The sequence below is a fragment of the Medicago sativa genome, chromosome 4 (genome assembly GCF_051527215.1).
Source record: "Medicago sativa cultivar Bolivia chromosome 4, Bolivia_mono, whole genome shotgun sequence".
Classification (NCBI taxonomy): Eukaryota; Viridiplantae; Streptophyta; class Magnoliopsida; order Fabales; family Fabaceae; genus Medicago; species Medicago sativa.
In genome coordinates, this window is record NC_140752.1 from 64,357,170 (window position 1) to 64,418,117 (window position 60,948).

Below are 60,948 nucleotides of genomic sequence, written 5' to 3' on the forward strand. Positions count from 1 at the left end.
GTATTTATCTGCATAAGCTGTTTGGCATAAGCTCAAAAATAAGCTAATCCAAACAGGCTCTAGGTATATAAGTCATTTCACTTATATTTTTCTCATCATCTACTCTTTCATCCAATGTGAAGCTTTAATTACATATGAGACATTAGCATCTCTCTGAAGTGTGACTATGCATCTGTATGATGGTGACATATTCAAATAAGGTCAGACTGAGGCATAACATGATAAAAAAAGGCGGGTTTATGGTGTTATCATGGAGGGAGGTTTTTGTTCCTTTCTTTCATGAGAATATAGAAAATAAATTAGAAAATGAAGATAGAAAATGGGATTTTGACATGAAAGAAATGGTAGGGAAAAAAATATTATACAAATGACATCCAAAAGCTGACATAACACTTCATCCTAATTTTGGGACTTTCGAGGGATCATAGTCTAAGTTTGATCACCATATTAGACTAAGAGAAACCACACATGTATGATTGATATCAGATCTTCATCCTAAACTTAAGGCATCAAATTTATATATGTAATCTCACATATAAATTGTTCAAAATTTACCATTCCATCCAATATAGAACTTTAAGCCACACTTGACACATTAATATCTCTTAACCAAGCTAAGTGGGCAACTATTTGTGTCCGTAATCATGTGACATAGTAAAATAAGGTCAAACAGAAGAACACCATGTTCCAAAAGGTTGGTTGGTGGTTGTTTCACGAAGGAAGTTTTATGTTCCTTTCTGTCACGAGAAGACAAAAAGGAAATTATAAGGAAAAATAACTGATTTGAAAAAAGAATTTGAACATGAGAGAAAATATGGGAAACAAAATAATTATTGTGTGTTATGTTCATGAGAGTATAGATAGTAGCGTGAGTTGCTGGTGTGGTGATTTTATGGGTTTTTTTAAAAAAGTTGGAGATTTTTGAGTAATCGTTTTACCAAAAAAATTGATTCAATTCAAAAATACTACATAATTTTAAATGTCTAATAAGCATGTATATTGTGAACTTAGCATAACACATTTGCAATTTTCCATTGTCACTTGCCGCCAAAGTCCAAAAGTAAATGAATCTGAATTAATAGAGGTTGAATGAAAATATTCAGATGAAAAACAATGACATTTAAAAACTAAATTTTAAGATAAAAAAAGTAAAGAAATGACATCAAAAAATTTAAAAACAATTTATTTGTAACTTTCAGGAGATTCTACATTGAGTTTGATCATCACGTTAAACAAAGAGAATCTATACAAGTGAGTTTGAAACCATATCTCCACCCTAAACCTTAAGACATTAGATATATGGGTCATATCACTTATATGTTACTCAACATCTACTCTTGCATCCAATTTTGAATTTTAACTCGCACTTGATACATTAACATTTCTCCCTCAAATACGAGACTCTCCACATCCGAGATATACCACCATAAACCAATTTTGCTTCTTCACAAAGTCGAACCGACCTATGATATCATCGTTGGGCCTTACGAGGAAGTCAACAGTGGTATGGATTGACCCATTGCACAGAGAGCAACCAGACAAATGAGAACGATATCAAATTTTTACTTAGTATTTTAAGTATCATGAAATTCTAGCCCGTGCTTGGCACGGGTATCCATACTAGTATTGATCAATATCTTAAGGTTTAATGATAGCAATACACATTACACATTACTTTTTTGTTTTGTTTTTGAATTGAATTCATAACTATAATATTATTCATGTTAATTATTATTTTACTGTTTCATATTTATTATAACAGTAATTTTCTGGTTGCAGATGATCATTCATTCTCCACTATTTTTGCCATTATGCCACACAAGTTTTGGTTGAATTAATTTCGCTTTTTAAATATATATTCAGGACACTAATTTTTAATTAATTACACCTTATTAGCAAACCTCTAAAACCACTCCCACTTCTTATCCCAACTTTTCCACTTCCCATAAACTTTATTTTCCTCTTACACTTATCATTTTTTGTTCTTCAATATTGGTTCAAACAATTATTATAAGTTGAAATTACATAATTAAATAGTTATTTCAGCTCATAAGACCCGTGCGGCGCACGGGTCATCAATCTAGTGAAAAATAATTTATATTAGTACTTGTAATTGTTATTTCTGTGCAATGTTGAAACTGGTGGTATCAGTAACTGTTACTAGTAATTTTTTTTTTTAAATTAAATGATCATTAGGGCGGTTAAAACTGCCATTATGAATGTTTTTTTTAAAAAAATAAAATGACAATTACGGCGGCTAAAACTGCCACAATCCGCTTTTTTTTTTTGCTGAACTATTGTACGTTATGCGTTTAAAACTGACGCTATACTCAAAAAATAGCCGCCGTTATAGTCAACGCGTATTTTGGCGGTCTAAATGGCGGTTTGCATTAAACTGCCGTTTTAATCATTGTGGCAGCAAAAAATTTGGCAGTTTTGGAAACCGCCAAGGTAATACTGGCGGCTAAAACCGCCGCAATAAGCTAAATTTAGCCGCCGGAATTATCGTGTTTTTTTTGTAGATTAAGTCCCCTCTAAACATTTGGGTAACTCAAATATGATGACAATTTCTTTTTCTACCATGTCTTTTCCTCACGCGTCTTATTTTATTCCAAAAATACTCATGTTCGGATTATATAATTTGAAGGTCTTCCTGAAGATTTTTGGATTGTACAATCTGAATACGTGTTTAACCAGATTTTCATCAGTTTTTCAAATCAACAGTGACCTATATTATAAAAAAAGGGTAGTGTTAACTTGTGCTTTTAGGGCACATGTTAAGAAACCTAAAAGAAGAAATATTCTCTAAAATTTGGTACATTTAAATGCTAAAAAAGTTAAATATTGAATGCAATGCACACATTCCAATAAGTTTTTTCTATATTTGAATCATTAACTTGTGCCTTGAGGGCACAAATTAACATTTCCCTATAAAAAAAAACATAGTTGAAAATGAAAAATTAACATAAATATAAAGAGACATGATACAAATTCTCGATGACTTAACACTTTTATTAATTGATCAATAGTTTCATAATATATTTACATTAAGATAATGCTTATTGCAATAAATTATTAGACATCTAATGTGAAATTTGTGGTACAAGAAGATGGATGAGAAAGAAGGGGAATGTTTGTCAACCCTCTTGCACATCCTCGAAAGGGAGGGGAGGGGTAAAATTAAATATGCAGCACACAACCCATATCTAGACGGAGGGGGCAAATTTAAAAAGTGAGACATTGCCCTTTAACCGTTCATACTATCTCTGTCAAGTCATGCTAGTTCAGCTCGTCCTTACTAAACACGGGTCTGATTGTTCAAGTCATGTCATCTTAGCTCGTCCTTACTCAACACTAGTTTGACAGTTCAATTGGCACGAACCATGACAAACTTGCCCTAAATTAAGCTATGCAAATATACTTGTTGTGGTCCTAGCTCATGTTACATATGCTCTTATTCCACACGTCTTCTACGAAAGATCAATGTCTCTGAAAGAGCATCTCAATTTCATGTGCCCTATCCAGACGAGTTGCAGCATAGTTCACACGCGACCGTACTCAAACCAGACAACTAATGGGAGGCTCAGGATCACAACTTAATGGGTTTGGTGACTAAAGAAAGGCCCATTAAATCAACAAGTCGAGGGTTATAAATGGGGACACTTAGGAGGCATTAAAGGGTATAATATGATAGAAAAGTTTTTGTATGAAAGACCAACGGTGGAGCATTGACATCATAAACACTACTATAAAAGAGAATGAGATAATGTGAGATGGAATGCGAATTTTTGAAGAATGGGGTGGGTATTTATAGGGGGCATGTGAAGGGAGTTTGCATAAAGTGTAACGATCAATCAATGAGGGTCAAAAAACGTGAATACCATTAGTATGACCAATTTAGTCTTGCTGACCAAGCCACCGTCCATATTCTGAATTGGTTCATATTATATAATCGAAAACATCCCTAAAATTGTTTGGATTATATAATCTAAACTGGTCTAAGATTGTGTTAAAACTCGTGTCTTGTATGGTTTGGAATCCATTTTTTAAGTTAAATGCCGAGAGTTTCTTAGTTTTCTCATTAGAATACAAGTTTATAAGAGTACACATCAATGAATATGTGACTCGATTCATGCTTTTATATCTAAGCATAAAAGATTTGAAAGAATGGAAATTTTAAAAGAGAGCTAAACATGTAGCCCCTTGTTCGTCTTGTAACGAGACGTGGGTGTGAGTGCTCATTTATATATATGGTTTATTTATTGAAATAATAATAATCTGAAAGTTCGTCCTTCAAAAAAAATAAATTTGAAATTCAATATTTTTTATTGTCGTTGACATTGTTTACATTTTATTGATCAATGTTTAGATGTAAAACATCATCCTCACAAACTTGAGATGTTAATACCAATTTTTCCCGAAATCCTTCTTCAAGTTTTTTATTTTATTAAGAATTATATCTCGGTGTAGCATAAATCATAGTGATCATGTTTTATTCATAATGTTGTGTTGGCTTCATTTTGCTAAAACAATATGTTCTAGCAAGATATGGTACCAGATGTCCTAAACATTTAGTATGGAATTTGTACTTAAGGTGTTGTGTCGTATTTCACATTCTTTAGAGTAATGTATTTTTGTGTGTGATCTAAGAAGATTTGGTTTATGTTTCTCATGTTGAGGGGGAGTCCTAGATAGTGAACAAGTTGTATTAGGACAAGAGGTAGTGAACAAGGTGTGTTCACATAAGACTAGGAACTAATACAATTGAGAGTGGATTTCCTTTCTTGGGTGGATGCCCCCCAGATGTAGGTGACGATACACCGAACTAGGTTACCAAATTTCTTGTGTTCTTCTTTATCACACTTTACTTTTTGTGGTTGTTCATTACTATGCTATAATTGTTGTGTACATTGTCTCGGACATTGTGTAAAACGTTTGTCCTGCGAGAACGAGAATTTCGCATAATGTAGTGTTTCAAATTTACAAACTTTAATTTTGATTATTGAATAGGTGTCTCGAATTTGATCACGAATGAATCCTTAGTTCCTGCAATAAATCTTATTGAAAATTCAAATATTAGTTTGTTTATAAGTAGTGAGCAACAAGGTTGGTGTTAATTTTTTTCCTATGTAATTCAGTTATACAAGTAATTAATTTATTTTGTTGTAATATATGAAGTCCATATACGTGACACGATACCGATACGGAAAAATTTGCAAAATTCCCGATAAGATACAGCCGGGATACGTTTAAAAAATTAAATTTAAAATTAAATATATAAATGCACAATATATAAACATAACCAAAATTGATGATTTAACATTCAAATTACTCAAAATGAGCAAACAAGTGACAATTACATATCTTAAGTTAAGTACTATCCAAAAAAATCATCATCAGTACTACCCAAAAAAGACATAGATTAGCTATCCATAAAGAACATTGTAGTTTAACATTCACTACTTAAGAGGAAACACAGATTGGATCAGTCTCCTCTCCTCTGTTTCCATCATCAAAGAACATTGTAGCCTCAAACTCCGGTTCATCTAAAGACAACTCAGCTAATTCAATTCCAACACCATTAAGCGGGTCATGTGCATCTCCACTAATGTCCCACAACTTTGTCTCGCCTTTCTTATACCCTTCTTCTTTCCTTGACAAGGGTCGAAGGTTAACATGCACATAAACCAAATCTTCAACCTTTTTTGGATCCATTTTATTTATTTTCAAAGAATGGATAAAAGAGAAAGTACTCCAATTTCCCTCACAACATGATGAAGAACAAGGTTCCACAAGAAGCTTTAAAATAATCTTTTGGATAAAAGGGGTGGTAGATCCATGCGTCACCCACCAAGATTTTGCATCTGATTTATATTTAACTTCAATAGAGTCAAATGAAGCAAATGCACCACTACAAGATGAAAATTGGACGTATTCTTTATACACCTTATTTCTCTCATCAGACGATGGAAAATATCTTTTTAAAGACTTATTCCTCTCATTAGAAACTTCTGAATCTTGATGAGAAGGAACCCTATTTTGAGCTTCCCTAAGCCACACACCACTATAATACTTACTATTAAAAAAAAACATTCCATTAATACTCAAAGTATGAACATTTCATTCAAAGACAACAAGTAACAAGAATTACCTTGGATTCAATGAATGTGCCAAATAATGAAGTGGACTTCAACTCTTACCACATCTAGAATTGAGTATGCTATGAACAACATCATAGAAAGGGCAAACATTGGATGTTTCAGTTGTTTCTATTCCCTCATGGCTATATATAATTGCCCTTACATTTTCAATCATGGAATACCACATTTCATATACTAAATGAAGGGTAGAAGCATCAGTGTCACATATTCGAAGCATGTCATATATGGGATTTGTGAAAGAAATGATGTAATCTATTTTATCCCATCATACATCATTTAAAAGAAGCTCCTTCACATGTGTAGCTCTTTGTTGATTATCTTCCCTATAAGTACTCCACTGATCACTAATAACCATCCTTTGCAAAGCAGTTTTGAGCAGCTTGATTCTTTTTAGCATCACTATCATTGACGCAAAACGTGTTTTACCAATAGAAAGCAATTTCAAAGTAGAAAATTCATTGAAAATAGCCAATGACATAAAGTGAGTCATAATGAAAGTCTTGATAAAAGATACATCATCAACCACTTCAGTGATCCAATTGCATTCACTATAAACATTTTCATTTCCATCAATGTTCTTAGCTGCAGAAATATTTTTCAAAGCTAAATTCAATGTATGAACTACACAAGGTGTCCAAAATATATGTTTGAATTCAGCTTCAATTAACATTCATGCACCCTTACAAACAGGAGCAATATCGGTTATAATTTGCACAACATTTTATGGCCCTACCTCCTTGATAACATCTTTAAATGTGATGACCATATAATGATTGTCTTTATATTCATTGGAGCCATCTACATCGTTTAAGAATATAGGTCATCCTTCACAAATTCTAATGAAATTTATCAAAAGACTCCTTTGCACATCTGTCCAACCATCAGAAACCAATGTAACTCCCTTCAATGTCCACGGAGATTTTATAGGTTGAAGCCACCTTTCAAATTTAGCTCTCTCTTGCTTCAGAAGAGTGGTTCTTAGAGCATTATAACTAGGAGGAAGGAAGCCACTGAAGTTGTGATTAGCAGCAAAAGAATGAGAACTAACATAGTAAAGATTTCTGGAAAGATGGAAGTTAAGGCACCAGAATAAAACATCCTTGCTATAGTTTCTCTAAGCTGATTCATATCATCAACATTAAAGGCATTTTCTATACTACCCTTTCTTCTCTTTTGTTGCACTATTGGTGGGATTTGAGACGATTTAAGGGTAGGCAATAGAACATGTTTAAGCTTTAATTTATTCACAGGCTCTTCACGTATTCTATTCAAATCAGCTAACAATATATCAGTAACCTTAGGACATACCACAACCCCTTCACCGGAAATTTTCAATAAGTGAAATCTCACTATAGAGTTCTTCACCTCTTTTTGACAAAAGTTGCACCTCCAAAGCTTGTTTCCACCTGCAGAATCATTATTCTGCACCACAGTGACAAATCTCCAAAGTGGTTTACTATCGTCTTGGAGTTCTTTAGAAGAAAATGAACTAGTAACACTTTCTTTTACTGGAGGTATAACTATTAACAAAACAAGGAATAATAAAACATTAACAGGAGGTTGGTATTATAACTATAAAGAAAAAATCAATCTAGGGTTTACATATGTTGAAGACATTCATAAAAACAAACAATCTTAATTATTAAGAAGAAATTATACATTTTTCGAGAAACAGAAGAAAAGATTAAAGAGATAAGAAGATATTAAAGGGAGAAGATTTTTTTTTTATACATATTAAGAAAAATTTGTAAGTAAAAACGAAGTTTTTTTTTAAGGTGCCACCAAGAATTAACACTGTGTCAAAGATTTTTTTTTTAGGTGTCACATTTTCCATAGATGAATTCATCAAAAAGAGGTGTACCGAGATCAAACTTAACTGCCGCTTTAAAATATCAATGCAATATCTATTATTACTTTAACTGATATACCTTTGTTTATAGAATTTCATTTCAATAACTTGCTCCATTAAAAGAAGTTTTTTGTTCGTATAAAAAATCTAAGTCAAAAACATGATACTCCATTCCTATTTTTTAAAGATACATATGAGTTATTTAATTTTTCAAACATACACATGAATTATTTGATTTGATAAGTATTTTATTGTCACATGCCCCTAATGAAAAAAAATGCAGAGCAAAATAGTTTATGTACCTTCAGAGCTGATTAATTATTTTAAGAATCAATTTTTTGCAATACACCAAAAAGCCAAAAATGAAATATACTAAAAATTGATCCATTTTCCTATAATTCATTCTTATAATCATAATCACTTAAGAACAAATGCAATACGCTGAAAAGTGATTTTTTTCTTCTCAAAATATATTGTCTCTGGCAAGTATACGACATTCTAGGATTAGAATAAGAATAAATCAAACAAAATATATCAGAGGGAAATAAACACAACCATTCCAAAGCGATAGGAAAACGAATAATCAAACACAAATACTACCCAACATTTAGTAAATAACAACAAATGACAAATTCTGAAAAGTCATGATCGCGTAGATACATATATTACACACGAACATATCACAGATGCATCCATTACACACAAACCATGAACTACCTGAGATTCATCATGGTCCCAAACCAAAATAACATAGAAAGGAAATCTAAATTCAAAAAAGAAGTGTGAAAAGAAGATATCATACGTGCATTTCTAGCATATGCAAACACCAAGGTTTAGCTCTGGAGATCAAACTTTTTGTCTGATGACTTCAATAGTCAACACATACGGTGGAAAGGTAGGCCAAAATATCAACTTGTCTTTAACCTTCAAATTTGCTTGCTTCAGATAATCACCCCCCGGAAACCCAACAAAATAATGAAATCAAAGAAAGAAGAAAACTCCAAAGGAAAACTGACCAGAACATTTTTTTTTCCCTTTTTAAAAGATCTCGTAACCCTTTTTTCTCAGCAAGTTAACCTAAAAAATTCCTTCGAAGACATGATGGAGAAGATCTTCAGGAATTCATTAGGATCTTTGATTGCAAATGGATCTTGCATGTTTCCATGTAGATATGGCGTCCAGGAAACAATTCCAGAATTTTCCATACTTTTGATTCAACAGTGAAGACAAAGGTAAAAAAAAACGTAGCTTATTATTAGTTAGCTATACATAGACATGATCTAACGAATTGAAATTGTAATTCATAAGAGTAGTTCAGTAGCACACACATGATTTACCTTTGAGATGTGGTAGCCATGGAGTGGTGTTGGAGAGAAAATGCAAGACAAAGGTATAATAGTAAAGAGGATGTGGATAATGCACGTGAGATAGTCAACGTAGGAAATAGAAGACAATATATGGCAATGCTATAATATACTATAAGCCAAAAGTGCCCATATACTTATGACATTAGCCTTGCAAGCAACCAAACAGGCAATACTACAATGTCTTTATTATATATAAAACAGAATGCAACATACAATTCTCCATGCGTAAAAATCGGTCTTGGCAAATACGAACCAACATGCAATAAAGTTTGTCCCTGATTCTTGTTTATCATTAATGCAAAACACATGACCAAAGGAAATTGGCGCCTCTGGAAAACAACAGAAGCATTCACATTAGTAGGTATCAAATTCATTCGAGGTATGTACACCTTTTCCCTAATGTACTTGCCAGAAACTATCGTTGCACCAATGACATTTACACCAATTTCGTTAACAATAAGTCAAGTTCCATTGCAAAGACCTATCGAAAAATCAACATTTCTCGTCAACACGACTGTAACTCCTTTCTTAAAAATGCAGCTGATGATTATGCATTCCAGTGCATTTAATATCATTTAAAAATTCAGTCGTTAGCCAGCGATTATCAACACCAACATCCTCGTCATATTTGCAAATTGAGTCACTTTGTGATACTCTTTTCCATCACCAGGAATCAAAGACATGACATATTCGTTCACCTTTTCAACAATCTCCAATGTCAGAGCAAGAATGTCCCTTTCCTTAAAAAATTAGGTTTGGACATGTCTTGCAATAAATTAGAATATATTGCATCAACCATATCATTAACATGGTTTGCCGAGTCTTAAATAATCATGTCCCTTAGAATCTCAACATCAGCCTCACCATCATTAGAATGACTTATGGACCCATCGCCAATCTTTAAAATCCAATCAACAAACTCTTTGATAGCCACATTATGAGCTTGATCATAACATAATTGTACTCTCATATTTTTAATCAACCTTAACACTTGACAATTCGACCATAAAAGTGATGAATTGATACTTGCATTAACAATGTCCGCATGAGAGCCTCTATGAACAACCGGTAATATCTGACGAAAATCACCCCCAAAAACAATTGTATTTCCACCAAATGGGATGTCGGGTACATCAGATGCATGTTCCCCCTTCAAGAGACGACTTCATTATATCTCGCAATGACCTGTCAAAAGCTTCAATTGCAAATCTATTTATCATTGGAGCCTCATCCCATATAATAAGACTTGTTTGACAAAGAAGTTGAGCCTTATGACTATTCTTTCTTATTCTACAACATGATACTTCAGTCAAGGTCATGGGGATTCCAAACTGAGAATGAGCCGTCCTACCACCAGGCAAGTTAGATAAACTAATAAGTTCTACGGTGGACCACCTACAATGTAGGTCCACCTTAAACATTTTGGGTTAAGGCTAATCGAGAGGGACTCAATTGGCTAACGGAAGCATATTTGAGGGACCAAAACGTAACTTTTATTAATTAAGGGACCAAACACTTACAAAATTAATTAAGGGACCAAACTCTTAATTTTGTTCACAAAATTTCAACAATTAAATGATTTATTTTGAGCATATAAATTAAAAATAACAAACGCTTATGCTGCATACTTAAAATATAGAACCTAACATATAATTCTCATCCAAGCATGCTTTATTAACCAAACATACTCATATCAAAATTCATATACTTGAATAGTTTCTAAATCATTCATATGTGAATCTAATCTAACACCACCACATGTTAATTATAACATAAAACTTCATGCATACATAGATACTATACGTGAATTTATAATATCAAACATCATATCATACCGTATCATATATTTATAAAAGACATATGTACCTTTCGCCAGGGTCATAAATAAGAATGCAAACATTGATTTCTTCGACAAAATTGCAACAATTATTTAACCACAAATAGATTATAAAGAACCTAAAGATCGTTAGAACCTGTGTTGGGGGTCTGCTGCAATAATTTGATCAAAAAGATGATGAAGATGAATATGATGAAGAGTGCACATAAATTTCAAAGCATGTGTGAGACACACTAACCTTTAGTTCGATTCACCCTCGCCAGTTATGCCAATTGAATACAAAAGGGTTTACTTGCAAATCCCCTTTAGGATACGATGGAATTCTTGGCGTGACTTGCACATTCACACCAAGCGTATTGATCAATGATAGTTTACAAAATAAAGTTCTGTCGATCTCTCTCGTGCACGCAAGAAAAGAAAAAATGATTTAGTATTATTTTTGACAGAATTTAGACTCACAGGAATGTGATGTTCTGTCTCATTTTCTTACTTATTTTCTGCCTCTAGAGTGTCTCTATTTATAGAGAAACTTATGTCATTTGGTTAAGAGAAACAACCATTTGATTTTTTTTTTCATGAATGGTTACACTGCTTCAATTATCAAGCAATACACTTTTTCTCTAAAAGACCTCTATTTAACCATTGCAACTTTCTAAATATATTTTGAGAAACAACCATTTGATTTTTTTTTCATGAATGGTTACACTGCTTCAATTATCAAGCAATACACTTTTTCTCTAAAAGACCTCTATTTAACCATTGCAACTTTCTAAATATATTTTGAAAATGAAAATTGTTGTTGACACATTAGAGAAGGCTGGGACACACATGTAAAATACGCTTTTGCCCCCTCGGCAGTTAACTGCCGAGGAATTTTAAATCCGGCTGCAGTTAACTGCCGAGGATTTCCTCGGTAGTTAACTGCCGAGGATCTTCTGCTACAAGTCTGGCAGAAGCTCTCTCATCTCCATTATTCATCACATCTTCAAAAAAAATTTCTCAAATCTCTCTCACAAATCTCTCTAAAAAACCCAACCAAATCCAACCAAATTTATTCAACAAAATCAAAAGTAAGTAATTATAATGCTATTAACTTAAATTTTAGTTGTTATAAATGTTTTTATTTTTTAGTTTTTGAGTAGATTTATTTTATTTTAGTTTTTGAGTAGATTTACATAGTATAATTCATTTTTAGAGTAAAATGTTTATATGATGTTTATGTTATAGTTTAAAGTTTATTGGTTATATTTTAATTTGGTGTTTTAAATTAATTTTTTATTTTAGTTTTTAATTAGATTTACATGTTATAAATCATTTTTAGATTAGATGTTTGTTGATTAATTTTGTTAAAATGTTTGCATGATGATTATGTTATAATTTAAAAATTTTAGAGTTATTTTTTAATTTGGTGTTTTATATTTTTTATTTTATTTTAGTAAGACTATATGATTTATTTTAAGAGTAAATATAATTTGAATAATTTTGCTATATTTTACGTTAATTTTTTTTTAGACAATTACATTTTAGGGTTATTTTTATGATTTTTAGAGTCTATGTATAATTTGCACATTAAGTGTTTGATGAAATGTTTGAATGAGTTTTTCATTGATTATTTTAAATTTCTATGTGCGTAGATTTGAAACAATGGCCGGATGGATCGACGTTCATGCAACATTCAACGGAGGAGAACCTCAAAGGTTGAAGGTTCAGTGCCTTGATGTAACGTTAAGAGATCTCAAGGATCAACTGAATGAATTCAACCAAGGAGTCAACCCAAGAGACACAAGAAGGGTGCAAAATGTTCGGTATAAACGTCCAAAGCTCGACGAGGGGAGCGTATCATTCACTTGGGTGGAGTTAAAGAACGACGAAAACGTGACGAGTATGTTTTGGGAGCACACCAAATAAAGAAAATAATTAAACAAACACACACATAATTAAACATAAAGAAAGAACATTTAAAAAAACAATACTTACGTCATCCTTATTATACCAAAGCGGCAATGCCACATGATTGGCATAAGAGTGAAGCAAAGATATGTCCTGCGGTCCTCCAGGAAAGGGAGCGTCCGTAGGCAACACCTCCGGGGCAGCCGCCATAGCAATGTCATCCTCGTCTGGCTTCCCTGGCATATGTGGCTGCTCTGGCATATACTGCTCGTCGTACCCACCATCAGTCACATCATGGTGATCCTGATAGTTCAGGTACTCCACCTCCTGGGTCGGGTCAACCACCTGCGACTGTTCAGGATGCGCCTGAGAAGCCTCAGATGCCTGAGAAGTCCCTGAACCATCCGCCCTCCGACCTCTTCCCCTCTTTGGGATGTGCCCCATTTGCCTCTCCCTCCGGTGGCTTTGAGTCATCGCACGCCTACCACCAATCATCTTAGATGGATCAATGGGCTCCTGATCGGCCATATCTACACAAACAATTAAAAAATTTACATCATTTCCATAACCTAATCAAACACATTAAACCTAGACTAAACATAAACATTTACGTTAAACCTAAACTAAACATAAACATAATCAAACACATTATTCATTTCCATAACCTAATATCATTCATATAAACCTAACTAAACCTAAAACCATTCAATATAACCATCATTTCAATATAATCATTATTATCATCATTTCAACATAAACATTCACATTTCCATAAACATAAACATAACTAAACCTAAATCCATTCAATATAATCATCATTTCAATATAATTTGTGTGCAACATTTCCATCATAACCTAAACATCATTCAATATAATTCTCATAACATAAACTAACTAAATAATCAATAAAATTGTCATTGAGGCATTTTATCAAACACTATGTGTGCAAAGTATAAAACATATTCAAATTGTGTTCATTTGCCACCATTCAAAGCCATATTATCATTTAAACAGCATATGCAACAACTAAATTCGTTTATCAATTCAAAAACTACACATGCAATCATTAAATTGTCAATTTTAAAATCAACCATAACTACATGCAAACTACTCTAATTTTTTTAAAAAATAAACCTAAACAACCTAACATTAACATTGCAATGATTAAGGGTACTTACTTGTGATAATGTGGTGATGATTGGCTTGCAATTCGTGAAAATGTGCTTTTGGAGAGAATTTGGATGTGTTTGAAGTGAAAACAATGAAACTGGAACTGCTTCTGTTCGTGTTGTTTATGTTCAGAAAACCTCGGCAGTTAACTACCGAGGAAATCCTCGGCAGTTAACTGCAGCCGGATTTAAAATTCCTCGGCAGTTAACTGCCGAGGGGGCAAAAGCGTATTTTACATGTGTATCCCAGCCTTCTCTAATGTGTCAACAGCAATTTTCTTTGAAAATTTCTCTCATAGGTTAGCACCAGAACTCATGAACATACTGTGATAGGGAATGTATCTTTGGATCAGCCACTTATAATGAATGGAATGAGATTCGGGAAATTTACAACTTACAATACCGACATCATGAAGTTGTTTTCTCTTATTTTGAGGACAATATGTTTTCATTGAAAGTTTTTGATCTAAACAAAATGGACCGAAGGTCATACCCAAAGTATATGAATTCTGCTCTATACCCAAATGCTTTTGCTTACTCACAAAGTAAAAGTCCATAACGCCCCTACGCAGGTTAACTCACGTAGCGTGAGTTAACTTACGCTAGTTATAAGATGAACGTGACTTAAGTCACGCTGCGTGACTTAAGTCACGTTGCGTGCTGTTATTAGTCAGGCAGGACCACCTTCTGCCTCATTTTCAAACAACAACACACACAAATCTCAATTTTCTCTCAAATTACCCAACTCCAAAATTCCTTCAACTTCAAATCAAACAACACTACAACAACAAGAACAAGTAAGCTTTCACTTAAATTATGTTGGTATGATAGATTTTTTTTTGTTAATCTAGAATTTGTTAGGTTTATTATTTTGTTAAAATTTTAATTTGTTTTGCAAGAAATGATAGAATGCTACATGCAAATGACTTATAGTGCTTACTTGTTATGATGTTTAGATGTTTGCATGATTATGTTAGATTTTTTACACTTAGATTAGATTTTTTTAGATTTAGGGTTTGTTTAAATTTTGGTTATTTTGTTTTTTGCAATATATGATACAATGTTACATGCAAATGAGTAATATTGCTTAATTATTTAGATCTTTGCATGTTTATGTTGTAGTTATCATTTTTAGGGTTTATGTATAATTTGCACTCCAAGTGTTTGATGAAATGTTTGAATGAGTTTTTCATTAATTGTGTTTAATTTGTAATTGTGTAGATTTGAAGCAATGGCCGGGTGGATCGACGTTCATGCACAATTCAACGGCAGAGAACCTCAGAGGTTGAAGGTTCGGTGCCTTGATGTAACGTTAAGAGGTCTCAAGGATCAACTGAATGAATTCAACCAAGCACTCAACCCCAGAGACACAAGGAGGGTGCAAAAGGTTCGGTATAAACGTCCAAAGCTCGACGAGGGGAGGGTGCAAAAGGTTCACGATATCGCAATTTTTATTCAAATTCACGCTCTCGCAATTTTTATTTGAATTCACGCTGTCGCAATATTTATTTGAATTCATGTTCTCGCAATTTTTATTCAAATTCACGCTCTCGCAATTTTTATTTGAATTCATGCTTTCGCAATTTTTATTTGAATTCACGTTCTCGCAATTTTTATTCAAATTCACGCTCTCGCAATTTTTATTTGAATTCACGCTGTCGTAATTTTTATTCGAATTCGCGCTAAATTTATTCTAATTCATTTATTTAGTCTTATTCGAATAAAAATAAAGAAACAATTAACAATCGTAATCGTAAAATAAATGCAACAATTAACAAAAATAAAGAAACAAAAATAATAGATATAAAATATCATTTTATTAATATAATTCTTCTTATTACATTTACAATGGGGTAAAACTAAATTTGCGAAAAAATAAAAACCACCAGAAAACCGACCTATCTGGGGTAAAACCAAAAGTAAACCACCAGAAAACCGACCTTCCTGGGGTAAAACTAAATCTGCACATTCAGTTTTACCCAATGTGGTTTTTTGCCCAAGAAAACTGCTCACTACTTATACTTTCCCCAGCATTCCCACTACTTATCATTCTTTCTCTTTTTACACCAAAATAAAGAAGGAAAAAAAGAAGGAAAGGAAGAAGATTCATAGGGGGGGAGAGTGAGGAAGAGAGTGAGAATGTGAGATGGTGTGAGGAAATTGGGAAGTTTAGAGGTGTATTTATGGGGGAGAGATTGTAACATAGGTTATATCTACCATAAATAGGGTCAAAAAACGTGTAAAAACTTAACAAAAACGTGTAAAATCAATTTTTTTTTTTAACCAAAAAGAGGGAGCCTAACTAGAAGCTAGGACACCCGAAATAGAATACCAAAGAAAAAAAGAAGATATACAAAAGAGAGGAGGGGGACCAAACCAAAAACCTCCTCAAGGGTTAGAGAACCTGAAATCAATTAAAATGCATTAACTCAATTAAAATCAATTAAAATCATTGAACAAAGTCAAAAAAACATGTTCTTGAGCCCAGGATTAACACTAGCGTGAGTTAACTCACGCCCAGGATTTACACTAGCGTGAGTTAACTCACGCCCAGGTTAACACTAACGTGAGTTAACTCACGCTAGTTAGGCCGGTGGTCACAACTCAAGAACATGCTTGTTGGACTTTGGTCGGTTATTCAACCATGGTTTTATTGTGTTTTACACGTTTTTTTTTTACTGTTTTTTGACTTAATTTAGTGCTTATAAAACCTATGCACTAAATAATTTTCAATTAGGCCTTTTTTTTTTGTTACATTTAAGGCCTATATTATAAATTAATTTATTAACTTTATTCTAAATTATTTTGTTTACATTAATCTAAATTATTTTCTTAACTTTATTCTAAATTATTTTATTAACATTATTCTGAAATTATTTTGTTAACATTATTCTAAATTATTGATTCGATATTATTCTTTAAATAAATACAAATATAAATAAAAGTAAATGGACTAAATTAATATTTATTCATTAAATACAACATTAGAAAATAAAAGCAAATATAAAATAAAAAGGTATGAACAAAATTGAGGCATATAACAATATCTCATTTCATTGATAATTCATACATTACAATTATTCATTACAATTATTCATACAATAATTTTGAACTAATTCACTAAATCTACTTATTTTATCCTTTTTGGGGTAAAAAGTAATCAATCTACGTGGGGTAAAATAGTGAGCAGCCTTCTTGGGGAAAATACATCATCAACCCTTGAGCTAAATTTAAATCTGGTTTTTTTTACCACAAGAAGTTCTTTTTACCCACGGTAAAAAGTTTATGCGGTTAAAAAAGCAGACTTAAAATTATCCCAAGGGTCGATCACTTCCCCAAGTCGGCCACTCACTACTTTACCCCGATGAAGTTTGATCACTTTTGCCCCCAAAGAGAATATTGAAAAAAAAAATGAAAGAAGAGAAATAGAGGGAGAGAGTGAGGAGGGGGATAAAGTGATATGGTGTGAGGAATTAGGGAAGTATGGAGGGGTATTTATAGGTAGAAATGGGAGCCTAGGTTGAAAAAACGTATGAAAATGGTAAAAAACGTGTAGAAAGAATGTTGAAAAGCTGACCAAAGTTGGAAAAACGTGTGTTCTTCACCGGCCAACTAGCGTGAGTTAACTCGCGCTAGTGCTAAGTGGTGCGTGACTTAAGTCATGTTCATAATACACTAACGCATATTAAGTCACGTATCGTGACTTAACATAAGCTCAGAATACACTAACGCATATTAAGTTGCGTAAGGGTATTTTGGACTTTTATTTTGGGAGTGAGCAAAACCATTTAGGTAAAGAGCAGTATTCAAAGTATATTTCAATCCCAAGTCACGGTCCATTTACATTTTAAGTTGTTGTATCTAATCTAATCTTGCTACAAACACATAAACACATCTCAATTGACTATGGTTCTTCGCTTTCAGCTTTTTTTATATTGATATCAATTTAAAAAAAAAACGTTTTTTTTTCCTTAAAAAAAAAACATATTTTCTTCATTTTTTTAAAAAACTTCTGTTACACAATTAATTGTTACTTATTAATCTAACTTTATTTTCTTTTTTAGAAAATTCAACCATGGTACGGAGAATTTATTACAAAAAAAAAAAACTAAATTCTTGATTTTGGTCGGACCAACCTCTAAACCTATAAGTTACGTACTATTGTTCAATCTCAATAATGCAAGAGAATTATCGAATTGACTCGATGATGGAAAAAATTGTATTGATAATGGATTTGCTGATGAAAATGTCCTAAAATTCACCGTTAGAAACATTAAGATTACTGGTTGGGTTGATGTGGAAAAAGTTGAATAATTAGAGGTTCTACTTATTTTAATTTGTTTTTTTTTTTATTGAAGTCCTTTATTTGTCTTTAGATGTTAAATTGTGTAATGCTACTTAAATTGTTTGAATGTTAATTTTAAGTCCTTTATTTTAATTGTCGGTTAATTCTTTTAATGTTAATTTATGTCCTTTGCTTTTAATTTTTAATTTTTTTTTTGTCTATGCATGTACATGTACTATTGTGAATCTTCGATCTACATAGTATAATCTTTTTTTTTTGACAAAATAAAAGATATTCATTCATTCAAATTGAAAGAGTACATCGATATAATGCAAATTCGCTAAAAACAAAAAGGATGAATCTGTGAACAGGCTCACAACATCCATGTTAATAGCATAAAACGACAAAGTACAAATGCCTACACATACGACTATATTTAAATCTCCGGAATAACCATGTTTCCGGATCTGCAACGTGGATGATGCCAAAGTCATTGATTGGATCTGCACTGGATCGAAGCTGATCTGACAATCTGAAGCGATCAAATACCTGAGAGAAACAAGAAAAACAAACAACGTCGCACAAAGACGACGAACAACCAATGTCGCACGAAGACGAAGAAATTACAAAATAAAACGAAATAGATGTGAAAATCACTTATTTCAATAAAAAGGAAATAGAAAAACGAGTTAGAGGAGTGATTTTAGGTCAAAACTTGACCCTAAATCACCTCTCTTTGGTGGATGATGGAGAAGAAACTAGGGTTTTTGTGACGGCTCACAAGAGAGAAAGGAAAAAGAGAGAGAGTAGTGGTTTACATAGAATAATCTTATGTTATCGCGATCGTTGCCCTACAAAGTTTTGGTTATTTTTAAATGAGGAATGATAACCAAACACAAATTGTTAGACACAAATACAACATCATGGGCAATTTTGACATTTCAACATCAAAGTTGGGGGTTATTTTGTAAAAGCACAACCAACCCTCTGCCTTCTGCTTCTTTTCGTTTTTTTCGTTTCTCTTTCTCAGACCATCAGCCACGTTTCTCTCTCTTCTCTTGTCTCTCTCATCGTTGATTGCCACTGTCCTCCTCCTCCACCATCGTCATCATCGGTTACCACTACCATATTATCACCGTCCCTTCAATTTGTTTACCACGACCAACGAATTCATGCCGCCTGCGACCTCCCCTTTACCCTCACACCGCCGACGATCTCCACTTCTTCCTCACACCGTCGACGGCCTCCACTTCGCCCTCAAACCTACGAGAATCTGTTCGGATCACCACCACTGAATCATCTTTGAAAAAACTATTCTCGATCTATTGAGACTCCGACGAGAGAGAAGTGAGCTCAAATCCGTCGTCACCGCCAGACTCCGATGACGGTGGTTAGTGAGAGAAGTGACGACGTCGGTGGAAGTGAGAGAACCAGCGAGAGAGATGTTGCAGACAAGAGAGAAGGATGACACAAAGAGGTGGTGTTGATGGAGAGAAGGAAAGGAAATAAAAAAAATTGAAAAATATGTATAAAACTACAGTGTCATACGGTGTCTGTATTGTGTTTGATTTTTTGTGTTTAGTTATCATTTCTGTTTTTAAATACTATCATGTTGTTGTGGCCGTTTGCGCAATAGTTATGATTGTAAATCAAAGATAAATATACCCGTGCATCCGCAAACGGGTTACACACAAGAAAAGTATAGAAGAAAGTGCATGTTTGGTTATACGGTAATAAAATTGATTTTGAGGGAATTGATTTGTATAGTTGATTTCGGATAAGAGTGACATGAATGTAAAGTGATTTAGTTTTCTTAATAAGCGTGAGTTTTTTTTTTGTTTTGTTTATAAACTGGGAGGGAGAGAGCATATGGTCTTATATGATCACACTATTTTTAACACAACATTTGTACACACACCAAAATACTTATCATTTAATTATTTTAAAAGCATACATTCTATGATTCTTTTCTTTTTATATATTTTTTAATATGCGAGTATGTCCAAATAGTTGTGACCATCCAAAACTTGTTCATAAAAATTTGAAAATGATCTTTATATTAAGAACTACAAATATGAAAAGTGCATCTTATAATTAAGGAGAGACACAATGCTTTGTCGAAAATGAATTTTTTGATGTGTAGTTTATATGTGTCATGTGAGAGAATAAAATGTCATCTATCATTAATCTCACATGTGTTTCCATCTCTTGATAAATGACCATATATCATATTCTACTATTTTATGTCCGATACACCATCCGATCACTATTATAAGCAAAATCTATATTTTAGATATATTCAATTAATGATGTATATAATCTTTATTTTTTTGAGAGGAATAAACTTATAGCATTTCATTAATCAAAATGCGTTCAATACAATCTGGTATATTAACCAAAGTCTGGAAACTAGTTGTTGATGAGGCCACCTTAGCTAATTCATGGGCAACCTCATTCGCTTGTCTCCGAATAAACTCCACAGTAGAGTTTTCATAAAATAAATTGAAAAGAGTTTTACATCTATGTATAATACTACCAAACTCTGTAGCATCATGTTGTGCAGATAAGAAATTGTCAACAACTCTTTTCGCATCAAGCTCGAAATCAATAGGTCCAAGTTGAAGAAGATGAACCCATTCTAAAGCAGATAGTAAACCAAGAGCTTCTCCCACATGAACATCACAAAGAGGACTAATCCATTCAGTTCTAGCCAGCACAAAGGAACCCGAGTCATCCCTAATACAAATTCCGATTCCCACCCTGTTTAAATGTTTGGAAAAGGATGCATCAATATTGCATTTGAATCTACCTTCCATAGGTTTCTGCCATCTTGGGTATTGAACAGGTCTTTGCATACTAGAAGTTGGTTGGCGAAAATCCTTAGCTGTCTTCCAGTCATCTAGTAGAGATTTTGCGCGATAAAAAACGAAACTTTGTGCGTCAGTTACTTCATTCCAAACCTTATTGTTCCTTTGTTTCCAGATGCTCCACAAAGTACAACAAAACAAGGCTGCATCACCAGTATTCAGCACCTGCAACATATTAAAAATAATTCCAGAAGTATCTTGACCTTGATTCATTACTCCACTCATAGAATGAAAAGCATCAAACATAGACCAGATGTTACAGCTGCTAGGACATTTAAAAAAAAGGTGGTAACTGTCCTCGTCATCATCCGAGTTACATAAAGCACACTGAGTTGGACAATTTACGCCTTTGTCATTGAGCCTCATCCTTGTTGGGAGACAGTTTCTACAAACCCTCCAAATAAAATTCTTAACTTTAGGAGGTATTTTAAGATTCCAAAGCAAATTCCAGGAGCCTTGCACCTTGAAGTGATTAACATCAAATAACTCTTGAATACAAAGACGGTATGCACTTCGAACAGAATACTCACCATTCGATTCCTTAGTCCAAACAAGACGATCTTCTTCCACCGAAGGAAACAACGGTGTGTTGGTAATTTGGTCCACAACATGCTGATTAAACACTGTCTGCAGAAATGGAACATTCCAGATTTTTTCACCTAGAAGAATACAGTCAGAAACACGCAAATTGGATAAAGGAGAATTGCCATTATGAGGTGGAGTAAGATAAATGTTGTTAGAGATCCATTTGTTGTTCCAAACCGGTATAGAGGACCCGTCTCCTATCTTCCATCTACTACCCGCTCTGAGGATAAATTTTGAATTACAAATGCTTCTCCACACAAAGCTTGGTTTGTGACCCAAAGATGCTTCGAAGAAATTGCAATGTGGATAATACCTGGCCTTATAAATCCTAGCAATGAGAGAGTCCGGATTGGTCATAATTCTCCATCCTTGCTTACCAAGCATAGCACAATTAAAAGTTGCTATACTTTTAAAGCTCATACCTCCATCTTTTTTATGCATAGACAATTTATCCCATGACAACCAGTGAATTCCTTTTTTATGTGATCCTGAGTGACCCCACCAGAAAGAGTTCATCATTTTTTCAATTTCATCACAAAGAGAAGAAGGTAATGTGAACAAGCTCATAAAATAAGTTGGAATATACTGTAACACAGATTTAATTAACACCTCACGACATGCCTTCGATAAGCACTTACTACTCCAAGAATTAATTTTCTTCCAGATTCTGTCCTTGATAAAATTAAAGGTTGCTTTCTTGCTTCTTCCAATCATAGAGGGCAAACCTAAGTACTTTCCAGTGCCTAGAACAGCTCTAACTCCAAGGATATTAGCTATATTATTATGATCAGCATTCGACACATTTCTACTGCAAAAGATTTCAGACTTCTGAAAATTAACAGCCTGACCAGAAGCCTTCTCATAAGTGGTTAAAATGTGTTTCATCTTCATTGTTTGACATGTGTTAGCTCGGAAGAACAGGAAGCAGTCATCTGCAAACAACAGATGAGAAAGAATGGGCACATTATTGCAGATTTTAACTCCATTTATCTCACCTCGAATTTCTGCATGTTTTATGAGAGCAGACAAGCCTTCAGCACAAAGAATAAACAAATAGGGCGAGAGAGGGTCGCCCTGCCGTAAACCCCTTCCTGGAAAAATGGGACCAGTTACATTATTATTGACGAGAACAGAATAGTCTACGGTCTCGACACACATCATGATCCATTTGATCCATTGATAGGAGAAACCCATTTTCATCATGACCCCTCGCAAGTAACTCCAGTCAATTCTATCATAAGCCTTACTGATATCAAGCTTAAGTGCTACATCCCAAATTTTCCCTTTAACTTTAGACTTCATATAATGTATAACTTCTATTGCAGCCATGGCATTATCTAAAATTGAGCGGCCTGGGACAAAGGCAGATTGGGTATCTGATATACATTTATCCAGGACCACTTTGAGACGGTTTGCTAACACTTTGGCTACTACTTTATACACCACATTACACAAGGCTATGGGCCTCCAGTCTTTCATAGACACTTGAGATTCTCCTTTCGGTATAAGAGCAATGGTTGTTGAGTTTAAATTTGGAGGAAAAACACCTGTTGATAACCAGCTACAGCACTGTCTGAATAGTTCTTCGCCACAAGAAGTCCAGAATTTTTGAAAAAAAGCTGGACTAAAACCGTCCGGACCTGGACATTTGTCCGGTTTCATAGAAAAGAGAGCACTTTTGAATTCTTCAATCACAAAAGGAGCAAGGAGCTGATCATTATCTGCCTCTGAGATCCTCTCATCAATAACATCAATAACAGGTGCTAGTTCACTATTTTGGATTTGGAAAAGTTCAACAAAATATTCCTTCGCCACATCACAAAGTTTGTCGTCATCCGTAACTCTATTATCAGCCGCGTCCAACAGAGATGTAATTTTGTTCACCTTTCTCCTAGAAGATGCCGCAGCGTGAAAGAACTTGGTGTTTAGGTCTCCGTCTCGCAACCAATGAGTTTTAGCTCTTTGACGCCAAAATGCATCCTCTTGTATCAGCAGCTGAGTCATACGGGTCCGAAGTTCATTAAAAGAGACTATATTATCACTGTTGACTTGACTTCTCATTCTATCAATCTGCTTGCGACAGGTATCAATATCACGTTTAAGATTATTGAAGTTGTTTCTACTCCAGTTCGTGAGATCATTTGCACACAAATCCAGTTTATCAACAATTGGAGAATTGCCATAAGATTTCCACTTATCTATAACAAAAGTGTTAAACTCTGGATCCACAAGCCAAGCATTCTCGAACTTGAACCTCGAAACAATTCTTCTGTTCCTAATCTCCGGCTCACAGAGAAGCATGATAGGATAATGATCCGATGAAGGAGCTGGCAAGTTTTCTAGAATAGCCTCTGGAAACTGATGCTGCCAGTTTTCAGAAGCAAGTGCACGATCAAGTCTTTCTTCTGTAGCTCTGCTAGAACCAAGGCTTTTAAACCATGTAAAGAGATAGCCTTCTGTATGTACATCAGTCAAACCAGCATCAGACACTGCATTTCGGAAGCCACTAATGAGCCAATTAGCCCTCTCATTGTTACCCTTCTTTTCTTGAGGTGATAAGATATCATTAAAGTCACCAAGTATGCACCATGGTAAATCAGAAACAGTCGCAAGTTGTCTAAGAAAATTCCAAGCATCACGACGTCTTGCATGATTAGGAAAACCATAGTAACCTGTTAACCTCCATTTACCTCTACCAGCCTCTAATATTTCTGTATCAATATGGTTGGCTGAGTAATTAACAATAGAACAATTAACATTCGATTTCCAATAAAGCACAAGACCACCACTTCTACCTTGTCTATTAACAGTAAAGCAAAAATCATATCCCAACACGTATTTCAACTCCTCAGTTTTATTATTAGTAGAGATAGTTTCACAAAGAAAGAGGATGTCCGGTTTGTAGACACGGACTAGGTATTTAAGACTAGGAACTGTCCGCGGACTACCTAAACCGCGAACGTTCCAGCTAATGATTTTCATGGCTCTTGGCGGGGCTGATTCTCAGCCTCCGCCATTACAATATTTTCAGAAAATAAAGGGTTATTAACTATAGAGACAGAGTTGCCTCCATTAACAGCGCCTTCATTGTTTGACTCAACATTCATGAAAGTAACTTCCTGCTCAGCCACACTCCTTGAACTATCAGCACCACCAGTGATTCTGCTTGGCCTATTTCTCTTCTTAACTGTTGGTCTATCATCCATCTTGCCCTTTCCTTTGTCATCCTTTGAAATCTCCTGCACAGGGACAATATTAACAGCATTTGCCCCTTCTCTGATGATTAATGGACCTGCTATAAGGGGTCTGTTAGGCAGCACTTTGTCTTTCTTTTTAGCACAAACCACTCTGCCCGGTTCAGAGGATTCTCCCATGCTAGGACCTTGCATCAGATTAGAACCTCCAATGCTAACACCAGAAGGCCGAATAGCTTGGTTATGGCCTAGCACCATTAAGTTTTCATCATTTCTTGACCTGCCATGACACACACCTTCTGCCAGACTCGCATTAGAAAATTGATCAACATTATTAGCAACACCAGCATTGTTACCTGCATTTGAAGCTCCTTCATTCATATTCATCCCAGCATTTATCCCATTAACCAACCTCATTATAGCCCTTTGATTGGCTATATTTGTTTCATTAAGCTCAAAAGGAATCCACTGCCCTTCCCCTCCTCCATTATGCCCAATGATAGTAGTTACCATTCTGTGAAAAGTAAAGCGACCACCACGTAGAACTCTAACCCTTCCGAATAACACATGTTCGCTTGACTGACTTGTAACCAAAACATTAGCTGAATTTTCATCTGCCTCACCTCTCCCACCACCAGCTGCACCTCTGCCACCATCACGCCCTCCACAACCAGCCATACGACCCCCCCTTAGCCACTTATTAACAGTGACTCCTCCACCAATGTTGCGCCCTCCTGCTGTCATGTATATAATCTTTATTATAAACCATATACATTATTTAATAAATGAATTGAAAATATTATTTTTTGATTATAACAGTGACCAAAAAATGTACATGAAATAATTTATCTATTTCCGTAATTCACCCATATGTACAATGCTCGCTTTTACTTTTTTTTAGGGCTATTGTACCCCTATTTAATGGCAGTACATTTTTTTCTCTCTATAGGTGAGATTATTTTTTGAAGGATATAGGTGACCTTATTTATTTTTAGAGGATATAGGTGACCTTATTTAATCACAAATTAACTGTGTGAGTAAATATCAACATGCATATTGGTCCAAACAAAAAATATCAGCAGACAAAGGTTACCAAATAAATTAAATTACTGTATTTACCTCATAAAAAGTCAATAAATTGTTGTTCAGCATTGAATTTATGAATAAATTGCTTTTATTACTAGGAATGGGTTTCATACTGGGTCAAACCCAAGGAATTGAATTACAATTACAATCCCAATTTACCCAAGGAATGTGAGTCCTAGTAACCAGAAATACCATTGCTGTATTATTACTATTTTGAGTAATAAAAAGGGAAGTAACAGAAGCTAGAAATAGAGTTTGGAAATTGGAAAAAACTAACATAATCATGATTCATAACATTCATCACAACAACACAACATTTCAGAAGCGAATATAGAGTTGTTAAGTTGAGCATAATTTACTGTACTTTTGCCATGTTTTACTGATCTACCCGAATCTAATTCACTTACGTGTCAGATAGTCATAGATATTGTGTTCTGAAACACACATGAATGAAAAATAAAACAAAACAAAAACAAAAACAAAAACAAAAATTAAAACAAAACTAAACTTTTTTTTTCTCTCTCTAGTGTTGGCATTAGTCGGTTATCACTTGGTCAATTACCCTAAGGTTTAGGAAATACATAAAATAATAATAAAATTCTGGATATTTCTGAGATACAATTTTCATAAAGTTTATATGAGAAAAAAATAAACTTTATAAACTTAAAAAGAAAAAAAATTGAAATTAAAATTAAAATTTTGGGTTTGGTTTGGTTTTGTTGGGTTTGGGTTTTTGGTGCTATCATCGTTAGTGTATTTATAATCCTCATAGATGGAACAAAACCCTAAGGTTCTTGCAAGAACCAATCGCCGCCAGCTTCAAATTCCTCTCTCCTCTTTTTCTCTTTATTGCACCATTCTTAACCTCAACTTTTGTCACAATCAGTAATGATTATGCAAACTAGCCTTGTTAATTATTGATTGCTTTGCATAGTTTTGTTTTAGCTTCTTGAATTTGTATGAAAGTTTGAATTTTTATGCTTTTAGTTGCTGAAAGTTGGAATTTTTATGGTTGTAACTGTTTATGCTTTGTGATTAAGAAAGTTTGAATTTTTAGGTTGTTTCTGTTATTAGGGTTTGATAATTTTTGGTGGGTTGTGTTGTGATTAGTTTTATGTGTGTTAGTGTTTGGTGATATAAAGTTAAGCTTTTTAAGAATGTTGTCTGAGTTGGGAAGAAGACCAGTGATTGGCAATAACGAGGGTTGTTTTGGTGATGAATTGGAGAAGGAAATAGGAATGTTGCTCCGCGAACAACGGAGGCAAGAAGGCGATGATCGCGAAAGAGAGTTGAATATATTTAGGAGTGGATCAGCTCCTCCTACTGTGGAGGGTTCTTCGAATGCTGTTGGAGGGTTGTTTGGTGGCGGTGGTGGTGGTGGTGTTGCTGGTGGTTTTTCAGATTTTCCTGGGAATAAAGATGTGAATGGTGTTGTTTCTGAGGAAGAGCTTAGGTCTGATCCAGCTTATCTTCAATACTATTATTCAAATGTGAATTTGAATCCTAGGCTTCCACCTCCTTTGTTGTCAAAGGAAGATTGGAGGTTTCAACAAAGGCTTAAAGGTGGGGCCTCAGCTGTAGGTGGAATTGGAGATAGGAGGAAAGGTAACATGACTGATGATAGTGGTGGTAGGTCAATGTTTTCGACGCCACCTGGTTTTAACTTTAGGAAGCAAGAAAGGAGTGAGGTGGAGAATGAAAAGACCAGAGGTTCTGCTGAATGGGGTGGTGATGGTTTGATTGGTTTGCCTAGCTTGGGACTTAGAAGCAAACAAAAGAGCCTTGCTGAAATTTTTCAGGTAGTTTTGTATCTCTTGTTTGTTATCTTTTGACTTATTAACTCTTTTTTAACTTCGATAATAACTCAGTTTGTTGTTTTCTGCTGTTAAGGTTGGTTGATATGGTTGATAACATATTTATGTGTTCATTTGTTTTTTTCTGCTGGGTACAAAAGATGGTACTTTTGCTATTTAAGGCTGTATTGGATTAATGAAATCAATAATGCAGTCTATACTTTTCATATCATTCTATCTGTTTGGAAGTTTTGATTTTGATTTTAATGTTGTGATGTATGATCCTGTTCTAAATTTTTGATTAATGGAATGCTAACTGACAATATGCATCTTTGGCTTTTGGCTTACCATTATTTATAGCTCATTGTGATGGAAATGGCAGCATATCATTCAATGCATTCGGCTTAATCTTTTCTTAATTTTCATATACTTCCACTAATGTTCTTTTATGATCGGTCGTCCTGTAGTATCTAACATTTTAGTTTTATGTTGGCAGAAAACATTGATACTGATTATTTTACACTTACATCTAGTTGAATTTTTGCATTCCGCATATAAAGCATTTGACATGGTTTTTTTTTTTTTTTTTTTTTTTTTTTGCTGAAATTTTGCACATATTATAATAAACTACTTTCAGGCCACTTGGGTTGTATAGGATATATACCTCACATTCAGCAGTTTTGATGAATTTTATGTCACATTTTTATACCTCTCAGTGTTGAGGCAGAGTATATGTTTATATTGGTCTTGGAGAATATGTTTTGGCCATATCTCACTGTTTCTCTGTGTATTCAGATTATTCTTAACTTCTTTTTGTGTTTTGAAAGTTTTTATTGTAATGCACTAGCAGAAAAACAGGCATTACCGAGTCTTTTGGTAGGCTCAGTCTGTTTTTTTTTGTTTTTTTATTTAAACCCTTGTTATTCAAACTCTTCTCTATTTAAATTTTCATTTTCACTCTCTTATCTAAATTTGAATTTAAATTTTCAGTTACATATGGAAATTGGTATTTATTTGTTGACCTGTAGAGGCAAATACAATTTTAAATCTAAATTTTCAGCTACATTGTCTTCTCTAAATTTAAATTTTCAGTTACTTTTGGTAACTGGTATCTAGATTTGTTTATCTTGCATCCCTTTTCTTCTACCCAGAGCTTATGACCGGTAATTTTGCAGGATGATATGGAGCGTAACACCCCCGTCACAGGCCTTCCTTCCCGTCCAGCAAGTCGTAATGCATTCGATGAAAATGTTGATAAAGTAAATACTTCTGAAGCAGAGTTCGCTCATGTTCAAGGATCATCTGCAACACAAAATATTGGTCTGCCAGCTTCATATTCTTATGCTGCTGCACTAGGAGGATCTTCATTGTCAAGAAGCACTACTCCTGATCCACAACATATTGCAAGGGCTCCTAGTCCATGTCTCACACCTATTGGCGGAGGGAGAAATGTCTCTTCTGACAAGAGAGGCATTGTCAGTCCAGATTCATTTAACGGTGTTTCATCTGGCATGAACGAGTCAGCAGATCTTGTGGCTGCTTTATCCGGGATGAACTTGTCAGCAGAAGATGAAAACCATTTGCCATCACAGGTTGAGTCTGATGTCGATAATCATCAGAGATATCTTTTTGGTATGCAGGGTGGTCAAGAGCACGGCAAGCAACATCCATATCTAAAAAATTCTGAATCAGGGCATTTGCAAAGTTCAGGTAAGAGCAGGTCAGACCTTAATAATCTGTCCCTGCACAGGCAGGCTGAGCTACAAAACTCGACTGCTCCTTTGAATAACTCATATTTCAAAGGATCACCTACCTCCCATTTTAGTGGAGGAGGTAATATGCAAGCTCAATATCAGTCTATAGATGGTATGAATTCATCATTCACTAATTATGGCTTAAGCGGTTATGGTGGAAATCCTGCAGCATTGACATCCTTGATGACTAACCAATATGGCACCAGTAATCTGCCACCGATGTTTGAAAACGTTGCCGCTGCATCCATGATGGCATCCCCTGGAATGGACTCGAGAATTCTTGGAGGTGGTTTGGCTTCGGGAGCTGGTTCTCCTTCTGATGTGCATAATCTTGGTCGGATGGGAAATCAAATTGCTGGTGGTGCTCTTCAGGCTTCGTTTGTTGATCCGATGTATCTTCAGTATATGAGGACGTCAGAGTATGCTGCGGCACAACTCGCTGCTCTTAACGACCCCTCTGTGGACAGGAACTACTTGGGTAATTCGTACATGAATTTACTTGAGCTGCAGAAAGCCTACCTCGGGTCTGTTCTCTCGCCTCAAAAGTCACAGTACAATGCACAACTTGGTGGTAAATCAGGCAACTCCAATCACCATGGTTACTATGGAAATCCGGCATATGGTGTTGGGTTGTCTTATCCAGGAAGTCCGATGGCAAACTCTGGTTCTCCAGTTGGATCCGGAAGTCCAATTAGGCACAATGATCTGAACAACATGCGTTTTGCTTCTGGAATGAGGAACTTAGCTGGGGTCATGGGACCTTGGCATGTAGATTCCGGGAATATGGATGAAAGCTTTGCTTCTTCTCTGTTGGAAGAGTTTAAAAGCAATAAAGCCAAGTGTTTTGAGCTCTCTGAAATTGCCGGACATGTTGTTGAATTCAGGTATGTTTGTTCAATTTTTGTCTGTTGATGTGTTTTTATTTTATCGTCTTGAAAGTTAAGTTGACTTAATTTACGATCGTTGGCAGTGCCGATCAATATGGAAGCCGATTTATTCAACAGAAGCTTGAAACAGCAACTACAGAAGAAAAAAACATGGTTTATCAGGAAATCATGCCACATGCTCTTGCTTTGATGACCGATGTCTTTGGTAATTATGTGGTTCAAAAGGTAAAAATTATTATTCTCTCGGTTTATCATTCTTTTTCATGGATCTGGTTTGACCAGTAGTTGATATCTTGCAGTTTTTTGAGCATGGACTTGCACCCCAGAGAAGAGAATTAGCAAACAAGCTTATTGGCCATGTTCTTACACTTAGCCTTCAGATGTATGGTTGCCGGGTTATTCAGAAGGTATTGATGATTTAGGTTGGCAATAGTTGACATATTTATGTCTTCCTTTTCTATTATTTTCTTGAATATCTCATAAGTTTTCCTCTGTCCTTTCAATATGGACTCAAGGCCATTGAAGTTGTTGATCTGGATCAGAAAATAGAGATGGTTAAAGAGCTTGATGGTAATATCATGCGTTGTGTTCGTGATCAGAATGGTAATCATGTCATTCAAAAATGTATTGAATGTGTCCCTGAAGATGCGATCGACTTTATTGTTTCAACATTTTTCGATCAAGTTGTGACACTCTCAACCCATCCATACGGTTGTCGTGTGATACAGGTAAGATTTCTGAACTGCTTATGTTACTGTTTTTACTATTAAGAACCTAAAACTCATTTGTCACATAATAAAAAACCTTTTGCATGGCAGAGAGTACTGGAGCACTGTGAAAGCCCTGCAACACAGCAGAAAGTTATGGACGAGATTTTAGGCGCTGTTAGCATGCTAGCACAGGATCAGTATGGCAACTACGTTGTTCAGGTTTTTACTTTTTCTTACTACTCAGCCTACTGGAATTTTTTGTTGTTTATCAGTTAACTTCGTTTATCATGAATGTATTGAAAACTGATGTAATACTTCAGTGATACTTGTTACTTATAATTAATTCTTATATCTTTTTAAAATCTGTTGCTTTATATTATAACATCCTTTTGACATGCCATCTGAGGTTGGTTCTTCAAATATGATATGGGTTTTTGGTCTCCACTCCGCCTGATTTTGTGGTCACGTCCAGAACATTACAGTGTTTGCTATCGCTTCCTTTGATATACATACGGTATGCCGTTTAAACATGTGGGCTGATCTCTTGTTTTGTTTTGTTTTCCGCTAAATAACAGCATGTACTGGAACATGGGAAGCCTCATGAGCGTTCTACCATAATAAAGGAGTTAGCAGGGAAGATAGTTCAAATGAGTCAACAAAAGTTTGCCTCCAATGTTGTGGAGAAGTGTCTGACCTTCAGTGGTCCTGCAGAACGCCAAATACTAGTCAGTGAGATGCTTGGAACCACGGATGAAAATGAGCCTCTTCAGGTTTTTTCAACTCTCTCTATCTAATATGTATTACTCATCAATTTTAGGTTTAATGCCACAATATACATTTTTAAATCCACTGTCTCGGAAGCTTTTGATATTATACCTAGTCTTAGGTTTCAAATCATCATGAATGATCTCGTTATTTCAAATCCTAATATTGCATGAGCTGGACTCATAACCATCCCTTGACTTTTTTTTACTTTTAACACTTGGTTGATTTGAGTGGTAAGGGACTCGGACACTTTAAGCAGAATTCACCACGTGTGTTTAACTGGTTCTCTAGTGGAGATAGGTGATTACTAAACAATAGTTTTTAATATTATTTTGTACTTGTAACATGATTCACAAATAAAGCAAAGCCAATATCACATATTCGTTCTTGATTTTCCAACCATCCTTATAATTCTTTGACTGGTTGTGAATGCTTTAGTTAGTTAACTCTCACAACTTCTAAAGCGATTCCATTTTGTCAGTTGTTCAGTTATGATGTTTTCCTCTTCGTATGTTATGCAAAATTAAAATCATATCCCTCTTATATGCAGGCAATGATGAAAGATCAATTTGCAAATTATGTTGTCCAAAAGGTGCTGGAAACATGTGACGACCATCAACGTGAGTTGATTCTTTCGCGGATCAAGGTTCATTTGAACGCATTGAAAAAGTATACCTATGGAAAGCACATCGTCGCACGTGTAGAGAAACTTGTTGCTGCTGGAGGTACCTATCTAATCCTTTCCATTCTTATTCTATCGTTGTAATCACATCACATGTTAATGGTTTGTTAACCGTTCATGTAATTTGTTGTTGCAGAGAGAAGAATGGCTGCTCAGACTCCTCAACCTGCTTAGGCGTGACATAGAGAAAATAATGTTTGTTTGTACAGCTAGCTAACTGAGCCTAGTGCAAGCTGCTTCTTCATCAAGAGCCTATGTGTTTCCGCTGATTGAAAATAAAGTTGTTAATTGTACTGCAAAAATGTGTACATTTGTAGCCTTTAAGTTTATACATAGATTTCAAGCAAGATGAGGTTCAGATGTTTCCCTGCAGAGAAGATGAAAATATGATGATGCTGATGACTATACAAGCCCTTTTTTCACGGTGTAAAGAGTATAAAATGGTGAGGTAGTTTACAACTTTACGCACTGTACAAAAATGATGCTATGTGGAGAGCTGTTGACAGTTTCTTTTTCTTTATCAAATGTACGGTTGTAAGACCTTTTGTCCTTTAATTATGAGTATAAATTTTCTTTAAGGTTCATTTCCCTTATTCTCTTATGGAAGAATGTGACGGTAACCTTTTGTTTTATTATCATTATAAGCTATAAGCCATGACATGCTTTTATTCAATATGTCTTGAAGTGGCAAAGAAATATTACACTTCTTTCAAGTATGACAAAAAACACGTAGGAAAATATGTGAGTGCTAATAATATTCCCCTTGAACCATGTTAGTACTTTCAAGAGATGGCTTCTTGCTGACAAATTGCTATTTTAAAGTTTAAACAGAAATGGATTCTCCATCTTCCTATTTTGATGTCAGCAATTGTTTTGTAGTAATTTTTTACAGTACGACTTGGTATTATTGTTTTGTAGTAATTTTTTACAGTACGACTTGGTATTATTGATTGATCAACTCAGTAAATTTACTCATTCAAAGCAACAAGGTTTCTGGTCACCAAATAGTTTGTTACCTCCAACATTCTATGATGGAATAGTTGGTAGCTTTGATAGATGTCACGGTTTCAACTTCAACTATATGTTTTTTCTTTGTTGTTGTCGTGTAACATCTTATTAAGGGGATTCACCATTGAGCTTGCCCTTCTGATAACTGAATACGTTGTATATGTCATCAATACATCATTTTTATTTGTCAACAACAGCTGTGTTTGTTTCATCTAAATTATTCATGTATAAGGTCAAGGAAACCATGTACCACAATATAATGAAATTTCATATCGGTCAGGATATCTTATAATAAGAAATCCAAGTCTTGCAGGAAAACGTGCAAAAGAAACCCCAAATACCATATAATTTAAATATTAATGTTATGACTAGAAACCTGGATAAGATAAGATTTCACAATGATGATGGATCGATGGAAGAAATGCTTCGTAAATGGAGGATTTTGGCCGGAATCCATGACAGGAATGATGTCCAATGGTGGAGAATGTGTATGCAAACACATCAATATAATAATTAAGGTGAGTGAAAGAGATTTAGACTGAGGCATAATTATTTTCTTTTTTAGGGGAGATCGAGTCATACCTTGATGTTGATAATGTGAAGAGAAATATCTAGGGATAATTTTGAACAAACAATGTCTAAGAACTAAAATATAAAGCTGAGCATATTATAAGTGGCAAAAGTATATTTAATCTCAAAGATGACATAACTTTTAGTGAAAAAATAAAAATTAATGTTCCCGAAGTGACATAATATAAGTTAAGTAAGAGTCTAGACCTAAAAAAAAAATTAAGAGCAGTCAATTTTTTTTAAAAGAAATGATTTGTGGACACACAGTTTGACATGCAACATCATATAAACATTCCCTAAAAAAACACCATATAAACATACAACTTAGGCACGGATTATATTTTTTGTCATTACTTTTTCTCATATCAATGGAAAACACGAAACCGTGATTATATTTTTTAGGGAAATGTTAACCAGTGCCCCCGAGGCACTGGTTATGGAGTTAAATATAGTAGTATCTTGCATTGAAAGTTGTGCTGTCATTGCATTAAAAGCTTAAAAAATGCTCTTTGACTTAAAATTTCCACTTTTGGTTTCCTTAACCAGTGCCCCGGGAACACTGGTTAACATGACCCTATTTTTTATGATGTTGGATACGTTGTCACGAATTCAACATAACTAATCATAATTAATTATTTCTTAAAAAAACATAATTCATTAGGATTAATCATGTTTTTAAGAAGGGTCAAGCTATACTTTATGCCTCACAACAAGTGCCTTATGGTCTTATGGCTGACCTAAAAAGACACTAATAATACGAAAGAAGTAGCATTCCAGATATATACGTGTTGGTCCTGGCGTAAAAGATTTGAAATGATATATTTATAAGTTTTTTCATTGGTTCAGCTGTATCTTTCACGATCATTATCTATAAATAACATTATCTACTCGTTTTTTGTTTATTTATGTTTGAAAATCGATAAGTTTAAAAATAGGCAGGCATAAGGCAAGTTGTATGTAAAATAGTAGTTTTGATGCATAGTTGCATACGTACATACCATTATTTTTAGAAAAGTTAACCTCACTCGTGAGCTTATTAAACTTTGTTTTTGGTATGACTCGAGTATCCTCTTCTTATTGTAGATGCTAATATTTTGATTCGGATAGAATTATAATAAATGACAAAAAATTTATCAAAAAATTTAACACTGTTACATTAGAACTATATTCAAATTCAAAATTGTTGATTTACCCGAAAGAGAGTGAGCTTATTAAACTAGTTTATTTATAATTTTCTTTTTGAGTATGTTGGTGTATGATTTGTTTATTATTCCCTAAGTTGAGCTTGGTGTCACACGCTGAACACAATTCGACATTCTTTGCTACTCGTGGTGTATGATCCATTTTGAGGTGATAAGAGGTGGGAGGAGGCTACCAGTGGCGGAGCCATTCATAGGCTGGGGTGGGCCACAGCCCTCTCAGAAAAATAAGAAAAATTAACGATCATAGGTCTACTTTGTGAGATTTTATACAATTTTGTGTTGGTTTTAGGTTTCGATTAATCCAAATTCCCGAAAAGTGGTGTAGTGGTCCACCCGAAAAATTTAAATAATTCAATTATAGGTCTATTTTGCGATTCTTTAAACATTTTTTCAACGATTATAGTTTTCCGCGGTTTCAAAAGTGGCATACATGATTTTTGTGATGCTTATACTTGGCATATTGTCATGTCAACTGAAAATTCTCTTACTTAACAGCCGTAATGTATAAAAAAGTTTCATAATTTATAGTAGTTGTTAAATACGTAATTTTATAAGTATTCTATTCACCCTAACTTTTTAGTCAAACTCCGTCATTTCAACTTCGTAATTAAATGCTTATTACAACTTTAATTTGTGTTTATGTATTATAATTAATTTTAGTGGTCCACTTGAGCTTTTTTTTCTGGCTCCGCCACTGAGGCTACAAGCGATGAACACTATACTTGAAACACATTGTAATATGTCTATGAACTTGTTTATCGATTTAATCATGTTATTTGTCCCAACATTAATTGGGTTTACTTAAGCAATTTACACAATAATATGTCTATGAACTTGGTTCAAGTACTCTACATAAATTGGGTTTGCATAAGCAATTTACATAATAATATCTCTCTAACTAAACTTGGTTTGCGTAGTTGATGTAGTATCAAAAGTAAGTATGTTTTTATATCGTCTCTTCATGGACTAGTGTGATACCATAAACCGTTCAACACCGATTATCATTTTAAGTTAGGGTTTGATTGATTGTTTGCTATTAAAAATATTTGAACTAAAATGCGATAATAAAACGGAGAGTAATAAGGAGTAAAAGCATTGGGATTAGAGTTCGTCAATCAAGCATCAAATATACCCTAATGATCATATATATGGATTCTAGCTTTTTATCGATATTACCACGCATCATCCGACAACATCATTCATGTCTAAATGATATTGTGAGATCAATCGTATCGTTTAATCGACGATTTTTCAATCTATTAAACGATCTGATAGCAATACGTTCTGATACTTTGTGTGATTATCAAAACACAGATCCTATGCTAGAATCCTTGTTTTGATAGATGATTATTCTAACCCTAGATTCAAAAGTATTTTTCAATAACATTTAAATCAAACGTAAGAATGAAATGCAAGAATAAACTCAATATCATATAAAATGTTAGAATCATATATTTCAAAGATCAAAAGATTACATCTAAGCTTGATCAAGTACCTCTAATCCCAACAAATGAGATTTAGTTGATCATTGTCATGACAACATTACAATAATGGAAGAAATGAGATTCATGCTAAGATTCATCCCAACAAATGATGAATCCACCTTCTAACACTCTTGCTCTATGAAATACAGTAATTTTCACCCTATTCTCTCTCTACAAGTGTGATAATTATCTTTCTGAAATGTACAAATGGGCTTTTATACTTCTGCATAATTTCACAAACTCGCCAGGCGAGATATGCTCGCTATGGCGAGCTGACCTTTCTTTTCCATTGGGTTTCTGCCACGTCATCCTTCAGTGTCCTACAACAGTCTTATCTCACTAGGCAAGATTTTCTCGCCATGGCGAGCTCTAATCCTCTGAAACATGGTCTCTGGAACTACTTCTCGCCCTCTTGCTCGCCTTTCCTACGCTATGGCGAGATCTCGCTTTTTTGTTTCGTTGTGGCGAGCTTGGGTGCGAGTTGGATGATGACATTCTGGAACTACTTCTCGCCATGGCGGCTATACTCGCTATGGCGAGTTAGCCTTTGCACTTCTTTTAAGTTTTCTTTCTTTGATTCTTGTCTTGTTCACTCTTTTCCTGCACAATTGGGTCAAGTAAGATATAAGGAACCTAATAATGCATTTTATCACATTATCATGGCTTTTCCTTGGATAACTTGTAAAACAAGTAACCAAAAGTGCTTAATAAATATAACATAATTACTACATTCTAGCACTTATCAGTAGTTTACGCGAACTCAGTTCATGTACTTACATGTTAACTAAGTTCACCTACTATTTGAAATTTTAAAATTGACAGACTTTATATAAACTGAGTTCGCGTACGATTCTCATAGAAATAAAATATACTCAACGTGTCATTTACCTTTTGAAATGAAATGTTAATGGAGGACCTTGCCTTCAACCTTTCATAAACTTTTTTTTCTCACATTTGGACATGGGCAGGGGTAAGAGACATAATGTTTTATTTTTGGTAAAAATGCAAAAGCAAGAAAAACAAAAGAAAAAATAACGGAAAATGACTAAGGCCGAGGATGCATCATCCACAAGGCATCATTTTGAAGCAAAGTCTTTAAGCTTTCAGGAGGGTGATTCCAAATCTTCGTCTTGATGTCATTTCTAGAACCAAACTTTGTAAAAAAAAAATCGCACATGCATTGCTCTCTCTAAGAGTATGAGAAAGGTTTACTTCACGATTCTAATTCAACAACTCTTTGATGTTAGCAATCACCAGCATAACAATGATACTTACTGAAATGCTAGCTGCTCTCATTTCGATTTACTTCCCTAGTGTGAATGTTCATCATAATGCTCCTATAGATTGGTTTCTTGGCATCCATCGAGAGATAGTTGCTTTGTCCTAAATGTGGATGGGAGCTGCCTTGGTAATCCGGGTCAGAATGGAGCATAAGGCTTAATTAAAAGAGGTGATGGTTCTTGAGTGAATGATTTTAACTGTTTTCTTGGGACAACAAATAACACTTATACTTAACTTATAACTATTTTCTATGGTTTGAGTCTAGTTAGAAATAATGGTTTGCACTTATCTTTGCTGCCACTCTAAGAGACATAATGTTGAAGAGGAAGATTGAAAAATTAAAAGAAAAAAAAAACGGTTTTCTTATAAATAAAAATTTAGATCAACTGGTCCCCTTAGCTCACTTAGTAAGGGATAATACATATTATATGCAGGGGTTAGAGTTCGAATCCCAGACATCCCACATATTCACCTTAAAAGTGAATTTCTTTAGTCGCTAGGTTACTTAACAAAGAGAAATTTAGATCAAGTGAAACACACCTCTACAAAATTTGAACCACAAACTTCAATAAAGATTTACGATGCATTATCCATGTATGAATAATTTGTCAATTTTGGAATTTCAGATTTAAACTGAAGTTATAATAAAAGCTATCATTTTTATCAACTGTAATTGATATAAAAATATTTTAAAAAAATACAAACATAAGACATATGATAATTTTGAAATTAAAATTATTTAATTTGTGTAAAAGTGGAACTGTAGATTAGAGAGATCAAAGATATAAGCAATACATCCTCATGAGCTTAGCTCGGTTGGTAGAGACGATGCATAATATATGCAATGTTCGAGGTTCAACCCCGACGACCACCAAAGATATAAGCAATACAATTATTTATGAGAATAAATAAGAATAAATATTTATTGCAATTGAGAGAGGAAAATAAGGAAATGGAGAAAGATATTTCTGAAAAACAGGATCTAAAATACCTGGCTAAATGGTACACGTTGGCACCGCCACTTGCCCCACCTCAATAAATATTTATTGCAATTGAGAGAGGAAAATAAGGAAATGGAGAAAGATATTTCTGAAAAACAGGATCTAAAATACCTGGCTAAATGGTACACGTTGGCACCGCCACTTGCCCCACCTCGAATAACATATTGTACTTTTCTCTCCCTTTTTTCACATTTATTGCGTTATCTTTATCTTTATATAATACAAAAGTATACTTCTATAAGCGATAGTACACGTGACATCTTCTTGCTCTTCATCTCATTTAATGTTTTTCTATCAACCAATCAAAATGGATATTGAATCATTTACTTTTTGTTAGCCAATCAAAATGGATCAATGACACATTTATTTTTCATGAGCCAATCAAAATTGATAATGACATGATTTTTTTCCTTTATATAGAGACAATTTGTTTTTCATTATTTTCATCTACATCTTCCTCCCATAAAAAATCATTGTTTTCAACTCCATTCTCTTTTCTTTTATTTGTTTATTTCTTAATGACATGTTACTTTTTATTGTGATTTCTTATGTTGCTATTTTCTATTCATATTTTCTTTTAAATTTTTCTTTTGGTGCTTTTTTCTATATTCTTTGTTTTTGACTGAATCTCTATTCATGTTTCTATTTTCTTTTGTAGATACCAAAAAAAATTGTTTTTATGGCTCCTTTGATTTATTTAAAACAGACAACAACAAGACTAATATTTTATAATTAAAACAAATAGATATTTGAGTGGACAAAGTTAATTAATTAATGGGTGTATAAATAAAAAACAAAAACAAGACCTTTAGTGTATAATGTATTTGATTTTTTTTAGTTTTATTTCCTTCATCCTTATGAAATATTTAAATGAATTCATACTATTATTAAAAATAATATTCTAATTAATGATTATTAAATTATTAAATTTTTTTAGAAAAAAATATTAATGTTTTAATCAATGTCATATCTTTGTATTCATTCTTTTTTTTAAAAGGAGCATCCATTCTATTATTAAAACTTATAATCAGAAATGGTTTAAAAACGACTCCATATTTAATTCTTTCCACAATATTCGTTCCATCCTTAACTTCTACGGAAAAACAATTCTTTTAAAACACTTCTCCAAACTTGAAAAATTAAAATTGATTGATTTTGAAATCGTAATCATAGTAATTTTAAAAAATAAATATGAAAATCACTTATTTTGGCTCAAGTTGTTTATGAACTCCATCAAATAATTTTTTTGGGAAAACCCAAATTTTAGTTACTTCGCGGTTGAACTCTTCTCTTAGGAACCATAAGGTTAACAAAAAAAAAAATATATAAAGACACATAAATACCCATTATTATTATTTTAGGGAATAAATGCTCATTATCATTTTCCCTAAAAATAATCATACAATATACAACAATATAATTTCCACTAAACGGTCTTTATTACTTTTCTAAAAATAATGAAATTGAATATCTCATCATATTTTTACATCTATTCCTTTTTTAAAAGATGATATTCCATAGGTTTGTACTACATACAAATTTGCTTCTATTTAATGGTGTTTTTTTGTTCATGATACTAACAAAGTTTGATCTGGTTATACGATAAAGGATCAAGTTGCACTAACTTACACAAGTTAAGAGATCAATTTGACTTATATTAAAATTAAGGGACCAAACTGAGATTTTAAGATAAGTCTATGGGTTAAATTGACCAATTTTAAAGTTATGGGACTAAATTGAACTTTAAAGTTAGTTACAGGGCCAAAGTGACATTTAAGCCAAAGAAAAAAAATTAACAATATGGAAAAATCATATAATTATAGAAATAGTAATAACAACAATATTTAAAAGGAGAATTGAATGATATTATTAGTATTAATATTTGCTATCATGTTTTTTTTTTTAAATATGGTAACATGTCTTTAATTTTTATTTTTTTATAAGTTAATACTAAATTACTAATAGTAGCATTACAAAGGAAGGTAGACTCAATTGGTAAAGAATTGACTTAACTGCAAGGTAATTGATTTAACTTATGGTGTGCTTGCGTGAGGACTTCTTTAGTGAATGATTTACAAGTACCTCTCTAAATGCTCTTTGAGCCATGAGATTTGTTTTGACCCTGATGAGCTTTCGAAGCCTAACTCATCTAAACATTTTATCATTTTTTTTTAAATTGTAAATTTAAAAAAAATTAAAAATGAAAAATCTCAACTTTTTGATTCAAAATGAAAGCCTAAATTTTAGCATATTCTAAAAGAAAAAAGATCAATCGAAAACATTTTTTAGGAAAGATTATTCAATAAAATGGAAAAATCATAGAATTATAGAAATAATAATAATAAAGTTTTGAAGAAGAATCGAATGTTACCCAAAATTAAATTTGAGCAATAACCGGTGATTTTTTAAATTCCAATTTTACTAATTTTCTACAAAGTTTGTATTTCAAATTTTTTTAAAGTATATATGTCGTGTCCTTTTAATAGCATAATGCATGTAAAAGTCTTTTAATAACACTTTTTTTAATGCCTTTATGTCTAATTTTATAAATAAAAATGTACATGGGATAACTCTTTAATGATCATTGCACTAACGATTTTTGAGGTATAATATTTAACAAAGTTAATAAAATAAGAAACAAAAATCATATTGACTTTATTTTTCATAAAAAAAAATATGTCGACGAATGTTGATTTTGTGAAAGGTATGAAATATGATTTCATCTATCTCCAATGATACTAGCCTAAATCTAAAGTTTGTCTTTTTACTACTAGATTAAACCCTGAGAGTTGAAAAATCACAATTAACTAGACTAAATCTTGAGAGTTTATCATAATGTCGGGATTTCCAGTGGAGCCTATATTGGGTTGGGTAATCATGTTAGGTCAATAGCAATCACGCAAGTCAATTTGACACTACATCTTCACGCAGAACCTTAAATCCCTAGACATATGAGTAATCTCATTTATATGTTGATCAAATTCTACTCTTTCTTCCGATATGTAGAACGTTAACTCACACTTCATACATTAACGTAGTGTGTGAATTTATGCATTCATAATTATGTGACGTAGTCATAAAAAGTAAAATAGAGACACAAACATGTTCAAAAATGTGGGCTAGTGGTGATTTCATGGATGTAGGTTTACGCTCCTTTCTTTCATGAGAAGGGATAAATGAAATTAGAAGCAAAGTGAATACGAAAAGGACATTGAATATGAGAGAAATGATAAGAGAAAAAGATATGTAATGTGTTTTCTGTCATGAGTTGGAACCTCTAAATCCAAAGTTTTTCTTTTTACCACTAGATTAAACCCTTAGAGTCGGAAAATCACAATGAAGTAGAAAATGCATTTTTAATTCAAATTAATCATGATAAATAGCATATTCATTATACATGAACCATCTCTCATCTTGGTTTTTTACTGAAAAAAGTTTATTGGTTTAATTGTTCTTGGTTATTGGAATTACACTATGAAACACATTTTTCAAAAGTTGTTGGTTATTTTATGAGTTTCTTGAAAGGGTTGAGAATTTCTCGATAATTAATTTACCAAAACATTAGACTCAATTAAAAACACACCACATCATTTAAAAATGTATAATAAACATGTATGTTGTCAACTTAACATAACATAAAAGTGCTTTTCTAAGGTTAAATCCTACCAAAGACCAAAATAAAAGAATTTGAAATAATACAAGTTGAATGAAATAAATGGTATGAAAGAGAACAACATGGAAAAACTTAAATTTAATATTTTCTAGAAGAAGAATTAGACTAAACCAAAAAAAGTGTTATATCATTTTAAATTTTTTAATAAGCATGTATTTTATCAACTTAGCATAATACATCTGCATTTGTCTAATGTAAAATCCCATCAAATGCCAAAAGTAAATGAATTTGAAAAAAATATTAAGTTTGAATAAAAAATATAGCATTAAAGCGAATGACATCTAATAACTAAAATTTAAGATAAAAAAAAAAATCAAACAAATGACATTCAAAAACTAACAAATTAGTTTATCATAATGTTAGGCCATCCAATAGAGCCTACATTAGGTTGGATAATCATGTTATGTTAATAGCAACCAAACAAGTTAGATTGACACTACGTCTTCACAAAAAAACTTAAGGCACTAGGTAAATGGGTCATCTCATTTCTATCTTGATCAAAATCTACTCTTTCATCCAATATGTAGAATGTTAACTCACACTTGAAAATGTTACCATATTTTAACCAACTGTGTGATTACATGTTTTCTTAATTATGTGACACAGTCATGGAAAGTAAAATAGAGACACAACATGTTCAAAAATTTGGGTTGATGATGATTTCGTGGATGTATGTTTATGTTCCTTTCTTTCACGAGAAGAGATAAAGAAAATTAAAAGAAACACAATGAATACGAAAAAGGACATTGGATATGAGAGAAGTAATAAGAGAAAAAAAATATGCAGTGTGTTTTGTCCATAAGAGAGTAGTGAATAATATGAGTTGTCGTTAATTTTATAGATTTGTTGAAGGAATTGAGGAATCTTGAGTAATTATTTTACCAACAAATTAGACTTAATTAAAAAAACTCAATATAATTTTAAAATGTTTAATAAGCATGTATTTTCTAAACTTAACATAACACATCTGCATTTTTCGATTGTTACATCCCACCAAATATCAAAATTAAAGGAATTTAAAATAATAGAGGTTGAATAAAAATATAGTATGAAAATGAATTTTAACATAAGAGAAATGATAAGGGAAAAAATTAAGGAGTGTGTGCTTTGTCTGTGAAAGTATACGGATTATATTGAGTTGTTGGGGGACTACCGGGGATCCAAAAACTAACAAAAAAATTCATCATAATTTTGGAACTACCAGGGAATCCTACACTGGGTATGATTCTCACAGTATACTAGAAACCACACGAGTGAGATTGATACCACATCCTTACAAAGTATCTTATAGCATCAAGTTTATGAGTCTTTTTACTGATACCTTCTTCGAAATCTACTATTCCATCCAATATAGAACTTTAAGGAATTAGCTAGGTATATGGGTATATCATTTAAATGTTCTTTAAAATTTACTCTTGCGTTCATGCAAAACTTTAACTCACAATTGACACATTAACATTTCTTCTTCAAGTATGAGACTTTTTGCATCTGTGATCTACCACCTTGAATCACTCTCGCTTTCCCCACAAAGTTGAATCAAATAGAGAAGAACCACACAAATAAGAATGCTACCACATTTTCACCCAATATTTTAAGACACTAAGTGTATGAATTTTTTCACTTATATGTTGTTCAACCTTCAATCCTCTACTCAATGATAGACTATAACTTACATTTGATACATCACAACATTATCTCCCTCAAATATGAAAAAATTCTAGCCCGTGCTTGACACGGGTATCCATACTAGTTTTCATTAAAATTATAAACTATAGACTCAAATCCAAAAATAACTCAGCTGTGTTCCTTCCTTCATTATTATCTTTTCCTTCTTTCTCACTTTTCTTCTTCTTCTCATCTCAAACACACACTTCCCCGAATCTCACAAAAATATCTAAATTCTCTTTTTCTTTCTTTATTAATATTCTTCTTCTCTTTTCAATTTTCCATCTTCATCTTCAACCATTCAATTTCATCCTTCATTCATAATTCATTCATCCAAATCCAAAAATCCCTTTTTGACTTTCTGGATCCAAAAATCCAACAAGACCCGAAAACTTTGCTACAGTTATATTATATACTTTTTTTTTAATTAATTACTATTTGTTGAAACAAACTGAATGGGTGAAGAGGTTCGAACAGACGAAGAACGTGTAACGGAGTGGGAAAAGGGTCTCCCTAACCTCCACGATCTCACTCCTCTTTCCATGGCTTTGATCCCACCGGAGCTCGCTTCCGCTTTCAGCATCTCCCCGGAGCCTCTCCGTACTCTCTTCGACGTCAACCGCGCCTCTCGCAACACACTCTCTCTTCTTCGAAGCAACTCCGGAACAATCACTCATCAAATCAATCAACCCGTGTCCAGCGAAGTAGAAGACGTTGAAGAAGACGAAGAACCCGAGCGAGATGGATCAGGTTCGGATTCAAGAAAACATAGGAAAATAGATTCTGTTACAGAAGAAGTGGAAGCTGAAGCAGATTCGGCTGTTAGAACAACGGAGACGATAAAAAGGCCGAGGTTGGTGTGGACCCCACAGCTACATAAAAGATTTGTGGATGTTGTTGCTCATCTTGGGATAAAGAACGCGGTTCCGAAAACGATTATGCAGTTGATGAATGTTGAAGGATTAACAAGAGAAAATGTTGCTAGTCATTTGCAGAAATATCGTCTTTATTTGAAGAGAATGCAAGGGCTGTCAAATGATGCACCTTCTTCTTCTGATCATCTTTTTGCTTCTACACCTGTGCCGCAGAGTTTGCATGAAACCGGTTCTGCTAATCATTCTCATTCACATTCAAATGCTAATCATTCGAATGGAGGGCATGGAAATGGACATGGAAATTCGCATTCTCATTCACATTCGCATCATTCTGTGACGATTCCTATGCCTTATCCACCACCACCTTCGAGTATGATGTCAATGCCGCCTATGATTGGTATGGGACATCATCCACATGGGCATATGGGGATGAGTTTGCCTCCTCCTTCGGGTGGTTCTAGCTCTTATCGCTCGCATCCATTTAATATGATGCATCATAGGGATTGGCCTCCGAATCCACATTCTCATCCTCATATGTCTTCCAATGATAGTAATAAATAAAAGGGGTTCTGCTCGTTTCTTCAGGTCAGCAATCACATGGTACCATCACTTTTCATTGTGCTTCCAAAGAATAGTTGGTGTTTCTTATTCTTTTGAACATAATTGGTGTATGTTTCAATTGACTTATTTGAGTGTAACTGCATATAATTACTTGTGAGACTGTTTGAGAGAGCTTATGAAAGCGTATGACATGTACATAGACTGTTTCAGCTTATTTTCTTAAGCTCTTATAGGTTATATAGAAAACAGTTTGACTTTATTTTATCTGTTGGCATAGAAATAGCTTATACATTAGCAATTATATCTCAAGCGCTTATGTATGGTATAAGCGCTTGGTTAAACTGTTTATTCAACATGACTTTATTTACTTAAGATTGAATTTTTGGGTTTTATGTAAGTTTGCAATGGTTTGGGTAACTAACTCACTCTTATACATACCTATTACTTAATTTCTGGTTATGTCAGTTGAGTAAACTGTGTTGTGCATTCAGTTGAAAACTTGAAACAGAGTTAGGTGAATGTTACCTTGTTTCTTTGTTCTGTTTTTTAGTACATAACATTGAGGTGCCCGATGATTATTTATGACCTATGAGATGAAAATTTAGCTCACACCCCGTAAGTTATTTCTATAACAAAACATAAAATCAAGTTAAATTATTTTCATGTAGGTTATAAGTTGTGTTCATAAGCTATTTTGTATAGTTTGTAGGTACAAACTGAAAACATCTTTTGGGCATGTCATTAGATGTTTTTATAAGCTATCCCAAACTGTCTCACAAGTACTTGTGTTAGTAGATAAGCTCAAATAAATCAATCCTAACAGAACTCACTCTCATACCCACCTATTACTTGATTGTAGACTAGACTTTTGTGCATTTAGTTGAAACAGAGTTAAGCGAATGTGTTTTTTAGTAAAGTTTATTAAATTACTATGTGGGTAGTGGGAATAACAATGAACTTGATTCTTTGTTCTGTTTTTTAGTGCATTACATTGAGGTACTAGATGATTATTTATGAGATCAAAATTTAATGTAAATGATTGGTGGGTCACTTTAATGCTGTCCTTACCCATTTCATTGTGCTGTCATCCGCATATGGTAAAGTTGTATTTATACATGTGATACAATATCAGATTTGGTCTTTGTTTATAGCGATTTTTTAGGATGGTCTTTGCTGTCTGATTTGGAAAATACATATTTCATTGGATTTTCTTGTGAATTGCGATACTTTTGTTTTGTTTGTTGGTGCTAACTGCTAAGAATGCATTTCTTCATTTGGATTTATATTATATTACCATTGCCCGGATTGATCAACACTCTCAGTTCTTGCAATTTATTGATTGTATATTTAATGAGGAAGTAGAACTTATATGCATTTTCTATGTGATGTCCTTTTTGTAGATTCAAATGTTTGATTGTTGGTAGTAGCTGAATCAAAATCCTCTACATTGCACAAACAAATTCTTGAGGAAGTATATGAAGATTCCACGGAGCTAAATTACAATTTGAATCAGAAGTATGTACTGTGTCACAGATTTACAAACTTCTTGGCACACATATCTAATTCCTGTCACGTAAATGTAGGCGGTGATTGTGAGTTAAGGCATGTTTCTTCTAGTCTACCTAAACAGATAGCTGATTCTAAAGTAAATTCTAAACTAGTTAGTTCTCTGATTCATAATCGTAAAGTGCTATTATACCGTGTAGTGCGTGTACTCCTGAAAGTGTTAACCTTCTTCTTCAGAACCATTGCTACATTGAATAAAAGAGAGACTGAAAAACAGTCAGCAGCCATTTGTAACCTGCTCTGTGGTATCAATGTTCCTGATTAGTATATCTTAATGTTCCTGATTAGTATTATTTTATTTGTCAGATAAGTTCCATTTTCTTATATTGGGTGTGTAGGACTAGGTTCTCATTTTAGAAATGTTACAATGAGAGTGGAAAGGGGATTTATATTTTGTAAGTAGAGGCACAAAACAAAACTTACACACGCACCCCAACCTTGAGAATTCTTGTTTTACCTGTGACCATTCATTATTCTAGGTTTTATCCCTTGATCAAAAGAACTAGGAGCTTGAACAAGATCTATAAAAGGGCAACCCGGTGCACTGAAGCTCCTGCATACGCAGGGTCCGGGAAGGGGTCCCACCATTTGGTGTATTGTACGCAGCCTTACCCTGTTTTTACACAAGAGGCTGTTTCCAGGACTTGAACCCGTGACCTTACCATTTGCGCCAAGGTTACCCCTCTTGAACAAGATCTATGCAGTTTGAAAATTTTGCTAATTTGTTTTTTTCTTGGTGGGTAGCATATTTATTTGTACTTTTTTTTTTTTAAGGAAAATATTTATTTGTACTTTATGAAGCCTTTCTTGTGGATAAGGCTTGTTTAAGCTTGTAAATATTTTATACTGATTTGCTAATTGGATGCGTGTTTGGTTCTATTGTTGGAACCAAAATTGATTTTAGAGGTTACAATTGGATGATTAGCTGGTACCTGTATTTTTTTTTCATTATAGAATTGAATATTGCACTAGATTTTATTGTTTTAACTCATTTTTATAGGAATGAATCCAAACATTAATTGCTTTAAATTTAACTCTTAATTAGTATCAATTCCCTCAAAAAAAAAATTGTTTAGAATCAAACATACAATACTAGCTTATCAGCTAGCTTATCAGCTAAAAGCCATCAGCTAGCTTATCAGCTAAAAGCCATCAGCTAGCTTATCAGCTATCAGCTAATTTTACCAAACAGAGCTAAAACAAAATTGAATGGACTAACAAAAAGAACCTATGAGATCACTCTTTTTTTCAATAGATAAAAGAATCGTGGAGGCCATGTAATCATCACCAAGGCGCAAATGCCTTGTCTGTTTGGTAAGCCATTAAAATGAGCTTTTAGCTTTTAGCATATAACCTCGTTTGACAAAAAAAGCTCTGTTTGGTAACACTTTTTTACAACGAGCTTATAGCTTATTTCAGGAGCTTATAAGCTATTTTTCAGAAGCTACTTCAAGTAGCGTTTGAGCTTATAGCTTTTAGCTTCTCATTATTTTTTCTAATTTTACCCTTATTATTTAATCTAAAATCTTGTTTTACCCTTTATAATTTCAAGTAAAATATATATGTTTTTAATGCAGGCAAATTTAAGAGCTACTTTTTTTTTTTTTCATTTTATATTCCTTTGAAGGCATTTAATTCATTAATTGTATATGGTTCGTTAATTTTTTTTTTGGTTCCGTTAAATTCTTTGCCTTTTATATTAAACTTGTCTCACGTCTAGTTTTAATTTTTTTTAAAGACTCACATTTAGTTTTATTGTTTCGTCTTTTTTTTTGTTTTGTTTACAAAGATGCAAATTTTTTATTGTTACGTCTAAACATTATAACATTATAATTTTTTTTATATTTTTTTGGTAACGTGTAAATTCATATAAAATTTATACTCCTATAAATTAATACTATTTAACGATTTGGTAACGTATGTTTTTTTTTTTTGTTTTATCCTTCGTTTTTTTAACAATTTTTTTAATCTTATGAATTGATTATTTTTTATTTTATTCTTAAAATAAATTCGTAAACTTTAGTTTTTTTATTAATGTATAATAATTGGAAACTGAATCGAAAGAAATTGAAAATAAATTTTTACCGAAAACAATAATTTAATAAAATACAAACATTTATTAAATTTAAAATATTTAAATTATCAAATATCTTAGTATAAATTCTAGGGTTAATTATGTTTCTAGTCCCTATAAAATAGCGACCTTGTAAGTTTAGTCCCTACTTAATTTTAATAGCATTTTTAGTCCCTATAAAAAAAAATTACTTATAATTTTAGTCCCTGCTAAAACAAAGTTTGATTAATTATCCTTAAACTCTTAAATTTTTGAACGATTTTTTTGAGACAAGATTAGAACACTATGAAAGGTTCGTTTACTAAAATTTAGAATTTTCTGACATGAAATGAATTAAATATGAATTTTTTAAAACGACAAAAGTTAAAGATAAAAAGTAATAAAATCTGGATGTAGAAATCAAATTTTGCGATAATTTTTTGCGGACGAACTTTTAGTAATGTTCTAAACATGTCTGCAAAAAATTGTTCAAAAATTTAAGAGTTTAAGCATAAATTAAACAAATTTGAATTGAGTAGGGACTAATACTCAGTGCAGAAAAACAAAATTAGGGACTAAAAATGCTATTAAAATTAAGTAGGGACCAAACTTACAAGGTCGCTATTTTATAGGGACTAGAAACATAATTAACCCTAAATTCTATATGAATTAATAATGTCCTTTTATGTAATTTTACATTTATCAGCTAGTTCAACCGCTATTTTACCAAACACTTCAACTAGCTTATCAGTCATCAATCATCAGCTAGCTTATCAGCTAAAAGCTATCAACTAGCTTATCAGCTAAAAGCTATCAGCTAGCTTATCAGCTATCCACTATTTTTACCAAACAAAGCCTTAGTGGATTAGGTTTCTTTGATAAAAATAGAGTAAAGTTTTCTGTACTCCGGCAAATTCTTTAAATAATGATTTTTTTTTGGTAGTGAAATAATGATTAAATAAGGGAATACATCTTCGAAGATGGGAACATCAAAATACATATATTTGGATTAGGGATGAGAAAACAAGTTGGACGCGTGAGGTGAGACCAGTTGGTCAGTCATGTGTAAACTGCTAAAAAAATGGGTCGGTAAAAAAAAAGTTTGGATCATTGGGTTTTATATTTCTCTGTCGTGCAGTAAGTGTGAGTCAGAAGTCACACATCAGTTAAAAAATGAAGATTGAACATTTTATAAGTAAAAGAGGATCCATAATCATTGTCTTAGGGTTTTGAATAAAAATGTGAAGTTTATCTCACTTATGTGGTTGCTCTTGTTTAATATGGGTGACCCTCGAGGCTTCTTCATGACTCAACACTTCTTTTTATTTACAAATTACAATTTTATTTTCTTATTTTCTCCTCCATAGCGTCGAGAGAAAAAGAAAAAAAAGTAATTTGCTTTAATCACTTTAGTTTAATGATTTTTAGTCTCAGGATTCTAATTTACTAACTTTTTATTTTAGATGTTTTGTTGACTTATTATAAGTTTTTAGACGATGAAACATGAGTGTTTAAACGATAATTTTTATAGTTTTAATGGACTCATTAGTTACATATTTTAGTTTTTTTTTTTAAAAAATTGAACAAGTTTCTTTGAATTGTCTTTATGTTTGTTTTTGTTTTCTTCCTACCTTTTTTACACACTTAAATTTGTTTTTGTAAATATTTTAATTAAGATATTTTTTAAAAATTTGAGTGGTTATAATGCAGAGTTACAGACACACGTGATTAGATATTCTTTAAGTCCAAATTGGGCATTGCAAACGAGTACTGAATTGTTGTCTACTTGTCTGATTCATGAATATGAAACAGTACATAAAAAATTGTTACTATAGGTTTTGCCATCCAATTCTTTATGAGGAAGCAAGCATAACCTCCAGCATAAACAATCATTCACCTACCTAATATATTATACATTATCAATCCAACTCAACCCTTGAAGTTTTCTAAGTTTCCCTTTCTTTATCCTTCTCTTGATCCGCTCAACCTTTCCCCATGTTCCAGCATCGGCATACAAGCTGGACAACAGAAGACGATTCCCAGCACTCTCGGGTTCTAACTCTGACAAATGCTTAGCAGCCACTTCTGCAAGCTCCACATGCCCATGATTTCTACAAGCAGCCAATAATGCACCCCACACAAACAAATCAGGTTTAACCGGCATTGACTTGATTATGCCATACGCTTCCTCTAGTTTTCCTGCTCGACCAAAAAGATCCACCATGCATGCATAATGCTCCAGTCGTGGCTCAATACAGTATTTCTCTTGCATAATCTTGAACAGCCTCTGCCCAAGTTCAATATCTCCAACATGACTACATGCTGTGAGAGCTGCCGTGAAAGTTAAATGATCTAGCTTGGCCCCCCCTTCCATTTCCATCTGATTGAAGAGCTCAATAGCTTCTTCACAACACCCATGATTTGCATAACCAAAAATCATAGAGTTCATTGTCACAGTGTTCTTCTCCGGCATCTTATAAAACAGTGTCCTGGCTTCCGAAATGAACCCACATTTTGCATACATATCAACCAAAGCACTCCTTACATACAAATCATCCTCCACACCAATCACCAAAGCATAACCATGAATCTCCTTCCCAAACCTCACTCTTACCTCAGTAGCACAAGCTGGCAGAAGCGCGCTGATCGTAGCTGAAGTTGGACAAAAACCACGACGCAGCATTTGCTTAAACGTATCAAAAGCTTCCTCATTACGAAAATTCTGCATAAAACCAGATAAAACAGAAGTCCATGACACCACATCAGGCTCAACACCATCTTCATTCATCAGCCTAAATATCTCAGACACCATTTCCCGGTCACATTTCTGAGCAAACCCAGATATCAAAGCATTCCAAGTCACCACATTTGGGTTCAAACCCATCAACTTCATATTCTCCACCAAACCCAACGCCTCATTCGGAAGCCCTTGTTGAGCATACCCAGAAACAACAGCATTCATTGCCACCAAATCCTTCACACCCATTCCATCAAACACCTTACGTGCATCCCTAACTTCACCACACTTAGAGTACATAACAATCAACGCACTCGAAACAAAAGCATCAATCTCAAACGAACACTTCAAAACCAAACAATGCACTTGCTCTCCGTAAATTCTATCACCAACATGGCCACAAGCTTTAAGAACACTAGGAATGACGAATACGCTATTGGACTTTTGGCCATTGAGACTTTGCATTTCAGAGAAAATCTCGAGAGCGTGATCATGGAAGCCACAGCGAGCACATGTGGCAATGAGGGCAATCCAACGGTGAATATTTGTTTGGGGAATTTTGTCGAACAGTTTACGTGCAATGGAGAGTTGGCCACAGGTTGTGTATAAGGTAATGAGGTTGGATGCTATGAGGTTGAAACGCGCGTAACCGTTGGTTGTTAGAAGCGCATGAAGCTTCTTTCCTTGATGTAATGATCGTGAGCGAATGTATGTTTCGATGAGTTTTGTGTAGGATTCGGGTTCTGATCGGAGAAAACGGTGGTTGAAGATGGCATTTTTTATGGGAATTCTGAGGGATGGTGAAGTTCTTACAAGAGCATGCATAGTAGGCACTAAGCCACTGAGAGCATTACGAGCGCCAAATTATCTGTTCAAAATAAAAGGCATTAGCTATGTTTGAATAATGGAAAATGTTTTATGAGCATCTCATTCCGGACATTGATGTGATAGATGTAATAAATTGATTGTGTTCAGAATAGAATGATAGAGATAAAATGAGGTGTTGAATATCATATTGATGTAGGCACCTTGAGAGAGATAAAGAGTTATGAGATAAATGTAATGTTGTGTATCAAGTGTAAGTTATAAGTCTCATATTGTTTAGAAAAGTAGAGATTTAACACATTATAAGTGAGAAGATCCATAAACTCAATATCTTGTGGTTTTGAGTAAAAATATGGTGTCAATCTCAATTGTATGGTTGCTCTGAATTCAATATAAATGATATCTCGAACTCCCATAATAACCCAACATTTAATAGGATAAAATGAGATGTTCAATGAGTGTTGGAAAGTATGGGATGTACATGTATCATTGTTAAATAAAAATTGATTTAGAATAGATTTCTACTAAATAATAAATGTAAAGTGTTTTATGTTTTTTTTTTAATGACAAATGATAGTATGTTGATTGTTATGTTGGTATTTTCGAGCCTTAGGATGGTGAATTCTTTGACTTCTTTAATTCCTTAGGGCAATCACCTTGGATCTTGATTATATCAAACTTTTATAAACATATGGATTTGAGAATGGTAGTATGAATGTTTTCAGTTAAGAATGTTGAGGAAACAAATTTCTTTTTTAAAAAGTTCAAGAAATAAGTTTAGTTCAAAAACTACAAATTATAAACATGTCAAGATTAATTCTATACTATTAGTATCAATTTTGCCTCTTCTAAGTGTAAAGCCAAACATTTGCATTGTGTTGGTTGTGATGTATAGATGTGATGGCAGCTAGGTAATTGGCTTCAGTGGTTACTTGGGAGTCTCTAACATGGCCATAGATTTTGAGACTATTGTTGTTCTTATTTATAAATTATAAGGCTCATAACAACTTTCATTTTATGCTATAGCCTTCATTCAAGACTTGTTGAGGTTGGATTGGGAAGTGAATCTATCTAATGATTTGAAGATTTTTTCTTAAAGGAGCTGCACCCTCTTGTTTAATTGTCTTTGCATTCTTAACCTCCTTCCAGTGCTTCTAGTCTACTAGGAATTCCCGCGATACTCAAATTGGATGAACCAAGGAAGAGTTGGGAGATTAAGGTTTACAGAAGATTGCTTTCAATCAAAAGAACTCAACTGCAAATAAGGAAAGCTTGTAGGCTGAATAAAGGTTTTGTTTTATTTATTTTTCATAGAAGAAAGGTATTTAGGCTGCAAAGGAGTTTCAAATTCCAGTGAAATTAACAAGTGGTTGAACTTAAATAGTTAATGAACTTAAATTTAAGCGGAATCAATCAAGAAGAGTCAAATTCGATCTCTATCTAAAATAATTGCTGACCAAATATACTTGTGCCACCACCAAATCAAGACCAAAAAAAAAAAAAATCGAGTGGAATTCTAAATGACAAATGTAACCAGAAAAATAGAATGAGTCAAAATACATTTGACAGAATTTTTCATCAACTAACGGAATCAATACTTGCAAGCAATCCTACAATCCTCATCACAAAGGGAAAAACAAAAAATCAAAATACATAAGAAATCACGTTTCCATTCTCATGAATTGGACATTAGATATAAGCCGCAAAAGTTATCAATAGTAGACCGCAGGATAATCTAAAATCTTAATATTTTCATTGAACCCTACACCAATTTTGAGAGTAACCTATAGAAAACCAACCCCAGTAGCAGCAGGGAGTTCACTAAAACCAATTTCTACAAGATTCAAACACCTATGGCTGAAATATTTCTTCCGCGGTAGAAAAGAACCAAACATACACTACGACTCATGTGCACCTCAAAATCTTTCTCCAAATCGGAAAAATATTGCACCTGTTCCTGAGTTATGATCAACCGCATATTCCGCTCTCACTAAACCAAGCTTCATACCAGCACCATAAGAGGACCCCTGACCCATTCTCCTATAGACTTCTGTCGGATTTCCTTTGACATCTTTTGAACTTCCTAGATCGGTGCCATGTTCTGCAAAGGCATACACGTGTGTACCTTTAATAGGTATACGTACCTCAGCTGCCAGCTGTAGGAAGAACAAGAAATTAGATAGTAGTTTGCTAGATAATGTATAGAATGGGAGGATTAAAACTGCTATTCTATCTCCATTGACAATCATAAGATGTACACAATCATTATTACCTCGAGGATGTTTCTGGCTGCTCCAATCTCACCCATGTTGTAACCCCTTACAGAATAGGGACCCCCAAGAGTAAAAGCATCATAACTTGGAAGATCACCTACACAACCACCATAGTGACCATGGAGGACAAGCACTGGTGGTGGTGGTTTACCAGCACCTTCCTCCACAGACTTCAACTGGAGAAACTGAGTCAAAGTTAATTGGTGACGGTTAAAGAATGGGAAATTGCTGCCAACACCAAGGCCTTGATCTACCTGCAGTTTTGATAGAGAGATAGTGGTGTCAGCACAGAACATAGCATAGCAAAAATCAAGATCGCAAATTTATAAAATTTCAATCTCCCGTGTCCTTAAAGTTACAGTAAAATAGTGTTTGATTAGAGTGACATGAATGTGAGGGGAGGTACTTTTAATGAATTTGTTTAGCCGACCCCACTTAGTGGGATAAGGCTTGGTTGTTGTTGGTTGTTGTTGTTAACAATTTGGAGGGAAGGCAACTAGAAGGGAGCAAAACTCATCCTCATCTACTTTGGCTGCAAACACCCACTATAAAAAATCACAATCATGTGAAATTCTAGTCCAATGTATCTTAGGCCCACCAAAAATTAGAAGAATGAGGCATTCATCAAACAGGACTAAATTTAGGTTAAAAAAAATATTGAAATTAGAAGTCTTAGAATATGGACTTGGGGCTTAACTCGTCCCCGCAGAACCAGCTTATCAGCTCGGGACTGACAAAGTCTATAAGATGCACTACCTACCTAGTGCCGTATATTTAGGGCCTGTTTGCAGAAACAGCTTACTTGCAGCTTATATCACCAGCATTTATCATGATAGCGCTTATGTATGAGCTTACATAAGCTATTTCTGTGGCAAATGGTAAAATAAAATTGTTTTTTTTTTTATAGGCTATAAAATGTTTTCACAAGCTATCTTGGAGAGCTTATGAAAATAAGTTGAAAAAATCTTATGAAAAATGTCATAAGCTATTTTTAAAAGTTCTCTCAAACAGTCTCACAAAACTTATGCCAGTAGATAAACTCTAATAAGCCAATCCAAACAGGCCCTTAGTCAATGTAGGAAAACAACACCCCCCTTACACTTATGACAAGACATTTGAAACGTCGGCTGATGCGGTGGAATAACAGGGCCATGTGAAAAAAAAATCTGCAACTCTGATTTATTTTAACAATATAAAATAGATATTATCGAAAGGATTTTGAAAATATTTGGGAGGTCATGGATATCTCCATAAAAAATGAGGCTTAAACCCCTGCTTGATGCATCCTTTTGTTTTCTTCCCCCACTTTAGTCTAGATTTAAATTCTAACCAAAAATGGAAGTGGTGCAAGCATCTACCAACTATGGTTCTCTTATTAGAAACAAAATTAACATTTTGGGACCATATCAACAGCAATAATTATAGGATGATAGTCACCTGGAACATGTTCCTGCTTCCAACTATAGCTCCGTTCACAAACCTTGTGTTATCCCTTGTAATATTAGCTTGTAAAAATGCCATCTTATCGATACCAGTACCACTGAGGGTTGTTGGAGGTCCATCTGCACTAATTCCTCCATTAGGCAATACTCTTTGACCATTGGAACAGATATGATTGGTTTCATCACGTGTTATTATCTCTTCCATTACTAATCCATAAGTGAATTTACTCTGACGAGAAAAATTCTGCTCGGAAAACAAGAATTGCAAGTTAAAAAGAAAGCTACGAACAGCCCAAATAGCCAAGTCAAGAAGAAACTAATGTAAAATAACCAGTAAAATTACCTCAGTGATATTGGCTTTTACACCAGCACGGTCAACCCATATGGAGGGCACTTCATCCACCCCCGGCCCACCAGTGAATACTGGACTCAGCTTTCGGCTGTTGAAGCAGCTTACACGGAGAGTTCGGTTGCGTGGATCATTTACACCATCCAAATACGGATGTGCATACTCCATTTTAAATGCAAGATCATCCTACAGCAGTACATAAAGCACAGTTAACCAAATCATCAATGCCTATGCCTGCATAGATGAGAAACTAAAGAACAAGTATAATAAAATGGGAAAAAGACTCAATGGACTAGTATCAGAGTACCTGAGGATTCAAGAAGTTGCTAGTTGTCACTGAACCAGTAAGAGATCTATTCAATCCTTGCAGATTCCTATGTTCAAATGTAATAGTCCCTCCTGGCTGAAGCGAAGCCTGCAGAAACATCAAACAGAAAACAAACACATAAATCGGACAGTTAAATATCAGCATTCAACAAACAAAAAGACATTCAATTCGCCGCAAATACCAAAGTTGGACGCCCTCCTCGCCCAGGAACAATACTCCACTCAGTACTAACTTCAGCCGATTTCTGCTCCAACTCTTTAAGCTTAATCTCAACAATTATGCTTCCCTCATTCTTCTCATCAGGCCGCGGATTCACTTCAATGTTGGAAAACAAAGCAAGGGAGTTTATGTTCCTCAAAGCTTGTTTCCCAGCTTCAATGTTAAAAGTATGACCCGGAAGAAGCTGTTTTGTCAAACCAACACAAACAAACATTCACCAAATCAAAAAACAATAACCATAACCAAACACACAAACAAGCACATTAACAAACATACACACCTGTTTTGGAAGTTCTCTTTGAACAACAGGATTTTCAGTATTCCCTTCAACAACATTACCAAGCTTATCCAAAAATTGAATATTCAACTGAGTAATATCCCCTTCAACAACCTCACAAACAACCTCGCGCGTATTCAGATTGCCAAAATTAACAACCTGAGCACAAGCATACCCTTCATCATGATACCATTTCTGAACCCTATCCCTAATCTTCTGCAACAACCTAGCACTAACCCTCCCTTGCTTACTCAACATCCCCTTAATCTCTTTATAAACCTCAGGAGCCAAAAGACAAGGCCTAGAAGTATCAATCCTCCTCTTATACTCCCTCTCTTGTCTCCTAAAAAACTCCATTTTCTCCTTTTCACTCATATCAGGATCCATTTCAACCGGTTTCGACTGACCCATCAACCCTACATTGATACATCTAAACCTATCAGCTTTCTCCCACATACTCTCCGCGAACGAAATCGTCAACGCTAATGTTCCATCAGCATTGGTTTTCCCTTCCATATCAACCTTCTCAAACATTCCACATGTAGCTAAACTTTCTAGCTCCTTCTGAAGCTGAGCGCGTGTGTATACACCACCTGGTTTTAGGGATACCATGTCTAAAAATGAATCTTCTGTTCCGATTTTCGTCTTGGTGTTTCGATCGAGGAAAATTATATCTGAGATTTTGTATTTCTTGAATCCGCTAAGTTTGTTTGGTAGAACGGTTATGTTAGCTGGAAGCTCGTGTGAATCCCAATCTTGTGATTTTGGTTCGTCGGCGAACGCGGTTGCTGGTGAGAGAATTCTTGACCAGAAATCACCTCCTTCACCGCCGTTGTTAAACCAACCACCACCTCCACCACCGGAGGAAGATCCTCCACCTCCACCTCCGCCGCCACCTCCGGAGAAATTGAAATCGGGGAGGGAGTCGGTGAGGAAGAGAGCAGAGGCAACGGAGGAGATAGCGACGGTGGCGGTGAGGGTTTTTTTGAAAAGGGAGGAGGAATCATTGTTGTTGTTGTTATTATCGTCGGAAGAGGAAAGTTGACATTTGACGGAGGAAGGACGAGAGATGTGGTGGCTGTTACGGCGGTGAGGAGGAGGAGGGGTTGAAATGGTGGTTAAGCGATTGGAGGCGAAGAAGGAAGAAGAAGAAGACATGGTTGAGTTGAGATGAGGTGGTGGTTGTAGAGGGTAGTGTGAAGAAAAAGAAGAAGAAAATTGAAGGATAAACCACACCACACTACACTGGGGTTTGGGTTTGGGTTTTGTTTTGTTTTGCTTTGCTTCTATTTTTACCAAATTACTTACTGCAACAAATCCAAAATAGTACAGTAATCACATGCAGTAATTACGGATGAAGATGCTGTCTTGTATTCAAAAGGATCTGAATCCGTTATAAATGGATTAATGGTGTGTACCAGAGCTTTTTAATGTTAATAATATCCTAATCAAACCTTTTTTTGTTTTCTTTTTGAACAAGCCACAAACCTTTTTTTGTTGACAATAATATCCTAATCAAAGTAAAACAGTAATAATGTGCTAAAAGAGAATATTATTTTTTTTACAAATAGTCATTTTCGTCGACTGTGGAACAAACGGTAACAATAATTTTAGGGGTTTTCGCGATGCAGTTTGGTTCGATTTTGAAGTTAAAAGTTATTTGAACCGCAAGATAAAAAAAAAACATGCGGTTTGGTTTGGTTCGGTTGGCTTTTAAAATGTAAACCGAACCAAACTAAACCAAATCAATGTGGTTTGGGTTGGTTTAGTTATTGCAGTTTTTTGTGAGACAGTACAATTTTTTGTTTTTAACATTAAAATCAAGTTAAAAGTTAAAAATAAATTACAATTTTATTTTCATTCTCCCATCAACAAAGACCAAATTAAAAACATGAACCAAAAAACAATTATCTTCAGTAAAAAATGCAAAAGTCTAAGATTTTATTATTCTCTAAAACTTCACATTGAGTTTCTATTTAAGATATACCTAACATAAACATATATGCAAAAGTGCAAATATAATTAAATTAAAGCACATAAATTAAACATGTCATTCTATAAAATTTCTCGCTGGATTTCAATGAGTACTAGGTTTGTGGCCTAAGTTTAATCAGTGTTTTCTTGTGTTGCGGTTTGGTTTCGTTCGGTTGCTAAAATAAAAATCGCAAACCAAACCAAATCATGCGGTTGAGTACAAATATGATCTGAATACATCCGAACCAAATGCGGTTTTAGCGGTTTTTGGTTTGAGTTGGTTTGGTTTACGGTTTTTCTATTGGGTTGGTTCGGTTTTGAACACCCCTACAATAATCCTTTAATATATCAACATTCTAACATAGTTTCTAATTGTACATTACGTTAATTAAGATAATCTCGAACGTTAAAATGTTCGGTTAATATTGTTATATCAGTCTCTTAATATTTTTACGTACTATCATAAGTCATAACAATTTCTATAAGTTCTTACTTTCGATCATATCCATATAAGAAAATAGTTATTATCAATGTTGAATGGTTATTTTAACAACATGACTAGTTAAAGGACTACACGATCATAGACTATTTTAGAATTTTAATACATTAAGGGACTATTGTACCTACTCGTTACACAGTCATAAACGAAAATGATTATTTGTCTTTTTTTTTAAGGTTTAGTTTAATTGACAATGCTGATAGTA

The 60,948-nt window shown here is 33.9% G+C and overlaps 6 protein-coding genes, 1 long non-coding RNA gene and 1 pseudogene across 9 annotated transcripts; 2 read left to right on the plus strand and 6 right to left on the minus strand.

Moving 5' to 3' along the window:
• Positions 1-5,331: 5,331 nt before the first annotated feature.
• On the minus strand, positions 5,332-6,126 carry LOC146930694 (uncharacterized). Its single transcript, XM_085702161.1, has one exon. The coding sequence runs from the start codon at positions 6,091-6,093 to the stop codon at positions 5,464-5,466; it is 630 nt and encodes a 209-aa protein (XP_085558287.1). The 5' UTR covers positions 6,094-6,126; the 3' UTR covers positions 5,332-5,463.
• On the minus strand, positions 6,126-7,782 carry LOC146930695 (uncharacterized; annotated as a pseudogene).
• Positions 7,783-8,590: 808 nt separating this feature from the next.
• On the minus strand, positions 8,591-9,439 carry LOC146930696 (uncharacterized). The gene is made up of 2 exons (XR_015006451.1): positions 9,339-9,439; positions 8,591-9,216 (listed from the first exon to the last, which is right to left on the minus strand). It is a non-coding gene; the product is annotated as an uncharacterized LOC146930696 (long non-coding RNA).
• A 3,692-nt stretch (positions 9,440-13,131) lies between these two features.
• Positions 13,132-14,421, minus strand: LOC146930697 (uncharacterized). Its single transcript, XM_085707591.1, has 2 exons — positions 14,283-14,421; positions 13,132-13,634 (listed from the first exon to the last, which is right to left on the minus strand). Exon 2 carries the CDS (start codon positions 13,630-13,632, stop codon positions 13,132-13,134), a length of 501 nt encoding a protein of 166 aa, XP_085563717.1. The 5' UTR covers positions 13,633-13,634; positions 14,283-14,421.
• Positions 14,422-27,077: 12,656 nt separating this feature from the next.
• Positions 27,078-33,465, plus strand: LOC146930698 (pumilio homolog 2-like). Of its 2 annotated transcripts, XM_085702168.1 has the most exons (10): positions 27,078-28,089; positions 29,259-29,793; positions 30,007-30,721; positions 30,808-30,949; positions 31,024-31,131; positions 31,240-31,452; positions 31,543-31,653; positions 32,010-32,204; positions 32,750-32,924; positions 33,018-33,465. In XM_085702168.1, exons 1-10 carry the CDS (start codon positions 27,448-27,450, stop codon positions 33,053-33,055), a joined length of 2,874 nt encoding a protein of 957 aa, XP_085558294.1. In that variant the 5' UTR covers positions 27,078-27,447; the 3' UTR covers positions 33,056-33,465. The 2 variants fall into 2 exon arrangements, with proteins under 2 accessions (XP_085558294.1, XP_085558293.1); XM_085702167.1 differs by having other exon boundaries at positions 29,259-30,721.
• Positions 33,466-44,891: 11,426 nt separating this feature from the next.
• Positions 44,892-48,001, plus strand: LOC146930699 (transcription factor PCL1-like). Of its 2 annotated transcripts, none has more exons than XM_085702163.1 (2): positions 44,892-46,240; positions 47,602-48,001. In XM_085702163.1, exon 1 carries the CDS (start codon positions 45,221-45,223, stop codon positions 46,199-46,201), a length of 981 nt encoding a protein of 326 aa, XP_085558289.1. In that variant the 5' UTR covers positions 44,892-45,220; the 3' UTR covers positions 46,202-46,240; positions 47,602-48,001. The 2 variants fall into 2 exon arrangements, with proteins under 2 accessions (XP_085558289.1, XP_085558288.1); XM_085702162.1 differs by having other exon boundaries at positions 44,892-46,225.
• Positions 48,002-51,558: 3,557 nt separating this feature from the next.
• Positions 51,559-53,624, minus strand: LOC146930700 (Tetratricopeptide repeat (TPR)-like superfamily protein). The gene has a single exon (XM_085702169.1). It carries the CDS (start codon positions 53,380-53,382, stop codon positions 51,730-51,732), a length of 1,653 nt encoding a protein of 550 aa, XP_085558295.1. The 5' UTR covers positions 53,383-53,624; the 3' UTR covers positions 51,559-51,729.
• Positions 53,625-54,924: 1,300 nt separating this feature from the next.
• On the minus strand, positions 54,925-59,514 carry TOC75-III (translocon at the outer envelope membrane of chloroplasts 75-III). Its single transcript, XM_085702164.1, has 7 exons — positions 58,274-59,514; positions 57,956-58,177; positions 57,754-57,861; positions 57,441-57,632; positions 57,093-57,341; positions 55,655-55,909; positions 54,925-55,538 (listed from the first exon to the last, which is right to left on the minus strand). Exons 1-7 carry the CDS (start codon positions 59,426-59,428, stop codon positions 55,299-55,301), a joined length of 2,421 nt encoding a protein of 806 aa, XP_085558290.1. The 5' UTR covers positions 59,429-59,514; the 3' UTR covers positions 54,925-55,298.
• Positions 59,515-60,948: the final 1,434 nt, after the last annotated feature.

Bases quoted from the DNA above. Each gene is read 5' to 3' on its own strand.
- LOC146930699 (XM_085702163.1), top strand. From the start codon at position 45,221: ATGGGTGAAGAGGTTCGAACAGACGAAGAACGTGTAACGGAGTGGGAA.
- LOC146930698 (XM_085702167.1), top strand. From the start codon at position 27,448: ATGTTGTCTGAGTTGGGAAGAAGACCAGTGATTGGCAATAACGAGGGT. The intron at 30,722-30,807 runs GTATGTTTGTTC...GATCGTTGGCAG, and splicing joins GGACATGTTGTTGAATTCAG to TGCCGATCAATATGGAAGCC. The intron at 31,654-32,009 runs GTTTTTACTTTT...GCTAAATAACAG, and splicing joins ATGGCAACTACGTTGTTCAG to CATGTACTGGAACATGGGAA.
- LOC146930700 (XM_085702169.1), bottom strand. From the start codon at position 53,382: ATGCATGCTCTTGTAAGAACTTCACCATCCCTCAGAATTCCCATAAAA.
- LOC146930694 (XM_085702161.1), bottom strand. From the start codon at position 6,093: ATGTTTTTTTTTAATAGTAAGTATTATAGTGGTGTGTGGCTTAGGGAA.
- TOC75-III (XM_085702164.1), bottom strand. From the start codon at position 59,428: ATGTCTTCTTCTTCTTCCTTCTTCGCCTCCAATCGCTTAACCACCATT. The intron at 57,862-57,955 runs GTATTTGCGGCG...ATGTTTCTGCAG, and splicing joins GAGGAGGGCGTCCAACTTTG to GCTTCGCTTCAGCCAGGAGG. The intron at 57,633-57,753 runs GTACTCTGATAC...GTACTGCTGTAG, and splicing joins GCAACTTCTTGAATCCTCAG to GATGATCTTGCATTTAAAAT.
- LOC146930697 (XM_085707591.1), bottom strand. From the start codon at position 13,632: ATGGCCGATCAGGAGCCCATTGATCCATCTAAGATGATTGGTGGTAGG.